The 70,724-nt window shown below is 49.8% G+C and overlaps 2 protein-coding genes across 2 annotated transcripts; one reads left to right on the top strand and one right to left on the bottom strand.

Moving 5' to 3' along the window:
* The first annotated feature begins 38,247 nt into the window (after positions 1–38,247).
* LOC148593943 (olfactory receptor 14J1-like) lies at positions 38,248–39,183 on the top strand. The gene has a single exon (XM_088529031.1). The coding sequence runs from the start codon at positions 38,248–38,250 to the stop codon at positions 39,181–39,183; it is 936 nt and encodes a 311-aa protein (XP_088385157.1).
* An 11,103-nt stretch (positions 39,184–50,286) lies between these two features.
* On the bottom strand, positions 50,287–52,574 carry LOC148593942 (scavenger receptor cysteine-rich domain-containing protein SCART1-like). Its single transcript, XM_088529027.1, has 4 exons — positions 52,526–52,574; positions 51,995–52,300; positions 50,724–51,041; positions 50,287–50,642 (listed from the first exon to the last, which is right to left on the bottom strand). Exons 1-4 carry the CDS (start codon positions 52,572–52,574, stop codon positions 50,287–50,289), a joined length of 1,029 nt encoding a protein of 342 aa, XP_088385153.1.
* Positions 52,575–70,724: the final 18,150 nt, after the last annotated feature.

Raw genomic sequence — 70,724 nt, 5'->3', positions numbered from 1 at the left:
ACCTTGGAGGCGGGTCCCTTTTGGGGCTGGCGGTGTGCGCTAGCATTATGATTAGCTTATAAGGAGTAAAGTTCAAGCAAAGTTCATCCAAAGCGAGTGATCTGCCACCATTTCCCGGCCCAGCGCCTGACATCTTATCGTTTATTTCCCCTTCGACAGCCACTGTGTGGCTTATCAGCTACACGGCACCCTTAGGTCACCACCTCCGCAGGGAGTCCAACAGCTTGGCCGTGGTGTCTTCACTCTGCTCCACCCTCCCTTACTCCTCTTTGCAGGTGCTGGGAGGGCAGGCTGTGCTGCCTAGGGAATGGTGGAGGAGCAGAGTCTGTACACACCAGCCTTCCTGGAAGCGGCAGCTGTACCTCACCCCAAACAAGCCTCTGCCATGCTAGAGCTTCTGTTAGGTCCCAGTTTGTTTCAAGCAGTACTTCCACAGAACCTGTAGCCTGTCCTTTGCTAGCTTCTTAGATTCCCCATTTGTTTTTAACACTGTGATTATTGCCAGAAAATCTACTGGAGAATTTAATTCTGCAATATTTTCCCTAGAATCGTAGAATCGTTACGGTCGGAAAACACCTCCAAGATCATCGAGGCCAACCCTAAACCCACCACCACCATGCCTGCTAAACCATGTCCCAGAGCGCCTCATCTACACGTTTCTTGAACACTGGCAGGGACTGCGGCTCCACCGCTACCCTGGGCAGCCTCTTCCACTGCCTGGCCACGCTTTCCATGTAGATTTGTTTCCTAATATCTAACCTGAACCTCCCCTGGGGCAACTTGAGGCCAGCTGCTCTTGTGCGACCCGCAGTTATTCTGGAGAAGAGATCGATCCCTACCTCGCTACAACCTCCTTTCAGGTACTTGTACAGAGCGATAAGGTCTCCCCTTCTCCAGACTAAATAACCTTAGCTCCCTCAGCCGCTCCTCGTAAGGTCTGTGCTCCAGCCCCTTCACCACTTTTGCTGCCCGTCTTTGGACACGCTCCAGGGCCTGCATGTCTTTCTCGCAGCGAGGGGCCCAAAACTGAACACAGTATTGGAGGTGCGGCCTCACCAGAGCCAAACAGTGGGATGCAGGGCCCAGCAGCATCCCCAGGCGCTGGTGAGGAGGTGGGTCAGACCCAGAGCAGGAGAGCAGGGCGGGAAGGATCCAGGGCCGTGGGGAGGGATGCCAGGTGCCCCTTTCTCGAGGAACAGAGGTGAAAGGGGGAAGGCACGAGAGGAGGGCTGGGGCTGGTGTCGGGGCTTGGGGCAGCACTGCCCTGCCACCTTCTGAACGTGTGGGAACTTGGACTGCATCCTGCAGGACTCGGTGGCGGCCTGAAGAAATGTGGGTCATCAGGGTCTCTGGGATTGCTGGGAAAAGTGGAGGGCTTTCCACACAGATGACAATTGCACCTGTGCCCATTGGCTTTGTGGGAAGTCTCTTGGCCCAACAAACTCCCAAGAGGGAGGGGAAGAGGATCCCACCCTCAGCCACAAGTGGCCCAGCAAGTGGCTCTGAGAACAAGCTACCACATACGCAGGGGGCAGGGGCACCGTGAGCCAAGGAGAAGAGCTGCCTGCACAAGGCCCAGGGGAGTCCAGCTCTGCAGAGAAAGACCTGAGTGTCATGGTGGACCACAAGTTGACCATGAGGCAGCAGTTGCCCTTGTGGCCAAGAAGGCCAATGGGATCCTGGGGTGTGTTAAGAAGAGTGTCTCCAGCAGCTGGAGGGAGGTGATCCTGCCCCTCTACTCAGCCCTGGGGAGGCCGCATCTGGAGTATTGTGTCCAGTTCTGGGGCCCACAGTACAAGACGCATGTGGAACTGCTGGAGAGAGTCCAGCGCAGGGCTACAAGGATGATCAGGGCCCTGGAACATCTGCCCTATGAGGAGAGGCTGAGGGAGCTGGGCCTATTCAGGCTGGAGAAGGGGAGGCAGTGAGGAGGATGGTGCTGGCCTCTTTTCAGTGGTGGCCACCGACAGAACTAGAGGTAATGGCCACAAACTGAAGCATCAAAAGTTCCACATGAACTTAAGGAAAAAATTCTTAACAGTGAGGGTGACAGAGCACTGGAACAGGCTGCCCAGAGAGGTTGTGGAGTCTCCTTCTCTGGAGATCTTCAAACCCACTTGGATGCAGTCCTGTGCCACATGCTCTAGGTGACCCTGCGTGTGCAGGGGGATTGGACTAGATGACCTCTAGAGGTCGCTTCCAACCTTAAGCATTCTATGATTCTATGAGTCCCGAGCTGGAGAGAGGAAACCTCCTCCTGGCCTCAAAGCAAAGACGCAGAAGCAACGGGCAGTCCCCTTGGGAAAGTCCCCTACCCATACAAGGCCAGGTGCGTCCCCACGGCGACCGCCAGGGCTCTGTGATGGGGGTGGCATCACGCCCACAGAGCCAGTGTGACAAGGCATCCTTGTGGTGACATATAAGGGCCAACGTGCCAGGGTCCCCACTGAGAGGAGAGCGGCTCCGACAGGAGATAGGAACTCCTCTGGTTGCCGGTGTGCTTGGTGTCCGGCAGCGCTTTTGGATTTCCCCATGGAGCGGGAGGAGAACCTCGGTTCCCGGACCGCAAGTGGGCACCAGAGCAGGCGGGAGCGCAGTGAGGTGAGCCATGGGGCTGCAGGGAGAGGAGGCAGCAGAGCAGGCAGGGCCCCCGCACGCAGAGCACAAGGACGGCGGGGAAGGGGAGCTGCTGCGACACAGGCAGCCCTGAGCCCTTCTGCAAAGGGGTGATTCCCCCTGGGGTCTTTCCCTGGGGCAGAGCTCGCTGGGTGGAGGTCCCAAGGCCCACGCAGCCCCTGAAGCTCTGCACCGAGAGGGACGGAGCAGCTCTGGGCAGATGTTCAGACAGGCGCTCCGCTCTGAAACGGGGCTTCCGTCACACACCTGCTTCTCCCCACAGGTGGGCCGCCAGGAGCCCCCCGCAGCCATGCAGCGGAGCCAGAGCTCAGCTTTGTCCCTGCAGAGGGACAGGCTGCCTCCGCTTGCCCGCCCATCACAGGACTCGGAAGACGGCAGCACACAGGTACGCAGCTGAACAGAGACCCTGGGAAAGCCTCTTGAATCCGCGGGCACTACCTTTCCCGTGCCCTGCCTGGCAGCGAGCAGCTCCCTTGACAGCCAGCGTCTGGGAGCAGGGGGGCAGCCACCCGCGGGCGTGCGTGCTACCTTTGGGGCTCCCAGCAGGAAGCTTTGCCAGCTGGGAAGGAAGGAAAGAGCGCAGGGGAGAAAGCAGCGCGCTAACTTGGCCTTTCTCCCTGGCTTCCATTGCAGACGGCCAGGGTGGAGCGTGGGGAGGCCCTGCCGCGCAGGAGTGCTCTAAGAGCAGAGCTGCCGCTTGGACCATCTTTGCCACCTCTCCCCAGAGAGGCAGCAGCCCAGGCAGATGTGCCCCCTCAAACAGGCAGGGGGCAAACGGCAGCGTCTACAAGTCACCTGAAGCTGCCTGCTCTGCCAGCATCCTCAGGATGCTCTGCCTCAGGCAGGGCCACCGCACCAGAAGGCCCTGCAGAGAAGATCCTGGAAGAAGACCTCCAGAGGGAAATCCTGTCCGGCGCTTCCCTTCGGCTGCCCAAGCAGGATGCTTCTGCTTTCACCGGGGCAAGGGAAGAGGATTTTCCCACGGTGCCAGAGGCCAGGTCGAGCATTTCCGTCTCATCCCTGGCAACACCACGGCCATTGCAAGGGCACGGCAGCCGGATCGTTCTCCCACCCGTCAGCCGCCAGCCTTCAGAATGCTGCTCTCTCTCGGGAGCCCAGAGCGCTGCGGAAGGGACAAGCCGAGGCGGCCCAGGGGACGTGGAGCGTCGTAAGCCCTGGTCAAGATACGCCGTCCTCCCAGCACTGACGCAGGCCCCTCACAAGAGCGTGCAGAGCCAGGACTCAGCCTCAAGTGACTCTGCAGAAGACAGTGACAACTGGCCCCGCGTGCAGATGGACCAAAGCGCCTCCTCAGCACCTTCCCTGGATGACTTTGCTGCGCTTGGGCGAGACCTCCATGACGTGGACAGCCCCGGGAGCGCTGAGAGCCCAGGCCCAGCTCCACACAACCCCAGGCCCGAGGCCGAGGCCTCTCTGGAGGAAGCTGCTCACTTGCTCGTCGATGGAGGCCCTGACGAAGGCGTGGAGGTGGAGATGGCCGGGAGAGCCCTGCGGCGCCACCGTGGGCATTTGCGGCTTCGCGGGAGCGCACTGTGGCCGTACCCCAGGGCCTTCCGGGCTGCGCGCTCCGTTCAGCACCCACGACAAGCAGAACGCAGGACCCGAGTGCGCCACAGGCCAAGACTACAGCCCCGGCGCCTCAGCAAGGACCTGCTACCCGTGCTCGTGGCAGGAAGCGTGCCAGTTTTCCTGGGCAGGTGCGGAAGGCCAGGGCCAACACCACCAATGGGCTCACAGCAGGCGTCTTCCGTGGAGGAGCAGCAGGAAGCAGCTGGGCCCACGGTCATGGCAGAGCTGCAGGGAGAGCAAGGCCAGTTGAGAGAGGAGCCAGCAGAGCTGCAGGATCCTGCAGGTGAAGACCTGCCAGAACAGCAGCGGCTGGAGGAGTCCTTCTCTGTGCGTAGCGTCTGGGTCCGGCCGAGCTTGCAGAGCCTCTTCTCCGCAGCCCACACGCGCCACAACAACGAGGTGCCCTGCTCCCTCGACGGCAAGGACAGCGACGCTGAAGGAGAGGCAGCCGGCCCCTCGCAGGGCGCGTGGCTCCCCCGCGCAGTGGCCTCAGGGGACGAGGAAGAAGATTGGTCCTCGGCTGGAGGCTCTCAGCAAGAGGGGAGCAGCTCGCCTCTGCCCACGTCAGCCTGCCCAGAAGCAAAGGCAGCAGCTTTGCCCTCGGCCAGAGGCCCTCAACACCAGGTGAGCAAGGAGCAGGTGGCCAGCCCTGGCCATCAAAGGGAGGGGGCAGATGAGGTCCCGCTGGGCTCCGCATGGTGGGGAGAAGCCTGCTGCTCTCCTGTTCAGCCTGCCTAAGCCACCAGGACTGACACCTCCTCTGTGCCCTGCATTGCCATCAAGCCTAGGGGATGCATGCAAAGTGCGGAGGGAAGGGGCAAGGTACAGCAGCAGCCATCTCCCACACTCACCCCCCCAGCCCACTTCCTCTGGCATCTTTTGCCCCCCAGCCCTTTACGGCCTCCGGCCCTGCCCTGCTGTTACGGCCCCGTTGCAAGCATCGGCCCGTCGGCCCACCAGCCGCAGGAGCCTTCCCTTGGCACTCGCAGCCATGGGCGGCCTCCCCACGCCGTGTGCATGGCACGAGGCCCCAGAGCTTGGTGAGCTGAGGGCGCTCACCTGGGCTCTTTTGCTCTCCCTCCGCAGCTTCCCTCTGAGCACCAAGTGGAGGCAACATCCTCCCCCTCCAGAGACACGCCGGAGGATGACGCAGGTACGGATGAGAGTTGAGAGCCCTGCTGTGGGCACAAGGCCGGGGCTAGCCCAGCAAGGGCTGTTGGGCTCGGCAGCACCAAGTCACGACGGCTCAGGAAAGCCCTTGGTGGTGGGGGTGCTGCGGGCATTCGCCTTGCGCTCGCACAGCTCCTGACCCTCGCCTCTCTTCCCTCACAGCCATCACCGCCCTCACAGCCCAAGCGGTTCCCAGGCAGCGGCCTTCCTTCTTCACAAGGGTGCTGTGGGCCCTGCGCAGCGCTTTTACCTGCAGCTGTCTTACGGGGCGACGGGAGCGACGGGGCCAGGAGGCACGTGCCAGGCAGCTCCGCTAACATCACGGCTGAGCGCACGGAGGGAGAACAACAGAGAGGCACGAGACTGTGCTGCATCGCACCATAAAATTGTTATGGTTGAAAAAGACCTTTTCAGAAGCCTCCATGTTATTTTTCCCAGGAGGAAACAACTGCGGTTTGAAGCGGGGGTAACTATGGTGAGAGATAAAAGCGCTTGAGTTCCAGACGATCCTCAGAGCTTAGAGGGGCTGGAGGTTGCTGGACTCGTCTCTTAATAGGGATGCCAGATGCCGTGGTAGCTCTAGGCCCACCTCTGGCAGTAGCAGATAGTCTGTTGACTAGAGGTCTGACTGCCCTCAAAACAATTAGTTGAGTTCACAAATAGTAGGCTTTATTCGAATGCAACGTTTACAAAGCAGGTTTTGGATGTCACCAGAGGAAATTCTCTACTACAGCGTGGGGTTCTTAGCTAGCTTTGATGTACCAATGCGCAACAATCACTGGCCCCAAAAGATGGGAGAGGGCTCTCAAGCTCCAGGAGCCTCCTCAGGCGGCATCTCGACCCGAGAGGAGGAAAGAGGTTCAGCCCGCTGACCAATCCCTGGAGCTGCGATGGAGTCTCCCCCCACTTCTCCCCTCCTTACTTCACCTTTTGTACTCTTTTTCCATTCAGGTGGAGCTTCAGTGATTCCAGTCACACTTACTTTTCTGATTGATTGGTATAAAAGTCTCTCGCTTTTCATTAAAAGGAATTCTAGAGCGTATGCTCAGTCAGAGGTGGTCGTACCTTGGAGGCGGGTCCCTTTTGGGGCTGGCGGTGTGCGCTAGCATTACGATGAGCTTATAATGAGTAAAGTTCAAGCAAAGTTCATCCAAAGCGAGTGATCTGCCACCATTTCCTGGCCCAGCGCCTGACACCTTATCGTTTATTTCCCCTTCGACAGCTACTGTGTGGCTTATCAGCTACACGGCACCCTTAGGTCACCACCTCCGCAGGGAGTCCAACAGCTTGGCCGTGGTGTCTTCACTCTGCTCCACCCTCCCTTACTCCTCTTTGCAGGTGCTAGGAGGGCAGGTTGTGCTGCCTAGGGAATGGTGGAGGAGCAGAGTCTGTACACACCAGCCTTCCTGGAAGCGGCAGCTGTACCTCACCCCAAACAAGCCTCTGCCATGCTAGAGCTTCTGTTAGGTCCCAGTTTGTTTCAAGCAGTACTTCCACAGAACCTGTAGCCTGTCCTTTGCTAGCTTCTTAGATTCCCCATTTGTTTTTAACACTGTGATTATTGCCAGAAAATCTACTGGAGAATTTAATTCTGCAATATTTTCCCTAGAATCGTAGAATCGTTACGGTCGGAAAACACCTCCAAGATCATCGAGGCCAACCCTAAACCCACCACCACCATGCCTGCTAAACCATGTCCCAGAGCGCCTCATCTACACGTTTCTTGAACACTGGCAGGGACTGCGGCTCCACTGCTATCCTGGGCAGCCTCTTCCACTGCCTGGCCACGCTTTCCATGTAGATTTGTTTCCTAATATCTAACCTGAACCTCCCTTGAGGCCAGCTGCTCTTGTGCGACCCGCAGTTATTCTGGAGAAGAGATCGATCCCTACCTCGCTACAACCTCCTTTCTGGTACTTGTACAGAGCGATAAGGTCTCCCCTTCTCCAGACTAAATAAGCTTAGCTCCCTCAGCCGCTCCTCGTAAGGTCTGTGCTCCAGGCCCTTCACCACTTTTGCTGCCCGTCTTTGGACACGCTCCAGGGCCTGCATGTCTTTCTCGCAGCGAGGGGCCCAAAACTGAACACAGTATTGGAGGTGCGGCCTCACCAGAGCCAAACAGTGGGATGCAGGGCCCAGCAGCATCCCCAGGCGCTGGTGAGGAGGTGGGTCAGACCCAGAGCAGGAGAGCAGGGCGGGAAGGATCCAGGGCCGTGGGGAGGGATGCCAGGTGCCGCTTTCTCGAGGAACAGAGGTGAAAGGGGGAAGGCACGAGAGGAGGGCTGGGGCTGGTGTCGGGGCTTGGGGCAGCACTGCCCTGCCGCCTCCCGAACGTGTGGGAACTTGGACTGCATCCTGCAGGACTCGGTGGCGGCCTGAAGAAATGTGGGTCATCAGGGTCTCTGGGATTGCTGGGAAAAGCGGAGGGCTTTCCACACAGATGACAATTGCACCTGTGCCCATTGGCTTTGTGGGAAGTCTCTTGGCCCAACAAACTCCCAAGAGGGAGGGGAAGAGGATCCCACCCTCAGCCACAAGTGGCCCAGCAAGTGGCTCTGAGGACAAGCTACCACATACGCAGGGGGCAGGGGCACCGTGAGCCAAGGAGAAGAGCTGCCTGCACAAGGCCCAGGGGAGTCCAGCTCTGCAGAGAAAGACCTGGGTGTCATGGTGGACCACAAGTTGACCATGAGGCAGCAGCGTGCCCTCGTGGCCAAGAAGGCCAATGGGATCCTGGGGTGCATTAAGAAGAGAGTCTCCAGCAGCTCGAGGGAGGTGATCCTGTCCCTCTACTCGGCCCTGGGGAGGCCGCATCTGGAGTATTGTGTCCGGTTCTGGGGCCCACAGTACAAGAGGGATGCGGAGCTGCTGGAGAGAGTCCAGCGCAGGGCTACGAGGATGATCAGGGCCCTGGAACATCTGCCCTATGAGGAGAGGCTGAGGGAGCTGGGCCTATTCAGGCTGGAGAAGGGGAGGCAGTGAGGAGGATGGTGCTGGCCTCTTTTCAGTGGTGGCCACCGACAGAACTAGAGGTAATGGCCACAAACTGAAGCACCAAAAGTTCCACATGAACTTAAGGAAAAAATTCTTAACAGTGAGGGTGACAGAGCACTGGAACAGGCTGCCCAGAGAGGTTGCGGAGTCTCCTTCTCTGGAGATCTTCAAAACCCACTTGGATGCAGTCCTGTGCCACATGCTCTAGGTGACCCTGCGTGTGCAGGGGGATTGGACTAGATGACCTCTAGAGGTCCCTTCCAACCTTAAGCATTCTATGATTCTATGAGTCCCGAGTCGGAGAGAGGAAACCTCCTCCTGGGCTCAAAGCAAAGACGCAGAAGCAATGGGCAGTCCCCTTGGGAAACTACCCATACAAGGCCAGGTGCGTCCCCACGGCGACCGCCAGGGCTCTGTGATGGGGGTGGCATCACGCCCACAGAGCCAGTGTGACAAGGCATCCTTGTGGTGACATATAAGGGCCAACGTGCCGGGGTCCCCACTGAGAGGAGAGCGGCTCCGACAGGAGATAGGAACTCCTCTGGTTGCCGGTGTGCTTGGTGTCCGGCAGCGCTTTTGGATTTCCCCATGGAGCGGGAGGAGAACCTCGGTTCCCGGACCGCAAGTGGGCACCAGAGCAGGCGGGAGCGCAGCGAGGTGAGCCATGGGGCTGCAGGGAGAGGAGGCAGCAGAGCAGGCAGGGCCCCCGCACGCAGAGCACAAGGACGGCGGGGAAGGGGAGCTGCTGCGACACAGGCAGCCCTGAGCCCTTCTGCAAAGGGGTGTTTCCCCCTGGGGACTTTCCCTGGGGCAGAGCTCGCTGGGTGGAGGTCCCAAGGCCCACACAGCCCCTGAAGCTCTGCACCGAGAGGGACGGAGCAGCTCTGGGCAGATGTTCAGACAGGCGCTCCGCTCTGAAACGGGGCTTCCATCACACACCTGCTTCTCCCCACAGGTGGGCCGCCAGGAGCCCCCCGCAGCCATGCAGCGGAGCCAGAGCTCAGCTTTGTCCCTGCAGAGGGACAGGCTGCCTCCGCTTGCCCGCCCATCACAGGACTCGGAAGATGGCAGCACACAGGTACGCAGCTGAACAGGAGGACACCACATGCTCTAGGTGTCCCTGTGTATGCAGGGGGGTTGGACTAGATGACCTCTAGAGGTCCCTTCCAACCCTAAGCATTCTATGATTCTATGATTCTATGATTCTATGATAATAAAACTCCTCAGGAATGATTTTATTGCTGCACAGCTGCACTTTCAGATTGTTCATGAATAAAGTATTTTTAAATAAAGTTCACTTGAGTAGTTTCTTCATTTGAGGATTTGAAATGAATTAATCAAACATTAATGCAAAGTTTATTAAACATAATGCGAACATCTTTTCAAGCACCATGTTTTTCTTGTTGTGAAGTATCATCATTCCACCTATCCTAGTCATAAATATATTCTTGCCCTCCAGTATGCAAAAATAGTAATTCTTTATGTGGAATATATTCAGTGGCACAATTCCCTTTTGCATGAAAGACCTGTTAAATTGCTCTGGTAGCACAAAAGCTCTTAACTGTAGTGGAAATGTCATCCACCATCACTTCCTTGTCCATCAGTTTTGCAAAGCAGTTTAACAAATAAGTGGTATAAATTAAAATTAGCACCTTATTTCTGCATTTTTATTCTAATCAAATTTTAGTGTTTGGAAGAAAAACAGCAAACACATATAAACATCCTCCCAGGACCTGGGAAATGCTCCTCAATTTACCTGTGTGAGAGATATTTATTTATAACATAATGTAGAAGCTGAAATGTTTTTATTTTTTTTATTTAAGAAAATATCATTACAACCATACAATAATACCAGTGCATCTATCTGAGATTTAACAGTCATTAATAACATGACCATACAAAATCCCAAACAGTTGTTAAAGTTGAATTGGAGAGTTGGAACTCTCTCTTAGTAAATAATGAGAGAAACAACCTGAGGTCTTTTTTTGTTCCTATTAAAGACCAACATGTAAATAATATCCTATTAACTTTTCAATTCATATCTGTTTCACTCATATCTGTTATGTTGCCACTCATTGTAATTATTTATGCTCAGATGAGCAAAAAGTTACTACTAATTTAGAATTTTTGAAATGTGTCTTCTGAGCAGCACAAATCACCAGTAGCTCCTTAGGTCTCCTTATTGCTCTGTTTTGATCACTGACTTTCCCAGGAAGCTATGCTTCAATTCCTCAAAACACATTTCCAGGAAGTAGTAGTCTTTATATTTTTCATCATCTGTACCTGTGTATTTCTACCCTCCTAATGTATTTTTGAGGCCATTGTCCATAAGACAATTCCATCTTTGCAGGAGACAAGTTCTACCAAAGAGCCAAACACAAGACATCTCAGACACATAAGAGAAAAATACCCCATATATTGACATCCCAGGGAAGAAAGGCTAGAGCTGGGCTTTATATAGGGTTCAGAAATTGAGGAATCAGAAAATAGCGGTAAAAAATGGCATAGATCTCAGAAACGTTAAGTTTTCTGCTCCTACTGTTTCTCTCTCCATCTCCTGCCTTCTCAGTAATATCCCATCCCAGAACCTTCCCCGTTGCTCCTAACTGCAACAATGCTCCCAGCTTTCCAAAGCTCTGTCACAGACAAAGTAGGTTTGGCCATTAGTCCCCATCTGATGGTCTTGTTGAACAATTGTCTATTTTGCCCACTTCTAGAGTTGTTCGTTTCCCTTTTAGTGACATTTATTCTTTAGTGACACCTGGGCTTAAATCAATAAAAATCACAAAAGTTGATGGGTTTAATTTAAGAAATTGAACATCTGAGTTTGAATGAAAATGAAGGTAGTTTGCAAACAAATCGATCATGTATATATATATGTTTTTGTGTATATTGTAATCACAGTATATGCACTTTTGCTGTGGCAATAAAATGAATAATCAGTATTCCCAGGTGTGAAGTCAGCTTATCTACTTCTTATAGTAAATATTAAGGAAAGATCATTATTTGAATACTTTAGTGTGTACATTCAGCTTATTTATTGTGACATAAATTTAATGCTTTACAGTAGTACCTATAGTAGACCTGTTCTGATGTCTTTCTGATGAATATAGGGAATTTGAAAAGTGATTTGATTTCAGAATCATGTACTTCCTAAATAGTTTATGCAATTTCTTTAATTCTCTCTATTCAATTATAAAATAAGGCAAAACTTCATTTCATAAGTAGAAGAGTGGCTTAATATATTAGAATCTGGAAGAGTCATTAAGTTTTTCACATGTAAAGTACTGCTTATGTGTGCACTGCTTACACAGACCTGCACAGCTGAAAATTTCTAGTTATCTAAGAATTTCTTCTTTTTTTTTCTTTTTTTTTTCTTCCCACATTTCTCTTGATGAAACATTTCTCCTCTCTTCTTGGAATGATGGCAGCTGGACTGTGTTGTCTGTGGTATTTGAATCCTCTCACAGGTGTACTAAAAAGTGCTTTGCAAGAGAAAGCAAGCATCAAGATAGTGATTGTGATGAAACTCTTAATTAATAAAAGAGCAAAAGACATTCCTTAGTTATCTTTCCAGCCTAAAATAAAAGAATTTAGAACTTAGGATTCTAAAAGACTTTGTCTTTCAAAAATATTTTCTATACAAAATACTATGCTAAAGATGTAACACCGAATCAGACAAAATTTTAATTGCTGGTAACTTTTTACATTTAAATTGGATTTACACAGAAAGAAGCACAAATGCAAATACCGAAATTTAGATCCTGACCATTATAACTAATACTATACTTAATTCATACAAAACATTTTAACAAAAACAGCAAACTGATAAGTTTCGACAGCTCTAGAAAAAAGATGGACTTCTGGACAATTATCATATAATTATTCACAGTTATCATATAACCAAAATCAATAAAGAAAAAGGGAGGATACAGAAGAAATGCAAGATCTTCAGTGTGTTGACTTCATGTATCCCAAAAGGTTTCAGAAACACTTATCTCCATTCTGCTCCTTGATAAATGAAACTTGAGATCTTGTAAACTGAAGCAAAGCAAGAAAGCTTAAAAGCTGTGAACTGTTTCTTCACTAAGTCGCCTTGGAATAATGAAAGGTTGAGACCAGTGATCATCTGTCTCCATAATTTCACTCACAATTGGCAAACACAATTTAGAAACTGTCAGGAAGTGAAATTGATCTCACTCCTCAGGAAAGGAGTATCTATCTCTTAAGATTTCTTTACTTTGTGGTAACAACAAAGAAATTTGGCCCTATTTGTAGCTGTTCCTATGAAGCAATTTGCACGGCAATCTGTTTTTAAGCGATTTTCATCTAAGCTAAGCCAAAGTTTAATAATATGGAACGTAGCTGTAAGAAATGTCACAAAAATAAATACAATTACCTTTGAGAGTAGAATTGTGAAAAGCTTGTGAGGATAAATACAGCACAGTTGTGACGACAATGATTGTTTGGTTATCAATTTTTAGCATTGAATGACAGTTTTTGCCACCAAAAAAAAAAAAAAAAAGTTAAGTTTGAATCAGGGACAATAATTATGCATTCTAATGAAAAAAAAGCAACTTAGAAAAAGCACTGTTTATTTTTAAGTAAAATGCTTGAAAATAAAATTCTTAACTATATACTTTGTTTTCCTATTGATAAGTAAGGAGTTTTACATTAATGCGCATTAAATGAAAGGGAAAAAAAAACATAAAAATGTAGTTCTGTGTATGCACTACTGGAAAAGCTAGTGATATTAATTTAACTTAGGGTTATCCATCACTTGCTGTTATAGCACCTCATTGTCAGCTGTTTATCACTTCAAAGCATTTATTCAAACCAAACAGGCTAAAATTTTCAGGATGTGATATCTGCTTAAAGCATAAATCATGGTGGAAAATTTTAGCTGAAATTTTCAGTCATAGTTCCAGGATAAAAGTTTATTTTAGGAAATGAAAAGGCTGGAGAAGTTATGGATAGCAGAAAAATTGAGGCAGGCCCCATTAGACAGCTCTGTCCCAAAGCCTGTCTAAAAATTGGAAACAGCAAGGGTGCCTTGGAAATGAGAAGCAGGAAAAAAAAAAAAAGTGCTAACTAGAAGCTGTGCTAAATAGAAGCTGACTACAGTCAAAAGCTAGATGTCTAATTCTGAGTTATTAACCCTAAGTTTCTTTCAGAAGAAAGGCACCTCCAAAGCATGATTTGTCTAGCCTGTCTCAGACTGAGATGATTCATCCTCTAGATAACCTTTCATATGTATAAAGTGTGAGAGATTAATTTTACCTATGCCCATGCTGTGCTATAAATTCACATTTTAACTTATTAATGCCAACATTCATGTTCAGTCACATATTACTATATTCCTTCTCATTGCTCTTGTCCATTAGTATATTACTGTGTTGCTGCTCATGTTGCTGTTTTAAAGGCCAGAATTTTAATGTGTGGTTATGAATTTTGCAGATCTAAATAAATTATCTGTCATTTAAATTACACAAGATAAAATTATGCATTCTTTCTGTTTTTTTTATCCTTTAATAGAAAAATCCATTAAAATCAATAAACAGAAAACATGTGAATTAGAGATTACAAATGCAACACTAAGAAGTTAGAGAACACTGTAAAAAGATATCTGTATAAAATTGTGGTTGACGGATATCTGACTTTCCCTTGATACCGATTTTTCTGTTCCAAAATTTGACTTAGTGTGCTAAAGAACAACTTGGAGATTTTCTTTGAGATTTTGCAAGTAGGCTGTTTCATTAAGTCATTGCACTAACCAACTTTTCCGATGTTGATTTATGCACAAATTCAGCATGTTCCTGAAACCACTGTGATTTGTCCAAGTGAATCAAATTTAATGTGTGACATATGCTGGTTTCCATATGTGTAGAAAGTTCATCACAACAATCTTATTAATAAAATGTAAATATGTGGAACTTTATACACACACAAATTATTTCTGACATCCTAAATGAGATTCAGTTCCACATACTTAAATTTAGGAGCAGAATATAGTTGTTCTTAGATATTTGGTGGCCATAACTCCAGAGGGCTATGCGGCCATTCAGAGGGACCCAAACAGATTGGATTTGAGCAGAGAGGAATCTTATGAGGTTCACCAAGGACAAGTGCAGTGTCCTGCATCTGGTCATAAATAACCTCAGGCTCAATTTAGGTTAGGGACCTAATTAATTAGACCTGCTGGAAAGTAACTCTGTGGAGAGGGATTTTGGAGTCCTGGTTGACAACAAATTAACCATGAGCCATCAACGTCCCTTTGTGGACAAGAAGTCCAGTGGGATCTTGGCCTGCATCAGGAGGAGTGTTGCCTCCATGTCAAGGAAGGTGACCCTTCCTTGGGTCTGCCCTCTACTCAGCTGCCCCTCTACTGCCCCTCTACTCAGGCTGCCCCTCTACTCAACTCTGGTGAGGCCATGTGCAGTTCTGGGCTTCTCAGTACAAGAGGGACTCGGAACTTCTAGAGAGGGTCCAGTGTAGGGCCACAAAGATGATTAAGGGACTGGAGTATCTATCATTTGATTAATTGATATAATTGAACAAAGTCAAAGGAAACTGTAAACTGGATGTACAGAGAAACATCAGCCATAATCTTCTCAATCTCCCTTGTAAATTAATTAGAGAGAAAAAGCTATGTTAAATATTAAATGCTCAAGACATTTTTCTCCATAGGTGCCTGATGAATGTTTCCTAAAGGGTACCTGTTACTTGTCTTTTCCAAGAATGTCACTAATTAATAGGCCAGCAATGGAACAAACAACATAATTCAAGGTATAGGTTCAGTCATCTTACAGAGACAAATCACTGTGTGGCCTTGAAAAAATGTATTTTAATTTGAATTATTGCAATAATTACTAGTAAATGACATTGGAAAACAAAAGAACACAGTATCACCAAAGGTAGGATCACCTCACATCATTTTTGGCATTTAAACTAGCTATGTAGCTTATTAGCCCTACTATGAAAGGCTAGAAATAGCTATCTCTGGAAGATTTTTTTTTTCTCTCATTCCAGGAAATATACCTTGATTAAGGTACTGAATCACTGTCTTGCAGATATTTTTCTCCCTCCGCTTATTATAGATGGATAAGTGACTATGATATATAAAGAAAGTTTCAGCTGTACACACTTTTAGAGGTGCAAATTATTTGAGATGCCACCTATAAATGGTGCTTATCTATGCTAATTAGGTACCTATAAATCCATCACCCAAGTTTAACCTGTGTTGTTTTGTATATTTGACATCCAAAAGCATATTTCAGATATCCCATTGCAAATAAGTTGTACTAGATTGACCACCAGTACAGAGCTGGGACTTAGACAACTAGCTTTCAGGTAGGCATATATTCATAGGTGGCATTTCAAACAGATTCCCCCTTCAGCCATCAGCCAGGCAAGTTTATTCTGGTGAGCAAATCTAACAAGTGCCACAACCCAGACCCAAATTCTGTCTATCTAGCTAAGCTTTGAAACAGTTACTTTTTTAAAAAAACAACTCCTATTTCCTGAGTGAAGAGCGATCTCATTTTAAGCTTCGTTTTAAGCTCAAAAGTTATTTTGCATTGCTATTACCAGAAATTGCTTATTCCAAAAAAAAAAAAAAAAAAAAAAAAAAGAAAAGAAAAGAAAAAAGAGGTGGGGCGGGGAGATTTTAATTGTGTTAGTGCTTAGGGAAGCCAGTATTTTCCATGAAATGATTCCTCTATTCTAACAGATTGGCATATCAGGAAGACAGGACTATTTGGGTGAACCATAATCATGCAGATTGTTTTGTACAAAAGATCCTAGACAACCTTGGTAAAAATGTCATACATAGAGTCATATGCATAGAGAGATGGATTTTCAACATTATTTTCATGTTTACATGTATATTTTCTTTTCTTTCTCTGTTTGTAGGGCTACCTGCACGGAAGATAGAAATAATGAGCCCTTGCTAATCATATGTATGTAGTAGATGTATGTATATAGTAGATCTACCTACTTCCTCTGGCTAGTTATTTTCCTGCAGATTTACCCATGGATATATAAACTTGTAAAATTGCAAAGAAATATATATAATATTAAAAGGAATGATTTTGTGTAGGGTTCCTAATTTTAATATGTCATAACAACCAATAACCAAATAGAAAAACACTGAAGCAAAAACAATTAAATAAAAACATCTCAATTTCAAGCATTAATTTTTACCCCTTTCAATCAGTAAATGAAATAACAGTCATTGTGTCTTTTGTTATTGCCTCCTGACTCCATCTTCAGTCTCATAATTTTTTTCCTCCATCCTTCAGATATGTCCTTGTTTGCAAGTTTGCTGCCTTTATCTTAAAAATGCTCTACTTGGTACATAAACATTTTCCATAGTGCCAACAGAGAATACTCAGACTAAAATAAAATAAAATAACATAGAAAGGAATATATCTAATTTTTAACTATGCATTCCTTATAAAACTGATAAAAATAATTTTTCAGTAGCTGATCTATACAGTTAACACCTACTGCTGTTCCTCAAAGTCTGTACTTTGGCTTGTTCAATAGTGTCCCTTACAATGTCTCCTACAGTGTGCCTGCTCTGATCTCACACTGCAAAAGAAGGAGAAAAAAAAAGATAAAAGAATCCCTCCAATTTTAGTTATGATCCTTTTTATTTCTCCTTGCATTTTTTGATGACTCCCAGTATCTCTGGATATGAAACTTTAGTAACTCGATATTTTGGCCAACTGAAATAGAATGGCCAGCAGAAAAAGAATGAATAACTCTTTTTGTTGTTGTTGTTGTTTGTCTTTGACAGCAGTTAGTGGATATTCCTAGCCATCTTCAACATCTAAATAAAAAGATGTGAGATGAGGAGACATTTAAAGGTAAACCACAACAAAGAGAACAATGAAGGCAGTAATGTTGTACCTGCTGATATAATCAAGTGGAGTAAAAGAAATCAGTCAGCATTGAGCAGTAATCATGGAAATGTTATGACATGATAAAAAAGCAATAAAGACAATGTTGTTAAAAGAAAAATAAAAGTAGAAAGAAGCACAACAAATATTTATGTTGACAAGTCAACAGCTTGATTTTGAAGAGAAATGAAATGTAAGTTTTATTATTGTATGGCTCACTAAATCAAAGGAAAATCAGATACGATCTATTAGCATAAGTGGTAGGGAGTATGAATTCAAAGATGTCTAAAGGTATGCAGATGTTGAGATAATTACCAGAGAGAACAACAACTCACAAATTAGCTCATGAAGCTCATTGCTAATGTAGAGTTTTCACAGATTAAGATTACATAGCACCTGTTCATTCAACTTCATGTTTAGAAGTTCTGAGGGAACTGATATTTCCTTGATTAATTTTAGCTATGTAAAAAATGCAAAATAAAGTACTACTACTACTACTACTAAACAACTAAATGTGTTTTTAATTAACAAAAGATCTAGTTGTAAGAGGCCACACTGAAAAATATAATATTACTGAAAAGCATACTTTTCCTCAGGGTATTTGTATCGCAGATGATAAAACATATCCTTAACTGAGTGCTGTTGCTTAATTCTATTTATTCAAGTTCACATTTTCTTTCCATCAGATATTTTACATAATGATATTGTAAAATTTAACATTGACTCATTTATAACAATAACCTAAGTTAATTTCCTCAGTCAATTTCTCAATTACTATTTTCATTTAATTTATTAGCCTATGTCATTTCATTGAAAGGAAAGATAAGTCTTATTGCAATGTTATGCAAAATTGAATATGCTATGAGTACCTACATTTTATAAAAATATCTTAACATCAATTTTACAATTTTACAATTGTGCTGCCTTTGTAGAAATTAATTGTAATTGCTAATCTGTACTGTATACGACTTACAATTTAATTTAGTATTATGGGAGATATCAAATATTTGTCATAAAAATATTTTCTGGTAGTAACCATTTCTGCCTCTCATCTTTTTTCTTTGAAGATAATTTTTTATTTCATAGTACAAGTTAGAACCTCAAAATTTTAACCAATTTTAAGGGTTTCCTTTTAAAAACCACAAATCTGCAGAATATGCTAGAGTATACTTTTTCTGACAACCTAATATGTTATAATTGCTTTGGCATATCTTTTCATACAGAGTTAATGTTATAGTGTGGTTAACAATTACCCAAATAATAAAGAACACTTTATTAAGTTGTTCTGTAAAATTTGCCAGTCCTCTGGTAATAAAAATAATTGTCCAGATCTCTGATCAGTTGGAATGCACAAAGAATAGCAATTCTACAACAGTATCCTTGACATCATGCAGAATTTCCATTTAAATTTTATATGGTTAAATTGGGATGCTAAGACTTACAATAAATAACATTAAAAATCTTAAATTTTATATCTATTTAAATAATTATCTTCACTGATGTCAGTCATACATATTTTGGAGGTTCAAACACATGAATCACATTGTCTTCTGATAATGCCAAGGTATCTTCTGATAATGACAGTTTCTATAAATACTGTAAAATTAGGTGAATCTCTATTTCCCTAATGAAACATGGATATTAAAAAGAGGCTATATTACTTTGAAAACACCTAAAACACATGAGCTACCACATAATGTAGTTTATGTATTCTAAGCACATGGTCTTATACTTTAGGCATTCAACTCAGGAATTGCAACACTAAAAGTGATGTCTGTTACAATCAGACTTTCCAGACTAAATTGGATACTTTGCCTGCAGTATAGTAGAAGGAAAGACACAAGTGTGTCTAAAAACACTCCTTGAAAGACTATAAAGTGAGTAGAGATTTTTGAATAAATCTGTTCCTACCTGAATGTTGTAAAAATCAGAATAGAGAACCAATCTCCTCATTTTTTTTTCTACTTAGGTATTTTCTACTTGCTCTGTGATTGCTGCATTATTGAAATATCTCACATTCTACTTGATTTTAACAGGAAGAGAGGGACAGCTCACTTCCTCACATTGTTTTGACATTATAAAAAAGCTTAGGCAGAACCTTCAAATATTCTATGTGAGATTTATATTAGCTGTGGCTGGCTTGGATCTTCCCAGGGTAAAGAGACAAATCTTAGGTGGTTTTTGTTCAATGACACAATAGGTGCCTGTCTTCCCAGAGAGCCGGGATACCAAAGCTGTCCAGGAGTCAGCTCAATGGTCCATTTATCCTAATATTTTCTTCCCAACAGTTGCAAAATGGTGATTTGTAGAGAGTGTATGCCAGTCTGGCCATGTTCTGGGTCCATTCCTTCGTACACCCTCATGGCCACAGTCATTGATTGGTTAGAGAGCATGACTTGTTTTCTCCATTTGTTTTTGAAACCTGGTGTGCATTCATTTTTCTCATATCTTTTGAACCTAGTGATAATATCTGCTTCCAGACCCATCTGTTGCAATTAACTGCAGAAATTTACTACTTCTTTCCAAATATCTGTACTTATCTCCTGTTGGTTTCCAAGACATCCTCTGGTTGTAGATTTGTGAAGTTTGGTGAATAGGAGTTTTGCATTCACCTTATTCACTGACTTCAGGAGATAATAAATCCTGACGGTTGTTCCCCCATACCTTCTGCTCTCTAAAATAACCAGTTCCATCTATCAAAACTTGCTGTTGAGATGACAGTTCTATGAGCAGAGCTCATAGATCGCTCCATCTGATAGTTTCTATTCAGAATAGAACAATATTGGATATGGGTATCCAAAACAATAACATTAGCAGTGTTCTAACTGGAAAGCACAAAATCTTAACTTTGTGGAACCAGAAGACTTTCAGCTTACTTAATGGAGGGAATGATCTTACTTAAGGAGGGAATGATCTCTTACAAGAGAAAGAAATACCTTACCATCCTGAGATACTCTTACTGTGATTGTCGATTCAGAAACAGGAAAAGAAAAAAATGGAGATGTTCTAACCTGATAGCCTTCTATGATGAAATGACCGGCTGGATAGACGAGGGGAGAGCGGTGGATGTCGTCTATCTCGACTTCACCAAGGCTTTTGACACCATCCCTCACAACATCCTCCTGGGCAAGCTCCGGAAGTGTGGGATAGATGAGTGCACAGTGAGGTGGATTAGGAACTGGCTGGATGGCAGGGCCCAGAGAATGGTGATCAGCGGTGCAGAGTCTAGTTGGAAGCCTGTAGCTAGCAGGGTCCCCCAGGGGTCAGTCCTTGGTCCAGTCCTGTTCAATTTATTCATCAATGACCTGGATGAAGGCACGGAGTGCTCCCTCAGCAAGTTTGCTGATGACACGAAACTGGGAGAAGTAGCCGATATCCCAGAGGGTTGCGCTGCCATCCAGAGGGACCTGGACAGACTGGAAAATTGGGTGGTGAAAAACCTCATGCAATTCAACAAGGCCAAGTGCAAGGTCCTGCACCTGGGGAGGAATAACCCCAGGCACCAGTACAGGCTGGGGACTGACCTTCTGGAGAGCAGCTCTGCAGAGAAAGACCTGGGTGTCATGGTGGACGACAAGGTGACCATGAGGCAGCAGTGTGCCCTCGTGGCCAAGAAGGCCAATGGAATCCTGGGCTGCATTAAGAAGAGCGTCTCCAGCAGGTCAAGGGAGGTGATCCTGCCCCTCTACTCAGCCCTGGTGAGGCCGCATCTGGAGTACTGTGTCCAGTTCTGGGCTCCACAGTACAAGAGGGATGTGGAGCTGCTGGAGAGAGTCCAGCGCAGGGCTACAAGGATGATCAGGGGCCTGGAACATCTGCCCTATGAGGAGAGGCTGAGGGAGCTGGGCCTGTTCAGCTGGAGAAGAGAAGGCTGAGAGGGGATCTAATCAGTGTCTATAAGTACCTCAAGGGAGGGAGTGCAGAGGACGGGGATGGTCTCTTTTCAGTGGTGGCCACTGATAGGACTAGAGGAAATGGCCGGAAACTGAAACACCAAAAATTCCATAGGAACTTAAGGAAAAATTTCTTAACAGTGAGGGTGACAGAGCGCTGGAACAGGCTGCCCAGCGAGGTTGTGGAGTCTCCTTCTCTGGAGATCTTCAAAACCCGCTTGGATGCAGTCCTGTGCCACATGCTCTAGGTGTCCCTGCGTATGCAGGGGGGTTGGACTAGATGATCTCTAGAGGTCCCTTCCAACCCTAAGCATTCTATGATTCTATGATCCTATGAAATGTCCTCCAGATGGAAATACGTAAGTCTTATAACATGACAGCTAAGCACTAAAGCAATGAATATGAAATAAGCATGATATCCAGAGGGCATGCAGACTGTGTAACCATGACAGAATACTATATATAACCATTAGAAAACATACATAAAATTTATCATATTGAGTTTAGTTTTGTCATAATCGTTCCGGTGCTTGTAAATGCACTGGCAGAGGAGAGCGTATATTTTTTTCTAGGTAAAAGATGTTGAAGGTCCTTGTCCTCTTAGTGAGAGAATCCAGCAGATGCTGAAAACAAAATGGAGACAACACGAGTTGAAAATAGCACGAGACCTTCTGCAAAAGCTCTTGAAGGCTTCATCAGCTAAACAGTCCCATCACAGCACAACTGACTGCCAACACTGTTCAGGAGCCATGCGTGGAGTGAGGCTGTTGGACCCACACACAGCAACCAGGCAAGTGGAAATACTGCCCACAACTGCCCATCAAGCTCCGCTTCCTTCACAGCAGTGAGGGGAGAAAGTTCCCTACCTTGTTCTAAAGAAAACTGAAAACAGACATACCACAAGCTTGCTGTAATCCACCACAACGGGGGGATCCGGCTCCTCAGGAATTCCCACCGGACTCTCATGACGTCCGGCCAGACTCTCATGACGCATGTAAGTTTCTGGGATGAAAACATTTTCTTAAGTCATGATTTCTCTTTCTCCGGAACATGGCTATCCATCAGCTATCCCACAAGTGGCATCCAATCTTTCCCTACAGTTCCCTGTTATTTGTTCACTGAGAAATACTTGCCTTCTACTTTCTCCTCCATAAAAAATAGGAACCAAGATCAAAAAGCAGTGGGAGTGAAAAGCCCAGGGTTGAGAGGAGAAAAAAGCAATAGTCAAAAGTTGCCATTACAGCAGTGCCTACTTAAGGAAGTTGAATCTTAAGAAAACCCATCTCCCATTTGAAGTGAGCATTAGGATGTGAGTCATCTCTGCCACATCGTGACTAAGTCTACACAGGCCGAGTTACAGCTCCTTATCCCAAGCTGCTCCTTATCAGAAAGATGCATGTGCCATAAAAGAAAGCAAATGATTGTTGGTTTGCCAGGAGATAGAATTACAAAACTGATTTCAGAATCAGAAGAGCAGCAGCTTAAGAAAAATGACTTTGGTGGCATAATGAGAGGAACAGAATCTTAATGGAAGCACCACAGTGCAGTGATTTGTAAAGAAATAATAGAATGAAATTAAAGGAGGTTAATGTAAACCCCTCAGCAACAAAATGGAGCTAACTGGTCTGCTGGACCTTTCGCTTACCTTCTGAATCACCCTCTTGGAAACTTGCTGTATTTTGGGAATCCAAAGTCTCATTTCAATTTCTTAGCCCTGAATTGGGAGAAAACTGGGCTCTTTTCTTTTCAGAGCCAGATTTAGTCACAGAGGAAAAATCTCTTGTTTTCTGTTTCATGTTTATTTTCATAGACATTTGTCTGTCGTCGTGGAAGACTATTGTGGCTTTCTTCCACACGAGAACCTCCTATGAACTCACCTTCAGACTGGTGCATGCTGGAAGCACCGTTTTCCAGGAACTCTTCTCCCTCACTCTCTACTTCCTCTTGGTCTTCTCCACTTCTATTCACTTTACTCCACTGCAAAATCTTTCTCCTCTTTGTTTCACCACTGGAAGTGCAATTGTTCCTTTTGTGTTTTCTTTTGGACGGAACTGCAATAAGATATTAGAAAAAAACAACCCAAAATATAAGCAAAGCAGCTCCTCCTTTAAAACCTGCTCTTCTTATCTTCCTCGTATGTCAAGTAAAACAATCAAAGAACTGAAAGTACTGACAAATCTCACTACACATGTAGGTCTAAAGAAAAGGTTGCAAGTTCATGTGGTCCATTTGCTGTTAGATTTTTAAATTCACTCAAGACTTTAAACTAGATTTGAAGCTTTTAAGCCCAGAAAATTCCTACTTTAGCCTTGCTTTGCAGTCCTATTGTCTGCCTATTGGGTAAAGTTGCTTACTGTCTCATTACATGAACTAATAGAGATGAATAGCAAAAAAGCCTTTGGAGAAAAGCTCTTCTTCAAATCTCTTATAAAACCAGTAAAGATCAAAAGCTGAGTGAATGCTGGGAAGAGGTAAAAAGAGACCATTTCAAGAAAGTAACTGAAGGATAAAGAAAATTCTCAGTAAAGTTTTACGATTCAGATAACCTGTTTAAAACTGTTTTTGTCCTTATGCCTTCCACAAAGGAAAACAAAAAACCCCACCCTTCTTTCTATTTACAGAATATTGCACAAAACAGACGGGTGAAATCCTTGGCAAAGTTTCCACCGGCAGAAACCTTGTCACAAGAAGGATATCAATGGCATTAGCAATATCACCCAGAAAGCCTCTTGGTGGGGAGAAAAAAAGAAAAAAAAATCTAAAAAGAAAAAGCAACTTGCCATTAGGCAGTGGTGTAGGGCAGGCTCCAGGCATCACTGGCATCTCTATTCTTTCGTTACACTTGTTATCTTGTTTATTACATGCAGAAACAGAGGGCTGCTGTGGCATCACCTCGTAGTGAGATGGCACATCCTGTGAAGAGCTGCAGCCTTGCAATGAAGAACGGATAGCAAAAAAGTTGGTCTCACGTTTCTACTTTCAAATACTGAGGCAAGCCTTCAAATCCCGAGGGTTGGAATACATACCTCTTTTCTCACGAGACTCTCTAATTTCTTCACAAAGTTGTTCCAAGTCTTTATCCATTTCCTCCTTCACTATGGCATGGGCAACATCTCTCAGAGCACAAGCTTTGTGTGTAATGAGACGATCTGAAATTTGACAGTCAGAACTGAGTGTTTGCCACTAGCTAAGTGAAATCCTTCATTTGGATCATATGGAAAAGATGAACTCTTTTCCCAAAGAGGTTTTGCAAGCTATTTCAGTGAATAGTTTTGGCAGAAGAACATAAAAGTTAATAATCGAGGCAGAGGCACTACATCTTCATTAGCACCGATTGCACATAATTTCATCTCTAAATAATTTAACACTACACCAATTTTTAAAGCGGCAAGAAATGCTCTCTGTGGATGTTTCAAGGGAGCTAATCCCAAGGCCATTGTAAAGAGACAACTCTTCTCAATCTATGCATTTTAAAGGTTGTCTAAATGAGGGATAAAGAGTTATCCTAACCTCCAGCTTCTCTGTCTGGCTTGTATTCTAAGGCACTGCTACAGATTAGATCAAGATCTTTCAGAAAATCTCCTTCATTTATATATTGGTGCAAGTCAATTTTAGAGAGAATTGTTGAAAGGTCCATTGGCTGTTTAATAACTGTGATATAATCAGGTGCCTACAAATTAAATAGATGGGTTCAGAGGTTGTATTAGACTTACACAGTATCTACCCACATTATTTTAATAAATTCAAATAAATGACTTCTTAAAAACCCTGAATATTTGTGACATTATGAGCAGATAGTGGAATTAACCACTTAGCTGCCTGAAAAAGGAAGGGCTCTTCCAAAGGGCTTTGAAGAGACACACTGGAAGGGAGAAGAAAGGCAGCAGGAAGCTGGGGAGTGTGTGTGGGACAGCGAAGGGAACAGACATGCAGAGCAGGATTGGCTTCCTTCAGCTTCAGAACATCGCAGTAAATACACTGGATTGAGCCATCCGAGCCAGGCTCTGCTCTGGGCAGCAGGAAATCCGCTGCCAGAATTGCCCTTTGGAAGCAGCTGCTCTAGGCATCTCCCTTAGGAGGAGATACCTGGAGCAGAGCTAATTATGTCCTTACTGGGAGCGTGAGAGGAGCCTCAAGGCTAGTTTAGGTGAGGAGACCTCTATTTGTTTAGACTATTCACATGTCAAGAGCCTGGAAGGGAAAGACGAGGGATGTCCAGAGGAACAGGGCCCTTGCTGATACACAGCTGTATTAAAATTGCAACTAACTCTGAAGTATATGCTCCCATCTTAACAGGCTAATTCAGTAAATTAAATGAGTAAAAGAGGGACTTGGAAGTTTTGGGGGAAGATGAAACCACATGTCATTTATGGCTGATCCTGTACTGGGGAGCCAGAGACAAAATGGCAGGCGGAATCTTCAATTGTTTTTCAAACATCTGCTCTTCTCCAGTTCCCAGAGGAACCACTGACAGCCAACAAACACGTGGCGAGAGCTTTAGGCTTTATTCCAACAGCCCCAAAGAAATCTGACTGTTTATTTCAGAGTTGTAGCATACCTACATATCAAAGTCTTTCCCCAGGCAAACTCTGGTGGTAGCTGGTCTGACTTTCTAGGAGGAAACCAGGGCTTTCAGTGACTACTTAAAAAAAGGACACTGAAGAGCCTCAGGGAGTCAGCAAAATAAAATACAAAACACTTTTTGCTCCTCCAAAAAGAAATCCTTTTAGTGCAGTGCTAAAGATAAGCCTTTCGCTAGAGCACACCAACACTGGGCACTTAAAACTACACCCAGACAGTACAGTATTACAGACCCAGAGCAGTTTACCTCATCTGCATCAACAGGGTTTGTGAAGGCCTTGAAACGTCCGTCAGTAGCAAGTCTGAGAGTAACATCCCTTAAGAAAACGCTAAGTGCACCAAGGGCCTCCTCCTCCTGCTCCTCTGCCCCTTGCGTTTCTCCCCATGGTGGTTCCCGAGGTTCAGGCGGTGGCGCCACCGGCAGCACTTCCAGGGCCTGCCGAGCTTAAGGGAACCAGAAAAGTTTATTCCATCCGCAGCACTCAAATAGGAGCACACACAGAGTTACTGATAGGAAACCCACTACCAAAACAAATACTGTGAGGCTGTTAACATACAGTTAGCAAATTTTTATCTATAGAATAGGCTCACCTGCTTTCTTTCTAGATGCAGGAGGTTTAGCAGCTTGACTTAATTTTAAGTCCTCAAAAAAGTTGCTTCTCTCTTCCTTAGCAGGCAATGGGGTATCGAAAACGTCTCCATAATCTTCAATAAACAACTCCTGTATCTATGGCATGAGAAGGAAAGACATTTCAGGTACAAGATCACTACGTCAAAAAGAGGATTTTTTTAAATTAAGCTTAATAATGATCTGAAAAAAAATATAAATGCTATCTTCCTGGTGATCAAAGGCTAGATTTCTTTAGGTCAGGGTGGCAAATATCTTCTTTGAGGAAAAGCTCTAGAATTTAAGCTCAGGGGATGGACGAGCACACGATGCACTGACAGAGTGATGACATCCCCCACCTTTCAGGTTTCCTGCTGAAGTGGAAGCGAGTCCCTTGACTCACAAAACAACCAAGACAAACGTTCTCATCGCTGCTTTGTGTCTAAGCAAATCTACATGATTCAGAAGGGTGCCCTCGTAATAAAAGGATCCATTGGCTTGAGGGAGGACAGTATTATAGAATCATAGAATCATAGAATGCTTAAGGTTGGAAGGAACCTCTAGAGATCATCTAGTCCAACCCCCCTGCATACGCAGGGTCACCTAGAGCACGTGGCACAGGACTGCATCCAAGCGGGTTTTGAAGATCTCCAGAGAAGGAGACTCCACAACCTCTCTGGGCAGCCTGTTCCAGTGCTCTGTCACCCTCACTGTTAAGAAATTTTTCCTTAAGTTCCTATGAAATTTTTGGTGCTTCAGTTTCTGGCCATTTCCTCTAGTCCTATCAGTGGCCACCACTGAAAAGAGACCAGCATCGTCCTCTGCACTCCCTCCCTTGAGGTACTTATAGACACTGATTAGATCCCCTCTCAGCCTTCTCTTCTCCAGCTGAACAGGCCCAGCTCCCTCAGCCTCTCCTCATAGGGCAGATGTTCCAGGCCCCTGATCATCCTTGTAGCCCTGCGCTGGACTCTCTCCAGCAGCTCCACATCCCTCTTGTACTGTGGAGCCCAGAACTGGACACAGTACTCCAGATGCGGCCTCACCAGGGCTGAGCAGAGGGGCAGGATCACCTCCCTCGACCTGCTAGAGACGCTCTTCTTAATGCAGCCCAGGATCCCATTGGCCTTCTTGGCCACGAGGGCACACTGCTGCCTCATGGTCAACTTGTCGTCCACCATGACACCCAGGTCTTTCTCTGCAGAGCTGCTCTCCACAAGGTCGGTCCCCAGCCTGTACTGGTGTCTGGGGTTATTCCTCCCCAGGTGCAGGACCTTGCACTTGGCCTTGTTGAATTGCATGAGGTTTTTCACCGCCCAGTTGTCCAGTCTGTCCAGGTCCCTCTGGATGGCAGTGCAGCCCTCTGGGGTATCGGCTACTCCTCCCAGTTTCGTGTCATCAGCAAACTTGCTGAGGGAGCACTCTGTGCCTTCATCCAGGTCATTGATGAATAAATTGAACAGGACTGGACCAAGGACTGACCCCTGGGGGACCCCACTAGCCACAGGCCTCCAACTAGACTCTGCACCGCTGATCACCACTCTCTGGGCCCTGCCATCCAGCCAGTTCCTAATCCATCTCACTGTGCACTCATCTATCCCACACTTCCGGAGCTTGCCCAGGAGGATGTTGTGAGGGACGGTGTCAAAAGCCTTGGTGAAGTCGAGATAGACGGCATCCACCGCTCTCCCCTCGTCTATCCAGCCGGTCATTTCATCATAGAAGGCTATCAGGTTAGTCAGGCAAGATTTTCCCTTGGTGAATCCATGCTGACTACTCTTGAGCACCTTCTTGTCCTCCATGTGCCTGGAGACAACAGCCAGTATGAGCCGTTCCATCACTTTTCCGGGGACGGAGGTGAGGCTCACTGGCCTGTAGTTGCCTGGGTCCTCCTTCTTGCCTTTTTTGAAGACTGGCGTGCCACCATGCAGGTGGCTTTAGCAGACTTTGCAGGACAGATGAACATTCACTATCCCCTGCATATGTTGTGGTCAGAACTTCCTAACATTCCCTTATTAGCAAGGTCTCTTTGGCAGCAAACTCCCCTTTCAAGTATTACTGTCTTCACAGATGGATCAGGGCGAACTAAAAAGGCTGCCATTGCCTGGAAAATGTCAGCGGACGCAGAGCGGCAAACTGAGGTTCAAGCCAAAGCACCAGGCTCCACACAGCTGGTGGAGCTGGTAGCTGCAACCATGGCTTTTTGAAAATTCACAACTCTAAATCTTAATGTTGGAACAAATTCCTTAAATGTCGAAGGCCTGTTGAAGCGCTTGGAGGGAGCTACGGTTTGAGATGGCCCAGTTGCTGATTGCTGATTTGCTGATGGCCCGATTGTGAAATTTATGGACTTTGTTAAATCACTGAGTCAATCCCTACTTTATTACTCACGCATGGTCACATGCTGGGGAGAAAAGTCGGAATGTGTGTAAGCACTGGTTAAGATGTTTTGCAGTCATGGGTGTTCCAAAAACGATAAAAACAGACAATGGGCCTGCGTATGGTGCTATGCAAACCCAGGACTTCCTTAAACAATGGGGCGTTCAAAATATCTTCAATATTCTTCATTCTCCTACTGGGCAGGCAGTTATTGAACACTCGGACCAGAACCTAAAAAATATGTTCATTAAACAGAGAGGGGTAACTCAGAGAGATGGCCCCCAAGAAAGATTGGATAGAGCTTTATATGTATTTAAGTTTTTAAATCGTAACATAGCAGGTGAGCAGATGAGCAGGTGAGTTACTCAACACTTTGGCCAACGGTCAGAAAATTTACAGCCGAGATCCCAAGTTACCATAAAAGATCTAGTTACAGGGAAGTGGGAAGGTCCAAAAGACTTAGTAACTTGGGGAAGGAGTTATGCTTTTGTTTTGACAGACGGGAAACCAAGATGGGTCCCTTCACGATGTGTACGGCCCTGGCTTTCCTCAGCAGCTGTGCAGCCTTTGTCCCAAACAGCCAAGAAACATATGGGTAACGTTAGCCATGTCAACAACAGACAATCCCTTTCAAACATGTTTAGTAGGAGTATTTTCTTGGTTAAGACAGTTTGGGCTTTGGAAAATGCAAATTGTAAAGTTTTTGATTATTGAGTTAATTGTATTTTGCTTGTTGTTAATTGTCTACCTTGTCTGTTATCATGTGTACAATGGTTAATTGATTGATCAATCAATCAAGTGATGACCGCTCAAATAAAAACTACATAAGGAAGGGGGAGATATGGAGGTCAGCCTAAGGTCAGTAGCAAAGAATGTCTTTGGTTTCACAACACCGAAGTCTGTGAATCCTTCATACACTGCAGATTTTCCATTGTCCATCTTTTCCCTGCTACCTCCCATGCAATTGCTGTGGCCTTCCAAGAAAATCCTGCTGCTCTGTGCCCTCCACAAGGTATTTGTGCACAGCATGAAGATCTCTCCTGGCCTTCTCTGGTCTAGGCTGAACAAACATCCCTCTTCCAGCCTCTCCTTACCTGCCCCGTGCTCCAGCCCCTGACAAACTTGTTGTCCCTGTGCTGAACTCCCTCCCGTTTGTTCGTTTCCTTGCAGGTCTGGAGAGCCCAAGTGGGATCTGGTATAGAGGCATGGTGTCCACTGTGCCAAAAAGAGCGGTAGAACACGCATGTGGCCCCGCTGGCTGTGCTCTCCCAAACAAAAATCTGTGAGGATGGCCAAACTACGGCACAGGGACCCAAAGGGCCTCCCCTTGCCTCCCACTAAGGCACTGAGCTGAGATGTGGGTGCCCTTGGCCACCACCAGGACATACCCCTGGGAGTCCCTATGGCAACAGCCAGGGCTTTGTGATGGGGGTGGCATCATGTCCCCAAGGCCATTGTGATGGGGCGATGCCCATGGCAACCAAGGCTGTGTTGGGCCAGAGCACCACCCTCGGGGTCGCACTCTGAGGAGAGCAGCTCCAGCAGAAGGAGCAGCTCGCGTTGGTCCCCAGAGCAGCAAGTCCCCAGGTGCAGCGAGTGCCCTGGAGATGGAGAAGGAGAGGCAGGCGAACGCCTGCTCCCAGCCCAGCAATGGGCATCCTGCCAGGAGCAAGCGCACAAGGAAGGTGAGTGCTGGGGCTGGAGGGGGAGGCTGACAGCAGGGATGGGAGCTGCATGGAGAGCACAAGCATGGGGGGGTCAAGCCAGCCAGGTGTGACCTTCTCCGTCCAGGGGCTGCTTCTTGCTGGCTGTGGGGATTTTCTCGAACACAAAGCATGACTGGGATGCTCCAAAGCCCATATGGATCCTTGGGAGCCCTGTGCGAAGGATCAGAGATCCTCTTTGGACCACGTGTAGCTGGGCTGTGCTCTACCATTAGCTTCCCTTTGACATGGGGATGGGGCTTCCTGTCCCTCAGGGGCTGCTTGTAGCAACACGACCCTCTCCATCATGTGCCTCCTTCTTCCCGCATGTGGGCAAGCAGGAGCCGCACGCAGGGAGGCGACGCAGGCAGATGCCAACTTCGTCCCCACAAAAGGACAGGCGGCCTTTTCTGTCTGACCCCCAGGGCTTTGAAGATGCTGATCAGGTCATTGCAAAGGTACAGAGCTGAGCAGTGAGGCCGGCAAAGGCCCTGCCTGACCGCTGCCCTTCTCAAGACGACTCCTGTGATGCTCAGGGAGACCCTGCCCAGCAGGGCTGGGCTAAGAGCGGAGGTGCCACATCTGCCTCCCAAACCACCGCGCACTGCCAGGGCAGCCAGCCAGGCACATGGAGGCCTGGAGGCTCCTGCACGTAAAACACCAGGATCTACAGGGAAAAAAGAAGCTGCCTGCTCCAGAGCCTCTGCCAGGTGCAGGACCAAGGCCATCGATACGGAAGATGTGGCCAGGAGACTGGTGGACGTGGTGATGGAGGGATTAGAGACAGTGGCAATAACTTGCAGGGAAGCTGCTGCCAGGGAACCCTCGGGGGCTGATGGGGGTGCTGTGATGTCTCTGGAGTGCAGGAAGAGACTGGAAGAGTCCATGTATCTTGATTTGCCTGCCCTTCAAAAAGCCAAGCGAGATGCTGGTGTTCCCCACCAGGCAGTTCCAGAGCACGGCCACTGCTTGCCTGAGGCTGGACCTGGGCCTTGTGCGCTGGGAAAAACAAGGATGGCGCCAGAAGTGTGGTGCTTAGCCCAGAGTGTCCTTGATGCAGAGGCAGGTGAAGGCTGAGGACCCTCTGTAGAGGTGTGCAGGTAGTGGCATGCTGCAGTGCTCTGCTCCAGAGCCCAGCCTGCCACCCCAGGGTCCTGCTGGGAGAGCAGAGGGAGGACTGTTGGTTTCCCTGTTCTCTCCTTGGAGCATCCTGGTGCGACCCAGGAGTTCTCACAGTTTCATGGTTTCTGTCAGCTGATGTTCAGGCTTGCAGTTTCTGATCGTCTTAATGATTAGCTGAGTCTTTGGGATTTGAGTCACTCTGATGGAATAAGTTATCTTCTCACTCTTTTTAAGGCTTTCTGTTGAAGCTGGACCCTCATTACATCTTCCCATCGCAGACCCTAATCCTTTGTGATCCCTCATACAAACTGGTAGTTAAACAAAGCAGTCAGAACCATTTCTGCACTTTGTGGATATGCAGACACTTGCAGACAGAGAGATGCCCCCTCACAAGAATCAGGCCTCTCAGGGTGATGGATGGCTCTGCGATACCTGTTCTTGGTCAGTGGTGGAGGCAGCAGCTTGAAATCCACAGGTCCCTTTGGAAAGAGTCTCTGAATAGCGGATTCCTTGAGCCTGCTTTTAGGGAGCCATCTGGAGGTAGGGATCCAACACCCTGCTGAAGACAGTTCCCAGTAGAGGTGTTGTCTTTAGGCCTTTTCCAGAGAAATTTACATTATCTCTGAGGATAGGAGGATATCGGAGAACCTCTCCGGGTCCCCCTGCCATATTTTGCCCATGATCCTGGATTTGTATTAGGGAGAACACAACCAGGAGGGCCACTGACACATTCTACCTCTGGTTTTGGCACAGTGGGGACCATGCCTGCACAGCAGACACCTTTTGGTCTTTCCAGTTCTGCACAGGCACTAACAAGTGAGAGGGAGTCCAGCACAGGGACAAGAAGATGGTCAGGGGCTGGAGTGTGCGGCAGAAAAGGAGATGCTGGGAGAGCGAGGTTTGTTCAGAGTAGACCAGAGAAGTCCAAGGAGGATCTTCATGCTGTGCAAATCTCCCTTGTGGAGAGCACAGAGCAGGTGGATTTTCTTGGAGGGTCACACAAATGGCGTGTGAGGCAATAGTGAGAGAAAAAGAAATGAACAATGGAAAATGCTTCTTAGATGTTAAGAACCAATCTTTTTCTCTATGAGCATGGCCAAACTCTGACACAGGATCCAGAGAGATTCTCAGATCTCCATCCTCGGAGATAACCCAAAGTTCACTAGAAAAGGCCCTAAGGACCTGCCTGCTGGGACCTGCCTTCAGCAGGATCCCCTGCTGCAACTTCAAGGAATCTACTCTTCTGAAAAAGAGTCTACAGGCTCTTTGCTTTTAAAAGCCCTCAGGAAGGTTTCTTGATCTGTGATAAGATGGAGATGATATGTCAGAAAAGAGCAAACATATTCTTAATACATGTCTTCCCTCCAGAGGGCTTGAGATGGGATATTGGTTCCTGACAGGCTCCAAAACCATGGGTCAGGCCAGGTAGAAATTTTGCGCAGGCCTGTGAATTTTGCGCAGCTTTCTTTCATCTGACCCTGAGGAAAGCCATTTCTCTTTTGCACCTTACTTATGCTTTGGGGTTTGCCATTACACCTCCAAGTAGTGTTTCTCCCCTGGGTATAGTTCCTGGCACCTGCCTGTCTTTGGGATCTGTAGAGTCCTGGCATCCTGCATCTCCCACACTTTGACCCTGGGTGTCTCAGGACAGGCCCACACACTGCATCCCTCTGTCCAGACTCCCGTATGGAGCCTGTAAGGCACTGCCGTGCCTCAGGAGCTGAATTTTGGCTTGTTCACAAGTCGGTGAGATGACCATCTCCCCACTCTCCTACTGCTGAAGCTTCCAACAACCAACATTCCTCTTCCTGTAGTTTTTTCACAGTCCTGGAGCAAATCTTGCAGAAGGGGGATGGCATCCCTCTTGAAGCTTTCAGATATGTGGCATTCCAGACACTGAAAAGCAAAGCACGCCTTTCCTCCTTTCTTTGGGTTGCCTATTCAGCCTCTAGCATCCTGTCTTTGGCACAGGAAGGCCCATTCTGGACCCTGGGGTCTCTACCCATTCTCTCTCCTGTCTCCTCTGTGTCTGCTCAGTCTGCTTGATGCACTAGGGTCATGGGAAGTATTGGTTTAGGGAGCTCCCCTGAAGCCATGAGAAGCCGTAGAGCTGAAGGCCTGATGGAGGAAGTCTGGGACGTGGCTGTTTCCCCTGCCCGCTCCTGCTCCCATCTTAAGGGTCCAGGAGGGTCCAGTGCTTTTGGTGTTGGTGGGTTGGGTTTCCTTTGACATCCCCAAGTCCTTCTTTGGGTTGCTCTGAGCAGCCAGGAAAATCCTTCTTCTCTAGGGTCTTGCATCAGGGCCTTTTCCCTGCTTTTGTAGGGAAGCTGAGGCAGGTCTGGGATCTCCAAAAGCAGCATGGCCCACATCATGTCCCAGGACACCCAGGAGCTGTGTGGCTGTCCCATGGCTTAAACTGTGTGGCTGTGTGGCTTAAACTGACAGTTTCTAACACCATCTTTACAGGCCATTGTAGAACCGCAGTATTGTGACTCCCTCTGTTACTCTTTGTTCACTGTGGGACCCAGCTGCTGGTTTGCACTTCAGGGGTTTAAAGGTTGCTCTGTCTTTCAGGAAGGCTGTCCCTTGTAGCAATGGAACCTCATTGTTGACGTGCTGGGCTTAGCCTAAACTCGAAGAGCACAATTATTATTTATGAAATCATTTCATGCTTTATTTCTGTTTCTTTGCAATTAAGAAAAACCCTGTGTTTGTTTGCAGCTAGTTCTCTAAGGAAAGCAGTTGGGAGTTGCAACAAATGAGCTCTAACTTTCAGTTGCTGATTTCAGCAGAACAGAGAAGCTTCTAACAAGAGTGATGGAAGTCCCAGGTGGCTGATGTGAGAAATGGCAGGTTAGGGAGGGGAGGAAGAGTGTCCATACAGTGCTTGAGGTCTGGGACACCGGTCCTTCTAGATATCCAGACTTCAATGAGAGACATTCTGGATTGATTCCAATTCCAGAATATTGCTCTCAATTACTTGGAAAGCTGAATATTAATAGTAAGAATAAAAGCCTTTAAAATCAGAAATACTTGTATGTTATTAATGTCTCCACCTTTCAGCTATGCTCCTCAAACCTCTCCAATTAGTCATGCAAGACTTGACGAAAATGGCAGGGAGGGACATGGTTTGTGAGAACTTTTTGCATTTTAATAAGCTCCATGGTGTATTTGGTGCTGAATCTGTGAACCTCAGTTACTGAGAGGAGAATTCAAAGTCAAGATCAACCCCCAACATTTTGTTGAGTTTTAATGGGTCCCACTGATAGTTGTTAGCAGTGAAGTGTCTCCAGGGGCTGATTAGAGCAGAAAATTGTCATCACTGATAACAGGTAGGCAGAGGAAACGTGCAGGTGGCTCTGATGCCACATTAACCCTTGAGGTGTTTTATCAGGCAAAATGTCCAAGCTCGGCCACTGAGCTTCTGGGAAAGGAGACCCTTTCCCCCAAATGTTTTCCAGGTCCTCTTGGGGACAGTGTGTGGGTGGGGGTGTGCAGTGCTCAGTGCAGGACAATGATATGACACCTTTCGGGGTGTCAGCAAGAGGGACACTGAGGCCCATGTGTCCTGACAGGCCTTGGTGGCAGAGACAACAGCCATAGCCAAGAAGATGCTGACCTGCTCTGGTGTCTTTGAGCCTTGGCAGTACCTTTGTCTGTCTCCAGCAGAGCCTGTCCTGTGCTGTCTCATGCCTGCAGCCGTGTCCATGCAGCCTGTAGACACCCACCCTGCTTCCCCACTTTGCTCTCACATGGGATCTCCTTCCCTTCACTGTTGTCTCTGCATCCCCACTGGCTGTTCCTTCCCAAAGCCATGAGATGATCCTTGGTTCCTCCTGGCTGTCCTGTTGCACCACAGCACCAGCCTTCAGGTGTCATTTCTTCATCCTGATGTCCAGTCTGAAATTCTCTAAACTGGGGATTTTGGGGGTTGTTTTGGCTATTCATACTGCCTCCCACTACCAAGTAAAGCTCCTGGCAGAACCACAGTGTGGGGAAGAATATAACCTTGTCTGTCAGGACAGATAGAAACTTGAGGAACTGAGGACAGGGCTGAGGAGAAGGGCCTTGGTGCTACGAGGGATGCCATATGAGGCAGTGGTGCAGGGTCATGTGAATAATGCCAGATGCCTGTGGGGCTGCATTAGTAGTAGCATGGCTAACCAGAGGAGGGGAGCTGTTATCTGTCTCCAAGAGGGACTTTTCCTGAAGGCAGTGGTGGCATTCAACTTTGGAGGAGCATGTATGAAACCCAGGTGTCCTAGGTGGTTGCCAACAAATTTGAAGGGCCTGATTTTCCTTTTAGTTCCCTCATAAATATGCTAGGAATGTGGCGGTTTTGCTGGATACCTCAGGCATCTGACACGGCCAAGTAGACCTGTTTTCCTTGCATGAAATCAAAGTGTCTGCACAGAATCATGCAAGCTCTTTGCAATGGACATGGATCTCCTCATTGCTCTGTCAGAACAAGTGGACATTTGCACCTGTCTTGGAGCAGCTCTGTCCAACGTGGACTGCCTCCCCCTTGGAAAAAGTCCAAAGGGGCGAGTGTGCTGCACGGCTGATTCACTTCTCCCAGTGACTGCAGTGGGAGCTCAGAAAACCAGCTCCCATACAGGCAGCCGTTTTGTGCACCCCAGCAGCTGGACAAAGGGAATCCTCCTCTGAGTTTGTAGAGTGCACAAACTGAATCCTCCTGCGCTCCTGGAGCTTCTCATTGGGCATTAGCTGTACTGCTGAACTGCTCTAAATCACCTCCTGAAGCATGAGGGTGTTAACTCCCTTCTTGCCCCTGTGCAAGTGTTCTGAGTTCTTACGGGATGGAAGCAGAGGCTTCAACAGCAGGACATGTCCACTCTCCTAGACAACCATCCTCTGATGAGGCCAGCTGCATGCTAGGTTCATTCCACGGACTCTCTCTCTTTACATCAGTGGACCTTTGCCAGGGATGACCTTGCTGCCTTGCAGGAACCGTCAGCCCTGGAGCCCCAGAACTGCCTGGAGGCTGCACAGGGGACAGAAAATGTCCCATCTGCAGCTGGGTCCCTGCTCCTGAGCTGGGCCTGGCTCCTGGGACTGCGGGAGCCCATGGCAACCTGGCAGGTGCTGCAGAGAGACAGCTCTGCCCAGGAGCAGCTCCTCATAAAGGAGCACCAAGACTCAGGGCACTGCCCGCAGGCACCAAGCTGGGATGAGTCGCTCATAAGTGAAAGACAGTTGGGAATGGGAGGACAGCTGAGCTCACTGCAGGCAGAAACCTCCCCAGCCCTTGACACGGTAAGTCTCTGGCTGCAGGGGTACACTGCTGCGGTTCCTGGAGGGATCTTCTGAACCTAGCGCCTTCAGCAGCTGATTGGATTTGTCAGGGTGGCTCTCCCAGCTTCTCCTGTTTGGAGCTGGTCGTGCTTTAGAGCAGGGACACCCAGCCACACATTCAGAGGGGTCACGGCTGCCTTCACCCACCCCTCTGCCTGCAGACACAGCCAACATCCCCTCCCCAGCCTCAGCAAGGTTTGTCTCATCTGCTCTTTTGCACCTGCAAACACAGAGGTGCCCTGGGCAGGGTCCTGCCCCTGGCAGGTGTCTACAGGGCAGAGCTGAGCACCCAGCGGGTGCGATGGGGTCTGTGAACATGGACAGGGCAGAGATGTGGAGACAGAGAAGCAGCTCCTGCAGGGACGGCTCCAGGCAATGGAATCATCGTGAGAGGGTGAGAGGAAACTGCCTCCTGCAGCGCCCCTTCCCACCAGCACAGCCCTCTGCACTCCAGGCCATGGGGGCCAGGGCAGGAGTTGTCCCAGAGCAGCCAGATGTCCAGGAGAGGAGACACATCTGAGTGCCCCTCTGTCCCTGCCAGGTCCTGTCTCCCTTGGCACAGCTATCATGGTGTTACTCCATGATCCCACCTGCCCACGCTGCCCTTCTCCTTCCCTTGGACTCTGTGGAAAGGGGGTTTCTGATGCAGGTCAGACACTGGCCCTGTGGGTCCTGCCATGCAGATGGGTCCTGGACTGTGAGGTGCCCAAGTGCCTTCTAAACTGCGGGGCTCAGGGCAGTGCAGTTGGAAGAGCTTGGAACCAGCCACCTCTCTCATCAGGACACCCCATCCTTAGGACATCCTGCCATCTCCCTGGGTGCCTGTCTGGGCTGCAAGCTGCCCTCCGGAAGAGCTCAGCTCCCCCGTTACAGCAGGTGCTGTCTGGGTGCCCCAGGGAGAAGCCTCCTGGAATCTGAGGTCACAGAATCACTGCAGGGAGGTGGATGTGGGCAGCTGGCAGGAGCCCAAAGTGTTGCTGGCTCCAAGGGGAGGGCGGAAACCTGCCTGACATCCCCTCCAAAAGAGTGCTGGTGGACATGATGTAAAGGAATCCTCTGCTCTCCATGGTGTCATTTAATTGAGGGGTAACATGAGTGGAAGCGTCCTAAACCTTCAAGGTGAGAGCACAGGGCAATTGGGACCAAGGCAGATGGAGAGGCCAGCTCTGCTTCCCCGACATCAAGGCCAAGAACTGAAGCCATAGAGCTCAAGGATGGTGCTGCTAAAATGGTGGGGAGGCAATGAGTGTGTGTTTGGCATTATTATGACAAAGGATTGCTCATCGGAATTTTCTCTAACTTGTCCATGTCTTTTCTTCCTCAGATATTACCCCTGTGCTGCAAAGGAGCAAATGTCAAACAGCAGCTCCTTCAATGAGTTCCTCCTCCTGCCATTCTCAGACACGCGGGAGCTGCAGCTCTTGCACTTCTCACTCTTCCTGGCCATCTACCTGGCTGCCCTCCTGGCCAACGGCCTCATCATCACAGCTGTAGCCTGCGACCACCGCCTCCACACCCCCATGTACTTCTTCCTCCTCAACCTCTCCCTCATCGACCTTGGATTCATCTCCAGCACTGTCCCCAAATCCATGGCCAATTCCCTCTGGGACACCAGGGCCATTTCCTACTGGGGATGTGCTGCACAGGTCTTAACTTTCATCTTTCTCATTTCAGCAGAGTTTTATCTCCTCACAGTCATGGCCTATGACCGCTATGTTGCCATCTGCAGACCCCTGCATTATGGCACCCTCCTGGGCAGCAGAGCTTGTGTCAAAATGGCAGCAGCTGCCTGGGCGACTGGTTGGTTCTCTGCTGTCCTGCACACTGGGACCACATTTTCCATACCACTCTGCCAAGGCAATGTGGTGGAGCAGTTCTTCTGTGAAATCCCCCAGATCCTTAAGCTCTCCTGTTCAGACTTCTACATCAGGGAAGCTGGTGTCATTGTGGTTAGCATTTGTTTAGCCTTTTGGTGTTTCATTTTCATTGAACTATCCTATGTTCAGATCTTTAGAGCTGTGCTGAGGATCCCGTCAGAGCAGGGCCGGCACAAAGCCTTTTCTATGTGCCTCCCGCACCTGGCTGTGGTCTCCCTGTTTCTCAGCACTGCAATGTTTGCCTACCTGAAGCCCCGCTCCATCTCCTCCTCCACTATGGATCTGGTGGTGGCCGTTCTGTACTCGGTGGTGCCTCCAGCACTGAACCCCTTCATCTACAGCATGAGGAACAAGGAGCTCAAGGAGGCACTGAGGAAAATTATTCAGTTGGTACAATATCCCAAACAATAACTTTTTCATGTGTATGGACTCATCACTCCCATATACTTGGCATCTAGGCTGAGTTCTTCCTTCGTTCTTTCCTTCCTGCCTTTCTTAATAAAATAAATAATAAAAATCAGTTCAGTGCTATTTCTATTCAGGTATCTCTCTTCTCATTCTGACCTGGTGACCATGTTGAAGCAGGAAGCCAGGCTTCCCCCTACATCGGCAGGGAGAGAGGATCCTCAGAACCTGCTGACCCAAGGTAGCTCAGATGCCCCAAGTGCAATGAGGACAGTTTGGTTTTGGAAAAGTCCCTTTTGGCACTACCACAGCAGGTGTTTAATCGCTACAGTCATTGCATGGGGGCTTCAGCCCTCCTGGGGACATGTGCAGCCACAGCAGCAGGACATTCTCTTTCCAGAGCTGCTCTCCATCTTTCCAAACTGTCTTGCTCTGCTTGGATGCATGTAGAGGGCTGAAGTGCTCTCCCAACACGGTGCTGATAGGGTTGTGCTTCGTGTGCATTCCTGGAGCACAGGCAGGAGCAGGCACGGGGCACCCTTATGCCAGACCTGGCCTCCAGAATGGCATTTCTCTCATAAAAGGAGATCCCCTCTGTTTTGTGCCTGAAGTCTGGTCTTTCTTCAAAGGTTGAGTCAAGAATGTGCCCAAGGGATTGCAGCACAAAAGGGACTGCTGCTCCCTGCCAAGCATGAAACCCTGCCATTCCTAGTATAGAGGTGGCATCAAAGCAGCACCTGGGGCCTGGCTGGCTGCAGAGGCATTGCCTGCCCCATGTACTGGCTTTGCAGCTGAGGGACGGGCTCTTCACTGCTATTGCCCTGCCCCTGATCCCAGCACTGCTGCTGCTGTGCCCATGTCAAATCCAAATGGAAAAGGCACAAAGCTTTTTCCATTTGCCTGCCAAACATGGCCAGTTGTCTCCTGGTTTATCAGCACTGCAATATTTGCCTACCTGAAGCCCCCAGATCTCTGGATCTGGTGCTGGCTGGTGCTCCCTGTTCAGCGAACCCCCTCACCTACAACATGAAGAACAAGGCTCTCAAGGAGACACTGACAAAACTTCTGCACAAGTTACAGGTTACATAGCAATGAGCTGCCCATCTCTCTTCGCAAATGATTTCTAATGTTTCTCAGGCAACCCTTTTGTTTCATATGTTTTATCTGTGATGCACATGATTGTGCACAAACATTTGTATTTATCCCCCTTCTCCTAAGGCACAAACCCAGTCTGTCTGATCTAGAGGCCAACTGTCTATCTGCCCTCGCTGTGTCACAGCTGGTCTCCTGAGTCACATCTTTGTAATAAAAGGGTTTTTCTCTGCACTGTGCCTGAAGGCTGAGCTCTTTGCCCAAGTTGGAGCCAAGAAGGTGCTCAGGGAACTGCACCCATAAAGGCCCACTGGCCGTGCCTGGGTTGTACCTGGGCCAAGGGGCATCAGCTTGTACAGTGATGGGAATGAGGGCTGGATTCAGCTGCCACTTGTGGAGTGATGGGAATGAGGGCTGGATTCAGCTGCCACTTGTGGGTGCCCAGTGCCCTGGAGAGGACGAGTGCTCAAGAATTATCTCCCAGAGACTGTCCCAAATAAATAGTAACAGACTGGTGACAGAGGTCCATTCTTCCAGAAGGAATATGGAGCCACCTGGAGAGCAAAAGAGGTCTCCAGAGCTGCTGGAGAGAGTCCAGCGCAGGGCTACAAGGATGATCAGGGGCCTGGAACATCTGCCCTATGAGGAGAGGCTGAGGGAGCTGGGCCTGTTCAGCCTGGAGAAGAGAAGGCTGAGAGGGGATCTAATCAGTGTATATAAATACCTCAAGGGAGGGAGTGCAGAGGACGGGGATGGTCTCTTTTCAGTGGTGGCCACTGATAGGACTAGAGGAAATGGCCGGAAACTGAAACATCAAAAATTCCATAGGAACTTAAGGAAAAATTTCTTAACAGTGAGGGTGACAGAGCACTGGAACAGGCTGCCCAGAGAGGTTGTGGAGTCTCCTTCTCTGGAGATCTTCAAAACCCGCTTGGATGCAGTCCTGTGCCACGTGCTTTAGGTGTCCCTGCGTATGCAGGGGGGTTGGACTAGATGATCTCTAGAGGTCCCTTCCAACCCTAAGCATTCTATGATTCTATGATTCTATGATTCTATGATAACAAACCTTCTGTCCCCGTCCTTCTTCTCCCTCCCTAGCAGGACTGCCTTGCCCATTCCTTACGTTTTGGGGAATGCCGTCAGCTGTGCTCTCCTGCAGGGGCTTGTCCCTTAGGAAAGAATTGCTGTCCTGCCCAGGGAGGCTCTTGATCCTTGCCCTTGCCGAAAGCCCTGCAGTGTTACTACCCGTTCTGCTGTGTTCCCCTGCAGCTCCTCTTCTGTGAAAAGGGGGAGCTGCTGTGAAGAACAGCAAAGACTGTTTCAGAGCTTCTGAAAGGCAGTGGCTTGTATGAAGAGTGGAAGCGTTGGTGGCCCTTGTGGGCAACAAGAGGCTTTTCTTGGCAGCATCTCACATGTCTCTCTCTCCTTGCAGATGTCAACAAAGAAAGATTCAGTGCTTTCAGACACTCAAAGAGCCGGCTCTGACATGCGCTTTCCAAAGTGAGTATGTTTGCTTGCTGGTTGACCATGTGTGCATCCTCTCAGCACGTGTTTGGTAGTGTTGCATTGCCAGGGCTTGTGATGGCGCTCTGGAAGTGACTTTGGAGTAACTCCTTCCAGTGGTTGGAAACCAGTGAACTCCAGCCTTTTCTGGCTTTGTCAGGCTCTGCAGAGCTCTGTGCAGGGGCTTCTGGAGAGCTCTGTGCTGGCTCCCAGCTTGTGGAGGTTTGTTCCCTTAGTGACCTGGAGGTTGTTCTTTCCATGTGCAGCAATGCATGTGTAGGAGGGACTACCAGGGATGTGCAGGGCAAGACTGGGATTCAAATGGTGGTGGCAAGCAGGAGGAAAGGAAAGGAGGCCAGTCTGTCCTGCCTGGACAGCAGCGTGGAGAGCAGCTGGGAGCTGATCTCCTGAGTTAGCCTGGGTCATATGGCTGGGAAAGCTTTGGAAAAGTTTTCTCCTAGGTTGGGGATTGGAAGCCCTGGAGCAGCCTAGGGAGGAAACTCACATGCTGGAGTTCTGTGCTGTGTCACTCCACTTCCTAACACAGTCCTGCAGGATCGGTCCTATTCTGCATATTCTGCTCTGGAAAAGGACCCTTAGAGTGGCTCCGATGTGTGTCCTGGTCCCCAGAGTTAGCATATGCTACAAAGGAAAAGTTGGAGTCCTTCCTTCAGAACACTGTCCATTGGCTGTTTGTAGGCTGGGACTGGAGGCTTCCAACAACCACCCACTGGTGAGACCTCCACCTGGGAGACCTCCCACTGGCAGAGGACCAGCTCTTCGACATCGAAGGGTGAGAGTTCTCATCGTGGATGAAGCAACGCCTGCTTTGGAAAAGGAAAGGGGAACGGCAGTTGAGAAAGGTAATGGAGCAGTTAAATCCTGGTTGGGAGTTGTGTCTTATCCTCCTCTCCTCCTTGGTGTCAAGTGTTGGAGCCAAGGCTCCAGTGTGATATGTCGGATGCCTTGAGACATGAGATGTGCTGTTTCTCATCCCTGATGGCAAATGTCAAGTGAGGGCCTGAGGGAGAAAGAGCTCAGGCCAACCCAGCACTCCCTCATGCAGCTGGCCTCTCTGAGTTAAGCTTTCCCACTGGACTCCATAACCAGCGTATCAGCAGTCAAACTGGTCTTCCATTTGAGGAGATCAGGAGGGAGAGAGACAGAGTTGAGGACAATTACTGGGAATCATCCATTCTGCCTGGAGCAGAATGGTAATGGGAAGAGTGCCCTATTTCCTGACCTGTGTCGTGGAACCCAAGTCAGCTGCTCAGGATGGTCAGGAGGGTGGTAATGGGTGCCAAGACTCCACTGGATTTCCAAAACAAGTAGCTCTGCCCTTTCCTTGTGAGTTTCTGCTGCACGTGCCCTCAGCATTGCCTTTGGGTTCACTGTGCGACCAGAGGCAACGCAGGCCTGTGAGACCTGTAGAGGGATCCCAGCAAGCGTTTCCCTCTTGTGAAGAAGTTATTGCCCCAAAGAGGTTCTTACGACACTAACACATCACTGTGAGCTATGAAAAGTCTCCTTTTCATAGCGGGGACATGACAGAGCAGAAGCAATGCCCCCATGTCAGGAAATGATGTTGCAGAAGGAAAAGGCAAAGATTTGGACAGCAGCCAATGTGAAGGACAGGTCACAGACAGCCTAGGAGACCTGGCTTTAAAAGTCTCCCATTGAGGTCTTGCAATTCCGTTCCAGACCAGAGCAGATCTGCACGTCGCTCCTGTCCCAGTGGTGACTGTGATTCTGCTCTGAAGTGTTTTCTTGTCTCCTGCTTGCAGAAAAGCTTCCTGCCCTGCGCCACGTCTTACGGGAGCCCCAACCACCCCTCCAAATAGTGCCTCAAAATGCGGGAGAAGGAAAGGAGGTGAAAGTGGAGAAGAAGCCTGCTGGCAGGTGAGTGGTTTGGGTCAATGGATGAGGGGGAGTGTTCATAGGGCTGGGGGTCTAAGGGCATCTAGTGAGGCTGAGAAACATTCTCTGTTCTTGCAAGGCCTCTGAAGGAGGAGAGGTGTGTATTGGGCTTGCCCCACCATGGGGGCTCTTCCCAGAGACCAGAGAGACTGTAGTGAGATGGGATTAAACACTGAGGAGCTCTTTCTTTGCCTTAGCAGTGGCTAAAGCACTTGGCAGGACAGAGCCTAACGGTGTGTCTTGGAACGTGTGCTTGTAAATGACCCTGCTGCTCTCCATGCTGCATGGAGAGGAAGCCTCAAAGTGGGCACCTGGAGCTTTCCTCTGGGCATGTGGTGCACCCCTGGGTATTTTGGTGTTGGTGGATTTCTCTGTCCATTGATTCCACCTCATCCAGGCAAACCTCGAGCTTCTGCAGAACTGCCTTCTGCTGCAGAAGCAGATGCTCAGCGTGTGAGCAAGGGCTGGTTTTCCAGCTCCCCCTGTGCTCATGCAACTCCTCACGTTGTGTATTTGCAGTGTGCTCCCGCGTATCCCGAGGCCCTGCACTCGGGTGGCAGCACAAGGTTGGAGAAGAACCATTGCCACTCGACCACCAGCTGCGAAGCCGGACAATGAAGGCCCTCAGGAGGCAGAAGAGGTAGGTGCTCCTGATGTATGAGGCACTTCTTGTGCCAGTGTGAATTACGCAAAGGCATCAGCCGATGGGCAGTAGCTGTACAAGACCCCTCCAAAGTGTTCCTTTGAGCCCTCACTCTCTTTGCCAGCGGCTTGTTTTCAAAGACACCACTTGTCTTCTACTTTTTTAATGCATCTGTTACTTGTGCATGCTGAGAGAAGCTGAGTGGACTTGGAAGCAGAGCACTAATCCTTTGGGAATTGTCTTGCAGATGCAGACAACAGTTGAGAAGCTGCCTAAAGAACCGCCTGTTCTTCAGAAAGTGTTTGAATGCTACCTGGGAGAAGATGAGGGTTTTTCTGTGACATATTCCTTGTCCGGCATAATGCAGGAGGTGAAAACTGAGGCCCAGCAACAGGGGACTGAACCGAAAGGGTACGTATGTGCCAGCGCCAGGAAAAGCCTGAGACCGCTGAGTAGCAGAGGTCCTACAAGGGGTCAGACTCCCAATCCCAAAGGCACTGGGTTGGACAGAGCACCCTGAGAGTTCTCACAACATGGGATGGATCTGCGTTCTACGCAGACACTAAGCACCTCTTTCCAGCCCCAAGCAAATGCCAAGTGCTCTGCTGGAGAGTGCAAATGGGACCAGGGTGGAGGAGCTGGGAAAGGACAGAAGCAGGATGGGTCTCAGAATGAGAGTTGTCAGTGCTGCTGCATCCTGTTTTCACTTTGAACAAGTCATGCTGGCCTAGGATGAGACTTCCCTTTCATCACTCAGCACAGGCTGCAGCTTTGGGACTGACAAGTCTGGAACAGCTGAGCACAAAGGGGCCCCTCCAGGGTTTGCCTGCACCTTTTCCAACTGCTCCCCAAAGGGGGATCCCAGAGCCAGGATCACCCCCCAGCAGGCTCAGCCACAGGCTGATGTGCTGCAAGGGGACCTTGTTTGGACACAGGGGCCTGTGTTACATGACGATGAGCAGGGAGATGCCATCAGAAGCACATCCAAGCATACATGTCCTGAGCTACTGTGCGCTATTTCTCTGCCTTTGTCCCTGTGCATCATGCAGCCTCTTCCCTTCTCTCTCCTCAGCCCTGGCAAGGCAGCCAAGAAGAAGAAGAAAATTGTTCATGATGACCACAAACAGCAAGTTTTAATCTCTTGAATTAAACTATATCCTCCAACTAGTGTGGACCATTTTTTGGGTGGAGTTGTATGGGAATAACCAGGATCCCAAGACCAGAAGTGAAATCTCACAAGCTGGAGAGTTGGGGCCAGGAGGGTCCATGGCAACAAGTCCTGGCTGAGTGCTGACGTGTCACCTGTGTGGTGATAAAGGTGACCTGACTGTGTGTCCTGGCCCTGCTGGCCCTGGTTGACCTTGGTGTCACGGGTCACACAGTCACTGCTGGCAGCGCCTGCCCCGGGCTGGCACTCGGCACTCCAGGCCCAGGGCTGGAGGCAGCTGCAGCCGGGCGTCCTGGAGAGGAGGCAGGAGGAGCTGCCCAGGGGCCTCAGAAACGGCAGCCTGGAGCCAGCGCCCAGGGCACTGAAGCCCCACGAGCTCCCGAATGGCACCACGAGCTCCCACAGCGGGAGTGTGCAGAGCCCCCAGGGCCGCGAAGGTGGCTGCTCCCGGAGCTGCTGCCAGGCCAGGAGCTCCTGGGTGAGCCCAGTGGAGGCCCCTGCGATGGCTGCGAGTTTGGGGAGAGAGCACAGGAGACGAGGCCCAGGGTACTGGGTCTGTTCAGCTGGGAGAAGAGGCAGGAGGATCTCAGTGTTGCCTGTAGCTGCTTAAGAGGAGCGTGGGGAGAGGATGGAGCCAGAGCCTTCCCAGTGGTGCCCAAGAACAGGATGAGGGGCCTAAGGTTGGCCAACACTGAAGGAAGGTCCCAGAGCCTTGGGGAATCCATCCTCAGAGAGCATGGGAGCTCAGCCCTGTCCAGCCCTGGGAAATCCCCTCTGTTGTTTCCACTTGCAGCACAAGCTTGAGTGGAGACCTCCAGAAGCCCCTTCCCTCCATGGCAGCTCTGTGGCTGTCTGGTGAACGAATGTCTCTCCAGACACTACTGGATGCATTGGCATTGCCTGCTCTAGTCCAAATGTGGAGATTGGCCTGACACAAAGTGACACGGGGAGAAAAAGTTTCTGAGGGTTTTATTTGTAAGAAGCAATGGCTGTTGACAACTAGGGCTCGCATGGGCACACGGGTGCTCGGGGACACGATGCAGCAGCATCTCTGTAGCCCCCAGGACACAGTGTCTGTTGCTCTGTGGCAGCCCCGCTCTCAGGCCCTGCCGCGCTCTTTCACCTGCGCCGCTCCTCTCGCTGCCCCACGATGCAGCGGCAGCAGAACGCTCTGCGCAGAGCCCGAAGCGCCGTCCTGAGCCGCGAGCGCCATCGCCGGGGAGCCGCGACGTCCGGGAGGGCAGCGGTGCCTGCGGTGGGAAGCAGAGCTGTGGGCAATGGGCTGCAGGGCGCAGGGCTGCACCTGCCTGTCCCTGCCACCAAGGGCTTCCCAAGCAGCTGTGGCCTCAGCACAGCAGCCCCCGAGGGGTTCCTGCTGCCGGCCTCGGTGCCGCTTGCTGCCCCAGACAGACCCGCCGTCCCCAGCAGGGCTCTCCACTCGGGTACGTACCTGGCTCAGTGTCTGCCGTGGGGCTGCAGGAGGACGAGGACTTCTCCTCCTCTTGGGGCTCCAAAGCATCCTGCATGGGCAGAGCAAGAACACGCACCCGTTGGCCATCAACTGCTGCTCATCAGGGTACTGGTGCTCTGGGGTGCACGGGGGAAAGGGTTTGGGGTTGGGGGAAGCTGCCCAGGGCTGTGCGTCCCAAGGGAAGGGACCTGCGGCTGGCACGGCAATGGGACACGGCTCGTTGTGGGGCCGTAGCAGCAGGGCTGGGCTGGGGCCGTGATGCACAGGGGAACAGAGGCAGATGGGGGCGTGTGGCACAGGGGGGCTCGTGCACTGGGTGAGGAGGGGGCTGCTGCTGGGGCTGCCCCTTCCCTCCTCGCTGGGCATCCAGGCCCCAGGGCTGAACGTGGTGCAGGGGTGGAGGGAACATCAGCCCTGAACCTTTGGCACTTGGAAATGGAGAGGACCCATCATCTCCCCATGGCAGACCGCACAGGGCAAATGGCTGGGGGTGACAGTGGGGCACCGTGGACAGGGGGATCCCTTGGGATGGGGCAGCTCTGGGCATGCCCTCTGCACCTCCCCCCACACAGCTCACATAGGAGCTCCCTTGGGTCGTGGGGACAGGTGACATGCTCCATGCTTACCTGGGGAGCAGGGCCTGCAGCCTGGAGAGAAGCTGCTGCTGTTGCTTCCTGCAGCAGAGATTCCTCAGCTCCTCTGGGCACTGCTGGCTCAACAGAGGGGCTCTCCACCTCACCAGGTCCCTCCCTGGTAGCCTCTGCTTGTTTGATGTCGGGCAAGGAGGGCACCTTCTCGAGGTCCATCTCCCTTTCCGCAAACAGGCTGCGGAGACTGGGTCTAATCCAGGGCAAGGAGCTACTTTCCTCCAACTCCTCCTCTGGCAGAAGCTCTTCCTCAGCATCCTCCTCATCATTGCTCTGCTCTGCTATTTCCTCCAGGTCATTCCTCCATGTTTCAATGTTCTGCTGGGGGGCATGAGCATAGAGGCGCTCCAGCACCTCCCACTTGCCCTTGGCATCCTTGAGGAGCTCCACTTGCGTGATCTCCGGTTTCCACAGGTTGTGGAAGGAGTTTCGGTCAAGGAGCTAGGAGAAGAGAGGCAGAATTTGTGAAGGCAGCTTCTTTTCCCAACAGGAAAGGTCTCCTGGGGCTCCTTCCGCCAGTGCTGGGACAACCCGGCTGTCACAGCGTGGCACCAGGGCCGGCCCCAGCACCAGGAGGGCTCCCACCTGGCCCAGCCCTCACTTGCACTCACCTCCTTGGGTCTCACATTGAGGGATCCTGATGCTGACAGGGAGAAACGCTCCCCATGGCCCTCCTCTTCCTCACCCTGGCTCTCCTGCAGGCTCCGCTCCTTCCTCAGGAAAGTGACTTCCCGGATCTGGGCCAAGCTCTGCCCCGTGCGGGCCAGGCAGCTCCTGTCGAGCTCCTCCAGCGCCTCCGTCTTGACGCTGAGCACCCCCAGGTACCGCGCGGTGTTGTCTTCGTGCACACGCAGCGGCCTTCCTTGCACGTGGCAGGTGATGCCCACAGGCTGTTGTTTTGGGTCCTGCCCTGCTGGTGCTCGTCGTGGTGTCCCTGTCCCACCATCCTTGCCTGGGGAAGCTGGTGTCCCAGCCCTGCTGACCTCCCTTTCTCCCCCTTGAGTGCAGGGATACGGCCCTTCCTCAGCTGCAGGGGCTCTTCCTTGGTCACACTCCATGGTCTGGAGCAGCCACGAGCTTGCCTGTGTGCCTTGATCATAGAATCATAGAATCATAGAATGCTTAGGGTTGGAAGGGACCTCTAGAGATCATCTAGTCCAACCCCCCTGCATACGCAGGGTCACCTAGAGCACGTGGAACAGGACTGCATCCAAGCGGGTTTTGAAGATCTCCAGAGAAGGAGACTCCACAACCTCTCTGGGCAGCCTCTTCCAGTGCTCTGTCACCCTCACTTTTAAGAAATTTTTCCTTAAGTTCCTATGGAATTTTTGATGTTTCAGTTTCCGGCCATTTCCTCTAGTCCTATCAGTGGCCACCACTGAAAAGAGACCATCCCCGTCCTCTGCACTCCCTCCCTTGAGGTATTTATATACACTGATTAGATCCCCTCTCAGCCTTCTCTTCTCCAGGCTGAACAGGCCCAGCTCCCTCAGCCTCTCCTCATAGGGCAGATGTTCCAGGCCCCTGATCATCCTTGTAGCCCTGCGCTGGACTCTCTCCAGCAGCTCCACATCCCTCTTGTACTGTGGAGCCCAGAACTGGTCACAATACTCCAGATGCGGCCTCACCAGGGCTGAGTAGAGGGGCAGGATCACCTCCCTCGACCTGCTGGAGACGCTCTTCTTAATGCAGCCCAGGATTCCATTGGCCTTCTTGGCCACGAGGGCACACTGCTGCCTCATGGTCAACTTATCATCCACCATGACACCCAGGTCTTTCTCCGCAGAGCTGCTCTCCAGAAGGTCAGTCCCCAGCCTGTACTGGTGCCTGGGGTTATTCCTTCCCAGGTGCAGAACCTTGCACTTGGCCTTGTTGAATTGCATGAGGTTTTTCACCGCCCAGTTGTCCAGTCTGTCCAGGTCCCTCTGGATGGCAGCGCAGCCCTCTGGGGTATCGGCTACTCCTCCCAATTTCGTATCATCAGCAAACTTGCTGAGGGAGCACTCTGTGCCTTCATCCAGGTCATTGATGAATAAATTGAACAGGACTGGACCAAGGACTGACCCCTGGGGGACCCCACTAGCCACAGGCCTCCAACCAGACTCTGCACCGCTGATCACCACTCTCTGGGCCCTGCCATCCAGCCAGTTCCTAATCCACCTCACTGTCCACTCATCTATCCCACATTGCTGGAGGTTGCCCAGGAGGATATTGTGAGGGATGGTGTCAAAAGCCTTGCTGAAGTCGAGATAGACGACATCCACCGCTCTCCCCTCATCTATCCAGCTGGTCATTCCATCATAGAAGGCTATCAGATTAGTCAAGCATGATTTCCCCTTGGTAAATCCATCCTGACTACTCTTGAGCACCTTCTTGCCCTCCACGTGGTTCCCGTGCCTCCACCAAGAAGCAGGGAGTCTTCTAGACATCTCAGGGCTCAGATAGTCAGAGGGCCCTGCCAGCAAGGCACTGTTTTACTAAGGGAGCAGAGAGAAGCACCCAATGTGCAGCACTACCCTCCCCTCTGATCTGTGGGGACACCTGTGCTCTCCCTATAGTCCTGAGCAGGTCCTGTGGGGACTGTGCATGGGTGTCCCCAGGACCGGGCAGGAAGGGGGCTCAGGGCAATCGGGGCAGTTCCACCATGTCCAGCTTCTCCCCCCTCCCCTCATGAAGCACCAGGCTCCCACCACGGCTGCCCGCACAGACCTGAGCAGATGACTCCTGCATCCTCTTTGTGCCTGCAGTTGTGCTGCCCCCAGGGCCTGGCTGGGCAGTCCCAGAGAGCAGCTTCATCCCCGGAGCAGTTCACGTCATCCAGCCAGATGTGCCCAGAGCCTTCCCCGTAATGAGCAGAGCCGGTGAAATTCACAGCCACCCCGCAGCCCAGCTGGCGGCAAACAACGGTGGCGTCCAGCAGGTCCCAGGAGTCGTCACAGACGGTCGCCCAGGTGCCGTTGTAGAAGATCTCCACTCTCCCAGCACAGCGCCCTGCCCTGTGCACCAGCCGGACCCGCCGGCTCCCTGCACCCAGGAGAAACCCGGCTGTGAGGGGCTCGCAGCCCTGGGGAGCACAGCACATTGGGGACCGTCAGAGCAACTCACCCGAGCAAACCACCCCCACGTCCTCGGCAATTCCTGCAGGCGCTGCCGCAGGCAGGGAGGTGTTGCAGAGGGTCAGGCGAGTCTCCTTCCCTGCACACTGGACCCTTCTCAGCCCCACGGGGCCCGTCCCTCGCTCAGGCTTCGGCGGGTTGTAGGCTTGCTCTGCCTCGCCGCACTGGAGCTGCCGGCACACCACACTGGCATCGTTCAGGTCCCACTGGTCATCCAGGACTCGGACCCATGTCCCATTCAGGGGCATCTCCAGTCGCCCGTCACAGCGGCTCCCTCCACCAACCAGACGCAGGGATCCAGAGAGTCCTGCTCGGAGAGAGGGGAAATGTCCTGCATGCTGCCTTGATTCCCTTTCTCATGCCCTTGGACATCCTGGAGCTCACCTATCCATATCCAGCTCACAGTGAGGAGCTCAAGGATGGGAGTGCTCCAAGGGATTTTGTTTTCCAGGCCCTAAAACTTGCTGAGCTCTAATATCATCTCAGTGATGGAAATGGGAAAGCATTGGAGGTCAAGCCAAATGCCTGAGCCACCAGATATGTCCTTATGGATGAATCTGGAGCAGCTTCAGCAGCAGGAAGTAGTGGCCTGTACGAGGCCTGGGTGACAGGGTGAGCAGTAGCCTTGCTCCATCCTCAAGCTGGGACTGGCTCCTGCTGGGACAGCTCTGTCCTTCTACAACCCTAGGGATCTGGGATATGGAGCTTGTGTCCTTAGCAAGAAGCAGAGGGATGAGGGCCTTCTTTACAAAACAGGACAAGTTTGAGGTTCATATTGACAAGGAGCAAGGGCAAACCCCAGCCCCAAGGTGCTGCTCAGCCTCAGGAATTGCTCCTGCTGGGCGCACTCATGGTCCAGTCCCTGCAGGCTATTGGACCAGGTTATGGTCTGGGATGGAGGTATGGGCTGCAGGAGGGAGCAGAGGATCTTTCGCAGCTTCAGGGAGAGGAACCGTGTCCCACAGTTCCCTCCTTGGCCTGTGCCCCAGGAGAGAACAGAGGAGCCCAGGCCTGGTGGTGGCCCCAAGGCCTGAACCAGATGCCCTGGAGCAGCACAGATGCCGGCTCCCTGCTCAGCTCTCATCTCCCCCAAGAAAACGCGCTCTGCAGGAGCAGGCAAAGCTCTCTGAATCCCACCATGGAAACCCATAGTTTCTCCAGCAGGAAATTCAGTTTGTCACTGCCAGGAGCTCCCCTGCTTTGTGTTTCCAAGTCACACAAAAGGGACAAAATGAGTTAATCCATTTTCCCTCAACTCACCTGAGCAAAAAACACCAGCAATATTGTCAGGCGAGCATGGGGACAGCCCAAGAGCAGTCACAGGGCACTGTCCCAAATGGGATTCAGTCCCATTACAGTGGAAAGTGTCTCTCCAGACAGGGCCTGTTCCTCTCCCAAAGTGCCCTCCTGCAGGAATGGACTCAGCAAATCCACAGTTCAGTTGATGACAGAGAACATGAGCGTCGGAGATGTCCCAGCCAGAGCCACAGAGGGTTCCCCAGGTTCCCTCCACCTCGATCTCCACTCGCCCGGAACATGCTGTGCTGCCATTCACCAGCCTGAATCCTGGATATATTACAAAAGGAAGTGAGGGTCTTTAGAGAGGATCACTTTGTGCTCTAGTTCATCATCCCAAGATAGAAATGCCACAGAGATACAATTTCCTTTGCTTCCAGCACTGCAGGACTGCAGACAACCACTCCATCTCTCCTGCACTCACACCATGCTCAGCATGGTCAATTTCCTGCTCCCCTATCTCTTAGCATATAGTTTGTGAGTGGCATTTCGCACCTCCTCCCTGAATGCTCACGTGTGCAGGTGACACCAGCGTCGTTGGCATGGCTGCAGGTCTGGTTGCTGAGGGACCTCCTGGGGCAGGAGGAGAGGAAGGGCTCATTCCCCACACACTGCAGCTCTCCATCCCAAATGGGACCGACCCCCTCTCCAAAGTGAGCTCCCGCATGGACAGACAGGACAGTGCCACACTGCAACTCCCTGCAGATCACGTCAGCAGCTTTCACATCAAAGTGTGAGTCACAGACTGTTTTCCACTGGTCTGCATCTGTGATCTCCACACGTCCTGAACAGGGGCTGTTTCCTCCAACAAGCCGAACAAATCCTGGGAAAAAAAAAATTAAAAACCCCACAATGACAGGGAGTTGCCACAAGCTTCTGGCAGTTACATACCGTGGCAGCCACATCCATAGGATCCCATTAACATCAAACAGCAGCTCTCAGTAAGTTCTGATGACACAAACCCTTCAAGACCCCCTGCCCCTCCTCTCACACCCACACAGTGCTCTGGAGCTTGTCTCAATCACATACCCACAGCCACAGGCACTGCTCAGGGAAATGCTGCTGCCCCACAGGCTGCCCCACTGCCCGGCACAGATCCCCAGCACCGCAGCCCTAACGGTTGCTGCAGCCTGTTCAGCCATGGAGAGCTCAGAGACAGCCTGGGGAATTGCCTTGGAACAGCCCAAAATGCTCCCTGTTCCCAGGGTGTCCTGCACTGTCGGAGGGGTCAGTGACACGGACTCAGCGGGACCAGCCTGAGCCTGTGGTGACATGGGAGGGAGCAGAGAGTGGCCCCACAGACACCAACCCAGAGCTCATGGGGGGCTGGTCCTTACAGGGTGGCCTGGACAGCAGGGGTGCCCTGCTCATCCCCCTGCTTCTCCGCCCCAGGCCCTGCTCTTGTCCCCTCTGAAAATCCCCTTTGGGTCAGCCAAGGCACTCCTGTCTGTGAGGAAAATGACTGCAGGAGCCTCAGACATCTTGTACCATTTTCCCAGCCATGGGGTGCGGAGCAAGTCATCCTGAGGTCTGGGGCACAGGGACACCCAGCACTGCCAGGAATATCCTGGCAGAACCTGAGGAGATTGATGGAGACCTAGAACCTGTAGGACAGGGTGAGGGATTCATTTCTCAGCCTGAGGCACCACCTGAGGGTGGGCTGAGCCCCCAGGATCCTGATGGGGTCTGTGCACCCCGTGGTGGGCTCACCTGGGACTTTCCCCAGGAACAGCAGCAGCTGCAGTAGTACAGTGAAAATGGCAATGTCAGGGTCTGAGCTGGTACCCACACACTGCTCCTTCAAGGCACAGCCTGGTTAGTCCCCTGATCCCAGGCCCCACTCCAGAGCTGAGGAACTGGATGACTCCTCACCTGAACAAACAACTCCGGCGTCCCAAGCATGATTGCAGTAGTGGTTACCCCAACCATCATGTGTGCACTCAGACAAGGCAGTCTCAGTGCCTTGACAGTTTACAGAGTCCAGCCAAATCTGGCCCGATCCTGGCCCAAAATGTCCGTACAGAAGGGCATGGAGAGCAAATCCACAGCCAAGCTGCTTACAAACTACAGCAGCATCTTCCATGTCCCAGGAATAATCACCACACACGGTCCCCCATTGTCCCTGGTGTTTCACCTCCACTCTCCCAGCACAGCGGCTGTCTCCATCCTCCAGCCTCACCTCCGCAGCACCTTCAAACACAGACACAGGGCCGATTAGGAGGGCACTGAGCCCCAGCAGAGCGACTGTGTGAAGGGTCCTAGGGCTGAGTCGCAGCCCCTGGGGTGTGAGACATCTCCCCTCTGCACTCTTGGGATGCCCAGGGACCCATTTCCTTTACCCCAATCCACCATGGGTACCACTCAAATGCACCCACCACCTGCAGGGCTTTATGGGTCCCCAGGGAGCATTGAGATGACCCCCATCTTCTGTCCCAACCCTCATTCCCTCCTCACTTACAGGGAAGAGCTCAGTCCCTGCCCTTGGCCAGGACCCTTGCAAAGGGCACCTCTGCTGGAGGGTGAGCAAAGGCACCCTGGTCTCATTCTCTCTGTGGGGCACAAACTGCCCCTTCTCAGGCCAGGCAACCCTGACCCGGGGGGGCAGCAAACAGCACTGAAACCCTCCTGGGAACCCCGGGGTTGGCTGTGCCCTGGGATCACTGAGTGCTGCAGTCACCAGCTGACCCACCACCAGGGCCATAGAGCTGGGGAAACAGGATGCCCCCAAAGGGTGGCAAGGACGAGGTGCCTATAACGCCCAAGCACTGACTGCCAGAAGCAGAGGAGCCCTGGAAGCACCAATACCCTTCTCCCACCCAGAGGGGAACAGGGTCTTGACTTGAGCACTTCTAACCCTTGTCTCACAGCTCTGAGGGAAGATCCAAAATTTCCAGAGGGATCCCAATGACCTCACCACTGCCCGTTGGCCCCAGGCCCATGGGCTAGGAAACAGGCACTTACCCCAGCACAGCTGCACCCAGACGAGCAGCCACAGCACCCAAGAGATGCGGAGTCCTTTTGCCTCCATTCACTCCTGCCCTGATGGCACTGCCCTGATGCACCCGCTCCCTGCCACAGGTCCTGGGTACTTGTGCAGGACAACAAGGTGGGAGGCTAATATATATCTGCAGGTGCTGGCCCAGCTCCCAGATGAGCCAATCGAAGCAGCAGGCACCATTTTAGGCATTATCGGGGGTTATCTCCCTTCTGTCACAGCCCAGCCCTCCAATGAACTTCTCGAGCGTCGTTCATGACCATATATGCAGCATGGCTCCACTGCGGATGTCCTGGTCACTGCTCTGGGGCATCATCATGGGGCCCATCCCAGTGGAACAGGGCAGACCATGGAGGGAAATGGGTCTGTCACACTTTGTATTACAGTTGGGTGACTGGGAACTTTGGGGATCTCACATGCTGTGTTTGCCCGAGTGCCCAAGGTGCAAGTGTCCAGCTTTCCCCACGCCATGAGAACTGTGGAGCTGGGATTGTCCCTGGGATGGGCTGTGTCAAGAAGGGGATGAAAGAGGAACAGCCCCTGATCCTGCTACAGCCCTGCTGTGCTGGGAGCAGCAGCAGTGAAAGGTCTCTTAGCCGCAGCCAGAGACACATCCTGTGAGTGCGGTCTCGTCCACCCCTCTCGGACAGCCTGGTGCTGGTGCCTTGGCCAGGAGCAGGGAGCTGGGACATTTCACCCCTCTGACAGCAGACAGGGCAGCCCAGGCGCTCAGAGCCCCCCAGCTCTCAGGGTGTTCACCCAGGAGCCCGTTATTCCCTTGCCGGGGCTGATCGGCAGATCAAAGCCTCGCCTGCAGGTGCACAAACCACAGCCCACGTGGCCTCGGCAGCCTGCGCCGCGCTCTCCCTGCAGCAGCGACCGAACCAGGAAGATGGTGGTTTCTCTCTGGCCTTGGTTCCCCGAGCAGTGTCACTGCGTGCAGCCACTGTGGCAACTCCAGGACCTGCTCCCAGGGATGGGGCTGCAGGGGCTGTTCCTGGTGCCTTTGCGCTCATGGTTACCGGGTGCAGGTCCTAGAAGTGCAGGGCAGTTTCTCATCAGTGATGCTGCATCTCTCCTCACTTGTTGCTGTGGCACAACTTCATACAGTTCCATGCCTCTAGGCTTTAAGGCTCTAACCTTATGGTTGGGTATTTTACTTTTTTTTTTTTTTTGGTAACAAAATGAGTGCTTTTTTATTGAGATATGTTTGGACATTTTATGAGCTCCTTCAAATATGATTGTGTATTTTTTTCCACATTATTTTGTTATGCTACCCTTCCAGGGGATGCTGTCCTTATCCTCTCCACTGCACTCTGCATTTAACTCCTTCACCTTCCCTTCCCTTGGATATTGATTGTGAGGTCATTGCTGCCTGAGTGCCTGATTGGCCAGCAACAGGGGCATGGGTGGGACATGTGCTTTTCATGTCATTCCTCATAGGATAGCTGATAGGCCAGAAGCTGGCACATTTGATGAAATCTTGATCTTGAATCTGTTTTGTTATCAAAAAGAGGCCTCTGTGGACAATTTTCTCACGTCTTTCCTTGGGAGTGAGATTACCTCTGTCTCGTCCAACAGCCATTGCTCCCAATCTGCAGTCAGAACATACTTGGAGACTCCTGACATGCTACAGACCCAAAGGTGGTATTAAAACAGGTGTACATATGAAAAAGAGAAACCCGGTACAGACCACACAGGCAACTCAAGCAAGCTCCCTGCTGCTGGACAAGTGTCATTCCTACAGCACACAAACCCTGGAAATCAGGGATTCCTAACACTGCAGGCCTATATGCAGGCCTGCTGGGACAGGGGTGGCCTCTCCAAGTTAATTCTTCACCAGATACAAGCTGCTGGTCTATCAGGGGCTCAAAATGAGATGTCATCACAGTCACCTTCATAGCCATATCCTTGCTCCTGGCCTGTAAACCTCTGAGAAATAAATTAACCTCACTGTAACTTTTCCCTTGCAGGCCAAGCTCCCCTTCACCCTGGCTGCTGCCAGGAAGCGCTGGGCCCAGGGACGCCAGCAATTACTTCTTATTTGGATTTTTCTCTATACACTTTTTTATTAGCATTTATTGTTGTTAACGTTGTTGCTTTTATTGATGTTATTGTTGATTATATTGTTGTAATTTTTCTTGTTATTGTTTATTATACTGTTATTTTTGTTGTTGTTTAAATATATATTCCTGTATCATTGATTAAGTGTTGTGTGTTGTTTCCAAGCAATCTCCAGCACTAAAATCATCTCCACCCAAGATGTACATTTGTGGCACTCAGATTTCAGACCCTAGGGGCAAGCGAGGGCCAGGAAATGGTCCCTCTAGGACTTTCCCTCACATGTGGCCCTGGCCATGCCACAGTCCCTTTGCCATCTATTTTCTTTTTCTTCTTTTTTTACTTATTCTACTTTTTCTCTTTTCCTTTTCTTGTTTAATTATTTTCTCCTTCTCTTCTTCCTCTTCTTCACCTTTTTCTTTTTCTTCCCTTTTTTCCTTTTTCTTTCTTTTTTCTTTTCCTTTCTCTTTTTTCTTTTTTCCTTTTCTTTCGTTTTCTTTTTTCTTTCCTTTTTTCTCTCTCTCTTTCTCTTTTTCTTTCTTTTTCTTTCTCACTCTCAGTCTTTCTCCTTCCTTTCTCTCTCTTTCTCCCCCCCTTTCTTTCTTTCTCTGTCTCTCACTTTCTTTCCTTCTTTCCTTCTTTCTTTCTTCCTTTCTGCTTTTGTTTTTTCCATTTTTCTTTCCTTCTTTCTTTCCTTCTTTCTTTGTCCCTCGGCACCTTGGGGCCCAGAGACCAGACACCATGGCATATCCTTGTGCTCTTGTGACTTTCCTGATCATCACTGCAGGCATCATCTGCTTCCCCAGCATTGCAGAAGTTCTTATGCCTAGTCAGCAAAGCAGAGGACACAGAGGGTCAACCACAACCTGTTTTCAGGCATGGGCTGCGGACGCTCCTTTCCAGAACTCATCAAGGAAGGACAGGGCACTCGCAGCGCTCCCCCTCTCCTCTGTTACTGAGCACAGCGCATGTCTGCAGGGTATCTGTGGAGTGAGATCCCCTGGACACTGCACATCAACATGTGCTTTATTGTAGAACAGAACAATATTCCCGGCCTTTGCTAAGTGCCAGAGCGTCCTCTCTCACCACTCCCTCCCATCACTGCACTGCTGCCTTATTGCTGAGCTGATGCTGTTCAAAGTCCTGACTTCCAGGAGACACAGAGTTTGCTCAGGTTAAGTGCTTGGTAGGATTTGGTTGTTTCCCTTCCCCCTGATGTGGTTAGAGGAGTAGTGAGGACGCCTGTGGAACATCTCCCAAGCAGTCAGTGACCAGCAGAGCACATGGTGGCAAGTGTGGCATGTGCACCCACCCACTGAGGCAGGTTCCATCTGTAACACGCAGGCATGTTCTGTTCTGTCAGGAATATCCAGCTGCTTCCTGGGCAGTAGCTACTCAAGGGCTGCACAGCGGACACAAGGAGACAGTTTGGGCAGATTTAAGAGCTCCTCAGGAGACAGTTTGGGGCATCCTGCCTTGGCCTCCTAAAGGAAAGAGTCAAAACACTTCAGGCTTTCTTGGTCAGTGCAAGGGAAAAAAAAAAAAAAGGAAACTGTAGAACTTGTCATGTTACAGAGAACCCCTAGAAATTAATGTTTGCATTTTCAAGGACTATAAGGATTTTTCTAAGGGGTAGAGCAGACAACATAGCCAGACATGGCCAAGAAAAATAAGTAAATAAATAAATAACAGAACAAAACACTTACAAGCGCCAAGGTCATAAGACGGATTGCAATAACCATCTCACACTGGACAAATACCAATGCAGGAGCTCAGGTGTCAGTTTGAGTCTGAAACACTGAAGCTCCATGTTGCCTGCATGAGGGATATGTTCTAGCTTTACACATTCCAGGATGGCTCAGACTGGAAAGGACTTTCAGAGACTTTCATCATCCTCCCACTCCAGCAGGGTCAGCCAGCCAGGTGGTGTCCAGGAGGTGGGAGAGCAGGTCCCAGAGCAGCTCTGTGCCCAGGCAGGAGCTTGCAGAGCCAAGGGCAGCCTGGCGTGCGGCCCTGGAGAAGTGTGCAGCGGGGCCCTGCGTGCAGCAGGCAGCAAGGCGGCCAGGGGACGGGCTCCTTCCAGCAGGGCCAGTGATGCTCATGCAGCCCCGGGAGACTCTCTGCGGGGAGTGAAAACTTCTCGTGAGCTCTGTCTTTGCAGAGCTGTAAATGCCAGGAGTTCTCTGTTCGGGAAATGGGACAAGGATCCTTCTAGACACAACTGCAAGATGGGAGCTGTGGAGCTGGGGATTCTCCTTGGCTAAAGAGTCTCCCAAAGAGAATAAGTTTTCCTTTGGGTACAATTCCCAATGGATTAGAGTTGAAGTAAGCGCTGAGCCAGGAATGACCCTAAAGCTCAGAGCCTGCGGAGCGGTGCCCAATGGGCCGACAAAGCTCCAAAGTGTCCTGGTATCTTTCCTCATCCACTGTACACTGATCTTGCCTTGTACAATGTATCTTACAGTTTCACCGGCCACCCGATGACTTTTAAATTGCGAATCGATCCTGTCAGGTACTGGGGAATGAGTACAACTGTCTGCAGGACCCCCATTTGTGGGAATACTCCAACCACAAAGAAAACCTGCACAGAGTGAGGAGAGGAGGCTACATGAGCAAGGATGGCCAAGTGGGTTGTCCGTGCGGGTGAGCAGAGGAGTTTCCGTGGGAGGGGGAGGCTGGGAGAGCGCTGGCTGCAGCCGCCCCGTGCGCGTGCAGGGCGCAGGGCTGCTGTGCTGCTGTCCCTGCAGGGGCAGGAGGAGCCCAGCGCTCGCTGCGGGCATTGCGAGCTGCTCTTGCGAGGCTGTGCGGCGCTGCCGCAGCAGCGGGTGCGTGGCCAGGCGGCGCAGCGAGGAGCACGGCTCCGCGCTGGCTGCTGGGAGCCAAGGCCCCCGGCGCTGGGCAGGGCCGCGCGCGCAGGGGAGCAGCTCCCGCGGGGCCAGCGCTCCTCCTGGCAAGGCAGCCTGCGCGGGAGCGCCACGAGCACCGCCTCCTTGCTGCCCTCATCTCGCCATGGGGCGTCTGCAACCTGTGCCACTGCAGCCAGCACAGGCAGCACCTGGCCGCGCTCAGGAGAGAGCGCGACAAGACACGTGGGCCACAACAAGGAGCTAAAGCTCAGGGTTCACAGGGACGCTTGGTGCTGCAGAGGGCTGGGGCTGCCCTTGTTTTCTCCCAGCAAGGCAGGAGCTAGAGGATTAGGAAAGGCTGTGCTGGCCAGATAGCCCTTGTGGCCTGGAAACGAGTGTTTGGGTCAATGCTGAGCTGATGAAGGGTTCAGAATGGGAATGGAGGGAAAGTCGTCCCCAGGCACCCTCTGGGAGTTCTGAGGAAAGCCCTTCTCTCCTGGTGTACCCTTTCTCCATCCATGACAATGCAGGAAGCTCCAGGAACAAAGACTTTTTGTTCCTCCTCTCCAAATGAGTATTCTGCACATTCAGGCCTGGAGAAGTAGCCATGAAGACCAACAAAAGAGGTCTGTCATTGCAGAAGAGCGGGCAACAGGTAAGGGAGCCAAGAGCAGGGAAAAGGGGTTGTTCCAATCACTTCATCTCCTCCATCTCCTCTCTCCAGTTTGTTCGCCATTCATTCCTCATGTCCTCCTGCCGCCAGGCTCAGCAGTGCCAGGGGGAGTCCAGCACACGCAGACCCTTCCTCACGGCAGCCCCCCTGGCCCTGCCGCTGCCCTCCTCCCCCACGCAGCAGTGGAACATCCCAGAGGGGCAGTTATCACCACGGGAACACGGATGCTTCCCAGGGCTGCGCCTCACAGTGGCCCCAGTGCTGGCCACGCAGCAGCAAGGCCAGGTGAGCAGCAGGGCCGCGCAGCACCAGGAGCCACCCGTGGTGCCCACAAGATGCAGGGGAGCTGCGGGGCTGCAGGGCAGCCTGCACGATGCCTCCCAAAAGAGGCCCCAAAGCCGTCGCGTGACACCTGGCACTCACACCTCTCACATTGCCCTTTTCTCTCCTCCAATTGGCACAGGGCTCCCCGTCAGCCAAAGGGACTGCTGGGGGCAATGATGCTGCTGCGGGCTGGCCCAGCACTGCCTGCTCCTTGTTCCACCGCTCCCGCACATGGAGACTCCAAGAGGCTCCTGGGACAGAGACCCCTGCTCTCAGGGCTGCAAATGACAATGACTCCTTTTTTCTTTCAGTCTCTGGAGACTGAAGAAAAATGGATAACTCAGTGGAAGAGATGGAATGGGAGAGCTCAGTGCAGGTACTGTGTGCGCAGAGGCTGAATGGGGACGGCTGGCGCTTGGCTCTGCGAGAGCAGCCGCAGGGCTCTTGGCAGAGGTGCCAGGGAGCTCTGGCAGGCCTGGGTGCTGGGGCAGAGCTGCACCAGGGCCAGCAGCGGCCAAGGCCTCGGGGGCTGCTGCCTGAGCCTGGCGCCCTGGCTCTGTGCACCGCCTGCCCTGCGCATGCAGGGGACACGAGGCCCCGCGCACAGAGCCAGCACTGCCACCGTGACCGTCCCCACAAGCTCCCTGCTCTCTTGCAGACTCCCTACATCCAAGGCCTGGATGGCTGCAACAATGAGGAGCCTATGGAGTGGGAAAGCTCCTTCTGTGGCCTTCAGGTACTGCCCTTTCTGCTGTCTGCACAGCCCCAGCTGGTCCCAGCCGCTTCCCACCATCCCGCTTCCTGCTGCAGGAAGAGGGACGCTGGGGCCAGGGACCTCCCGCTCTGTGACCTGCCTTCCCTCTCTATTGCAGGCGCCATGCATGAATGGGGGGCCTACAGGGAACCGACCTGAGCCAATGGAGTGGCTCAGTTACGGCAGCAGCCAGGTACAGTCCTTGCAGCCCCTGGATGCCCTTATCCTTCCTCTTCCCCACACACTGTCCCCACCAAGGTCTCCTGCTCTCTTCCAGATGATGGGGAGCAGCAGCTTGGTCGGCTGCAGCCAGGAGGAGCCCATGGAGTGGGAGAGCTCCGGCTGCAGCCCCCAGGTATGGCCCCTGCTGCCGGCTGCACGGGCAGAGCTGGGGCTGTGCCCGGCCCCTTGGCGCTGCTCCGCGCTGCCTTTGGGGAGCAGCCGCGCGGGAGCCTGGCCCAGGTGTGCGGGCGCTCTGGCGGGCCACGGCGCCGGGGCAGAGCTGCACAGGGCGCAGGAGCGCCCAAGGCCTGGGCACCTGCTGCCTCAGCCCCTCTGCCGGCCTCTGGGCTGCGCTGGCCACGCCAAGCCTCTGCCAGGGCACCAATGACGGCAGCGCTGCTGCCAAAGAGCCCGCGCAGCCACCAAAGAGCCTCTGCTCCACGGGAGCCCCCGAGCCGCTCCTCGGCCCTGCTCACGCCTCCTTTTCCCTTGCAGGCCAAGCTCCCCTTCACCCTGGCTGCTGCTGGGAAGCGCTGGGCCCAGGGATGCCAGCAATGACTTCTTATTTGGATTTTTCTTCGGAGACTTTTATAGTGATATTTGTTATTGTTGATATTGTTGATATTACTGTTGTTAGTGTTATTGATATTGTTTTTATTGTTGTTGTTGTTAGTGTTTATTATATTGTTATTTTTATTGTTATTGTTTAAATATATATTCCTGTATCATTGTTTAAGTTTTGTGTCGTGTTTCCAAGTGAGGTCAAGCACAGAAATCATCCCCATTGCAGAGGTGTGTGTGTAGCCCTAAGATTCCAGCCCCTAGGGGCAAGGGAGGGTGTTGCAGATACTTAGGGTCCGGCAGTCGGAAGATATCGCGCTGTACGGAAAGATAGGGCCCCTAATAGCCAATAGCGTTTAGTTTATGATGTAAGCAGATGGATGTGACGTTGTAAACCAAGCTATATAACACCTTGTTACCCATCAATAAATGCCATTTGCCATCCACCACATTGGTGTCAGCGTGCTGATGGCCCGAGCGGCCTGGGGGTGGTCGCCGTGCCGTTCCTGAACCAGGTCGCCGCGCCGCTTGAACGGCAACAAGTGGTGCTGAAACCCGGGAATCATCGCCTGGATGGGTGAACGGCGGCCGAAGCGAGTGGACCAGCCCGGTGGGGAGGATGCTCCCGGACGAACAAGGAGGATGGAAGCCCTTGTGAAGGTCGTATCGCAATTACATAAATATTGGGAGATTGATTGTAAGCCAAAAGATTTTACTCTCGCTGTTGCGAGGCTTTTAAAAATTAAGGTTAGAGACCGGCCGGTGGATATTCTCCACCCTGAACTGTGGGACAAATGTACTAAGGCATTAGCTGAGGAGACGATGTTCTCAGGTTGTGGGAAAAACCTTAAGGCTTGGGGAAAAGTTGTACAAGCCTTGCAGAAAGCTATGAAAGAGCAGGAGACCTGGGTAGCGGTAAGGGACTGTTTGTTGGCCACCCCGAAAATGGGAGTCGGGGCAACCGCACAGACTTTGCACCCCCCAGATGATGGCGATTCTGCTGAGCCTAAAGGTCTGCAAGAGGGTGATACGTCCCCTCCATCCCTGAACCCCGTCCTGCTTACAGAGGAGCAGAAACAGCCAAAATCTGTTTGGAGCAAGCTAGCCGGGGAAGCTAGGAACATTGAAAAGAAGTCAGAGCTTGGGGACGTCTGGGCCAGGCCACCACCCTATGCCCCTCAAAATGGCGCTGAGCCGCAAGGGGAAGGGCCGGGCGAGGGTGCCCCCGGCGCGAGTGAGGGGCCGAGAACCAATGGGGGTGACCGGACAGGTGAGGGAAGCCCGAGCGAGGGGCCGAGAACCAATGGGGGTGACCGGACAGGTGAGGGAGGCCCGAGCGAGGGGCCGAGAACCAATGGGGGTGACCGGACAGGTGAGGGAAGCCCGAGCGAGGGGCCGAGAACCAATGGGGGTGACCGGACAGGGGAGGGAGGCCCGAGCGAGGCGCTGAGGACCGATCAGAGCGGCCATTTCACAAAAGGGGCCTCCGCGGGTGGAAGGCGGGGCGAGCCAAGAGGGGGGGAACAGCCCGCCCACAACGGAAGTAGGCGGGACGGAAGTAGGCGGAGCCGGAGCCCAACGAAAAGGTACCGGAGCCCGGAAGTGACCAGTCAGTCGAGTTCCGGTTCCGGATCAGACACTAGTCAGGAGGAGTGGCTCACAACTGATTCAAACTTAAGGAAGGAGAAAAAGAAGGTAAACATCCGAATTAAAGAAAAACTGGCCGGGGCAGACATGATTAAACATGTTGCAAAGGAAGAGCATCTGACCCCAATTCAGGTGGCTGTTACCTTCAAAATAAAACTAATGAAAATTGTGAGTTTCTGTTCACAGGACCGGATCATCGGATACCCCTGTAACCCGTACGCCCCGGTGACAAGCGTCCCGCCCGAGCCCGTGAGTTCCACCCTGACCGAATCCAGAAAACAACAAAACAGCCTCCGCAAGAGGGGGCCGCGATGCCTTTGCGTTATCTTAATTTTGCAGCCTGTCACTATAGGACAGGTAGAGTCACACCAGCCCTTTAAATGGGGTACTTGAACAGATCGAACAATCTCGAGCAATTAGTACAAAAATAACTACAGGGCCACCAGTTTTCAGTGCCATGCCTTGCCAACTAGCACCCATTGAACCCTGTTCCAAACGCAGCTAGTACGAAAACTTGTTCACCGGTTCGCCGTGGTTAACCACCCTGATATCCACCTTGATTGATAGGGCCGATCACAATGATCATGATGACGCTAATCTTTGGACCCTGTATATTGAATAAGCTCATGCCGTTTGTCAAGAATCGGCTAGAGAAGGTTAACATCATGTTAGTAGAACACCAACAACTGCTTTAAGAATATATCCACTCAGTATTACCCCCAAGTTATCCCAAGGTACACCCTATTCCTACACCCTGGTATTACCTGTCATCCCCTACCTTCTATGTGCCTTCTTCTTTGTGCCTTATGTTTTATGTCAAGTTTATGATATATAATTTTAAGATTGGTATAACTATAAGAAGAGAATAAGATAGTAATAAGAATAAGTAAGAATAAGATAGTTGTATTTTAGCTAGTTTTGTTAAGCATAGGGAGGGGGGAAGTTGTTGCAGATAGTTAGGGTCTGGTGGCCGGAAGATATCGTGCTGTACGGAAAGATAGGGCCGCTAATAGCCAATAGTGTTTAGTTTATGATGTAAGCAGATGGATGTGACGTTGTAAACCTTAGCTATATAACAATGTGTTACCCATCAATAAACACCATTTGCCGTCCACCACATAGGTGTCAGTGAGCTGATGGTCGCCATGCCGTCCCTGAACCAGGTTGCCACGCCATTTGAACTGCAACAGAAGACTGGGCAATGCAATAATAGACCGTGATCCAGAGTTCCTCACCACTGACATGCACAGAGACTACGGACCAACGGGACGCTGCTGGATTCATGGTGGTGCCTGTCTCTTGCAATCCTATCCCAACTGCTTGCTAGATTTCCTTCTTTCCCTCCCTTTGCTATCACTATTTTCTCAGTACAACACATGAACATTTTGTTTGTGAAAGTGCTCCATAAATTTCCTTGATAGGCAGCGTTTGACCTCGTTTGCACGTTGATCTCACTCTGGATATAACATATACCTCAGAGTTAGTCCCCCCCTTTCCCAGACACCCTCTGCCTGGGGCCCATTGGGCAGAGGTCCCTGCTGCTCATGACACGCTCTGCTTGGATGAAGCGGAGCTCAGGCAAGGGAACCATGCAAAGACTTTACCAATAAAGAGATAAGTAATGTGCAATTTTAAATTACACGGGAAATATTTTATTAAATAAAATAAAATTTCTCTTGCACGCTGCTGCAAGAGAAAATAACAACTTGTTTTGGTGGGGTGAGGCTGAACAGGTTACCCCATTTAAAAAGAAGAAAAATCCATCATGCACTAATTCTGTGTTTTGCACCACTGCTATCAGTAGCTTCCCAGGCAGGTGGGCCACGAGCTTTACTTAGAGTCCTAGGCACAGCGCCGATGGATGGTAAATTGACCACCACAGGCTGTCCAGCTGTAATGTTGTTGGACATCCTCTTTTACCTGTAGGCTGAGCACTAAGCTCAGCTTTCACAAAGAATGCTGGGCTTGCAGGCCTTCCAGCAGGCCCACAACGATTATTGAATTGAGGGAGTACTTTGGGAAGTTGGCTGTCCCATTGAGCCTTGTGTGGGTTCAGGCTCTTTTTTAACAAGCCAGTAGTTCTTTCTACCATCCCATTTGATTGGGAATAGTATGGGATGTGGAATACCCACTGGATTCCTTCTTGCTTTGCCCATTCTTCCACTTTTTTACATGAGAAATGTGAGCCGTTATCACTTTGGATAATAAGAGGAGCAGGTAGGTGTGAGAACCAAAACAACAGTCCTTGCACCACAATCCGCCCCTTGGCTTTCCTGCACGTAGTTGCTGTAAGCAAGCCAGAGACCCCTTCCACTCCTGTGAGGAGGCCCATTGGTCCTGTAGTTTGCACAGGTTGTCCTTGATGTATTTTCTCAGCCTCTTTAACTGCTCAGACTAAGGATAAAAGTCCTTTTTCTCCCATTCAGAACGTTGTAGTTCCCTTTCTTTAAATGCAGTCAAGCTGCATCGTTCCACCAGGGCCAGCCTGTAAGTAAGTTACAGTAAGCAACAGGAAGTTACTGTAACTTAGTAACAATAAGTTACTTGCTGTAACTTACAGTAAGTGGCATGTTCAGTGCAATCCCAAGCAGCTATTAGAGGTTTGTGGGGGTGTTGTGGTCCCAGGGACTGAAATTTTTCTATTTCTTCAGTCGGAATTTTCACTACCTCTTTGTGTTCTAATTCCCACTTCCAGGGTTTGCCTTTCCTTAAGAGCGAATATAAAGGACGAGCAGTGATAGAATATCCAGGTAGGTGCTTCTCCAATATCCTAAAGTTCCTATCAATCATTGTAATTTTTTCCTTGATCGGGGCATTTGCAGCTCTTCATTTTTTCTTAAGGTATCTGCAGGAATCCCTGTACTGCCAGCTATCCACCAAGGAAGGACAAGCTGCTGTACTCTTAAGAGATGTGAAACCAGAACAGTTCCCCCATTCCACATTTACCTATACTGAACATGAACACACTTTCAACCCCTCACTAAGATTTATAAATGACATCTTAGAAATGACACTTAATCCGTTAATCTCTTATATCTAGCCCTTAGCAAAGCCATATCACCATTGAAGTACAGGAGAATAGAGCTTACATCTCCCTCAAAATCCAGGCCAGGCTTTTTTTTTTTAATTTAAAAATTTCAAAATTTAATTTAAATTGTCCTGGCTTCCTCATCTTCAGTGGAAAAAACTAAGATCATTTTCTTTGCCTGGTATTTGGGACCTCTGCCAGCCATGTGCTGTTACTTTTGATAGCAGTTGATTGGTAATTAATTCGTGCGTGGTGGTAAACAAGATACTTTGGGCACAGAAGACCTGCATTATTTGTCATCATGGTCAATTAGTTTTACACTGTGCAGGGCAAGCAGTCTGATATCAAAAGCACTTTTCATTGTTTAAGACCTTGACCTTTCCAGGCAAAACCTGTAAATTATTTCACACTCTTTGCCTGTGGTTTGATTAGACTGCTCGTATTAGCAGTGAAATTTAAGTCATTAAAATGGAGCGTCTTTGAAATTATAGGTCAGAGTCAAGCCTGAATTTCACATGTGAGTATAGAAAATGATTTCTTCCAATTGTCTTACATGAGCTGCAATAAGGAGCCCAGCTGCTCTCTTTATTCAGGTGCAGTTTCCTTGACGTGTGGGGTCTCCGTTAGAAAAATCTGCAATTTGTTTGCTTCACACGATGTTTTCCTCCAGACACCCTGATGTGTTTCCATGGGCTCACCCTGCAAGGCAGGCACACTTATCTCCCAGTGCATTATCAGGCCATTCCGTGTATTTGCTTCTTGTTAGCTAGAGGATAATTTACAGACTGTTATTATATGCAGAGAGGTGTTTGAGTGAAGTGAAAACAGGATTCAGACTAACCAAGTATGAACTAGTTGTTTATATAAGGACATTTTCATGGATTTGGAGCTTTCTGAAGCTGTAACATTGCCCATGCTAGCTATGGTCTCCTTGTAGCATTCTCAAAACTCGTTATAGACAGGGCAGGCTAGATCTCAAGCATGAACCTGCTCAGCTGGGTGAGCTGCAAGCTGAAGTTTTGACCTTGCATTCACTCTTACCTCTCCTCCAATGCCAGCAGTTGCCAGTCGGCATTTTATGATATTACGCCTGGAAATGCTATTGCGTGACTGCTGCCCTGGTAATATGCTTGCTGACATAAAATTTCAGTTAATGTAGCTGAGGATATGATTTCAGATTCAATTTCTTGTCCAAATATAGTCATCTAGTATTAACTAATCTGTGCATCTTCAGGGCTTTTCCGAAGACATTGTACGAACAACATGCAGTGAGAGAAAAAAAAAATGTTTTCTATGCTTTGTTGAATATTAGGTTTCTCTTATAGCCTCCAAAGTTCATAACACTTTTAATTGCACTAGCTTTGAATCCCAGATCTGAACAGGAGTATAAAATTAGAAGCAAACATTAGTCTGTCCTGATACCAGAAGATTCTGCTCTGAGGAGTGACAATCTCAGGAGGAACTTTCAGATCAGATACTTTAGCTTTTAACTTTCTTGAGATAGACTTGATCCATGGTTCTGTGTGTTTAAAATTTGAGACAAGATTGCCTTTTCTTTCTGCTTTTACTAAATACGTGTCTAAGTGCCTGAGATCAATCTCAGTGTTCGGCCAAAATTGCCTGGATCTGAATCTTTGTGCTGATCTCTGCACTCAAATAATGTTGGAGGTTGCTAATGGCTGCTTGCCATTGGAAGTACATTACAACATCCTCATGTTGTAATTGTGTTTAAATTCAGGTTACTTGCATAAGATGTGGAAGACTGAAAAATCATGAAGTTTCTCTGGAACCAGAACACTTCGTATTCTTCCTCTAGAGAGTTTGTGTAGGGTGGAATATGGAAATGCTGGTCAGCAAATCCAGGAATTTAAAGTAATAGTGTTTAATAAGGAACCAGAATGACTTTGTGAAGACAAGAAGAGAAAGCATGTTGTTGTTTTCTCAAGAGTTTCCAGCATCAGGCTTCAGGCTAAGCTTTGATTTATTTTTTTCACTTGTGTCACTCTATGATATAAATATATTAGGATACTGCCTTCAGGTCTTCAGTAGGCATGTGCAGGAAAAGATATTTGTTAAATAGCCCAATATTTGACAGGGAGCACTTGCCACCTGCAGATCCTCACCCTGCTAAGAGCAAAAGCAGCTCCAGCAGTGAAACACTGTCTGGGCTGATTTCTCTGCCATCTCCAGGCTCTCCTGTCCTGTGGAAATGGAGAACTGATGAGCCAAGTCCATTATTTCCTTCTTGATAGCTACGGCGATATGATTGATTTTAAAGAGTCTTTCTTCCAGCAAGGTTATTCATAGACATATGAAAATTTCTGAACAAACAGGGTATAAAAAAGAGGCTGTTAAAACAAACAAACAAACAAAAAAAAAACCATTATTTTAGGTGAGGGCAGAGAGCTGACACTAAAAATCTGCTTTGTCCCTGATGTCATCTTTGGCGCAGAGAACTGCAGTGGAAATTCTGTTTTGGTTCTTTCTTTTGGCTGTTGGAGTGTCAGAAAAGAAGCACAGACTATGTCAGAAAATGATAGTGAAACAAGAAATGCCCTGTCAGAGCAACAACTCTATCTAAGTGGAATTACTGATTTGGGCAAAACTCGCTGTATCCACAGCCCTGGCGCTATAATTTCCTCTCTGCAGTGTATTGTTGCCATGGCAGATGAAGCCCAAACCTCATTTTTCAGTTCTCCAAAGTCAGTGGTAGTGGCCCCTGTGAGGTAAAATGGCACAATAAAATCTGGGGTTTGGTTCCACAAACATGCATAGCCTAATTGCCCACTCAAGGAACTCCCAAGGAACTCCATTGAGTTCCAGTGGGATGGATCATAGGTGTCAAACTATCCATCTGTACAGATTCATATGTGCAGATATCCATAAGTGCAGATTCAGGGCTTTATGCTGTTGGAGTAGGCAAGAAACCACTTCAGAGAAGAATAAAATGGTTGCTGAAAGCACAAATAAAATACATCTTTGTTTAAATTAGTAGGGAGACTTTTTTAATAAACCATTGGGAAAACTTTCAGTTTTCTTAGGAATATCAAAACATTTCTAAAGTATTAGCAAATCTTGTAACATTCCTGGTATGTAGGTAAATACATTTATCCATTTCACAAAAGTCTAATTTATGGGATGCAATGGACAAGCAATTTTTAAGAGTACAGGGTCACAAATCAGTGTCGTAGGTGGGGGCCTGATTCACCAGATCATACTCTTACGGGAATGAATTTCCATGTTCAAAAGAACAAAGAGAGATTGGAGTGGGAGGGGAAACTCTTGCACATTTATATTCCTTTCCAATAACCATTTCTGATCACAGAGAGGCTTTGTGCTCAGCAGCACACAATTCAAGCCTGCTCTTTTGAATCTCCTAAATAATATAGTACAAAATCATAGCCCTACTATTTTGTGATGCTGAAGTGATGCATATACCATTCCCATGCATATACCATTTCCATATACCATATCTTTATTGACGCGGTACCTCTTCATCGTCACCTTTTGCACTGTTTTCATTTCTGCTCTTGTATTAGTTTCTGATACTTTATTAGGAGAAAGGTATTTTACAGTAGTGTTA

The sequence above is a fragment of the Tinamus guttatus genome, unplaced genomic scaffold, assembly GCF_059628265.1.
Source record: "Tinamus guttatus ecotype Peru unplaced genomic scaffold, ASM5962826v1 Tinamus_guttatus_pri_ptg000322l, whole genome shotgun sequence".
Lineage (NCBI taxonomy): Eukaryota > Metazoa > Chordata > Aves > Tinamiformes > Tinamidae > Tinamus > Tinamus guttatus.
Note: the sequence above shows the minus strand (reverse complement) of the source record. Positions and strands in the feature narration are given on the sequence as shown.

Coding starts and splice junctions, on each gene's coding strand:
- LOC148593942 (XM_088529027.1), bottom strand. CDS start 52,574: ATGCCAACGACGCTGGTGTCACCTGCACACGTGAGCATTCAGGGAGGA. Junction 52,301..52,525: donor CGTGAGCATTCAGGGAGGAG/GTGCGAAATGCC, acceptor TAATATATCCAG/GATTCAGGCTGGTGAATGGC. Junction 51,042..51,994: donor TGCTGGTGTTTTTTGCTCAG/GTGAGTTGAGGG, acceptor CTCTCCGAGCAG/GACTCTCTGGATCCCTGCGT.
- LOC148593943 (XM_088529031.1), top strand. CDS start 38,248: ATGTCAAACAGCAGCTCCTTCAATGAGTTCCTCCTCCTGCCATTCTCA.